Source organism: Coffea arabica, chromosome 8e, assembly GCF_036785885.1.
Source record: "Coffea arabica cultivar ET-39 chromosome 8e, Coffea Arabica ET-39 HiFi, whole genome shotgun sequence".
Taxonomy (NCBI): domain Eukaryota; kingdom Viridiplantae; phylum Streptophyta; class Magnoliopsida; order Gentianales; family Rubiaceae; genus Coffea; species Coffea arabica.
In genome coordinates this window covers 37,537,800-37,609,651 of record NC_092324.1, presented here as the reverse complement: position 1 = coordinate 37,609,651, position 71,852 = coordinate 37,537,800, and the positions used below count along the sequence as shown (strand labels likewise).

Genomic DNA, 71,852 nt, shown 5'->3' with positions numbered 1-71,852 from the left:
CTGCCCAACTTGAAAGGGATGACAAAGCGAAGATCAATTGAGTCCCAGTGGGCCTCAATGTGAAGACGCAACACAATTCCATTAACTAGATATACTAACCAGACAGAGACATTAACATTTGCAAAAGTGGAGTAAGCAAATATAAAGACCATCAGATTATACTGACCCTACATAACCAATGCTGATGTCAATGGTCTACAAAAATATAGCTAGAATACAAAACGTAATCAGCACTAACAAAAGTTGATTGGAATTCATCCACTAACATCCAACGAGATTCAAGATTGTAAGACAAAAAACAGTTGGCAAAAAATGTGATTAGAGGTCCCTCTTCAATCAGTTCTTGACTGTTGCCCCTCTTTAATTAGCTCTTCCCCGTCCCTTGTCTTTTGTGGTTTGTCTTCCTCTCCCTCTACCTCTTCCACTCCACTTTCCTCTCCAAGAACCAATTGTGTACGGTGGCTCCTTACCCAAATATGCATAGTTAGCATTTATGGCTCCTTTTTCTGCATCAGTGAGTGGTTTCCTAGTTGAAGTTTTCCTGCTACGGGTTGGTGGACAAGCCCTTTCACTGGAGCTTGGGGTAGATGTTTGTTGCTGTTGTTGTGGTTGGTGGTGCCCAGGTTCATGATCATGGATTTCATGTGGTTGTTGCTGGCCTGGTTGCTGTTGTGGCTGCTCATGCGCAGCTTCATCAACCTGTTGTTGCTGTGGTATTTCTGACTGCATAACCTGCAAAGTTTCATGAACCATGATAGCTGCTAAACAGGAAAAATTAAAATTGAACGTTGTTGGTTGTACTTACTGTCTGTCTCCTCCTTCTTGCACTTGATTGCTGCGTCACAGGTTCATTTGAAGTGTCTTGCTGCCATTGTTCATTGGTTGGCTGCTTGCATGTTGCTGCATTATGACCAGCCTCCCCACATTTTCGACAATGAATAATGATCCTTCTTCTTAGTCTTCTACCATGATTCTTGCCTTCAGTTGTGTCCCTTCTTCTAGCCTTTCTAGGCTTTCCAGGTTGAGTTACTGATACCGGGGGCTCCAATTCAGGCATTGTTGATGGGGGCCAATGATTCTCACCACTAATTGGTTGTAACACATTTTCATATAGTTTCAAGAATAGCGTCCTACTATAACAAACATTCAAGTACTGCCGTGGGTCTTCATTCCTCAAAAGAATGGCAGTAATGGCGTGACAACATGGAATGCCACTAACCTCCCATAACCTGCAACTGCAATTCTTTTTCTCCATATCTACGGCAAATTGGGCCCCTCTTAGTCCTTTTACCTGGTAGCCATGCATTGCATTCCAAATAGGCATCCACTGACTTGCAATTTTTACCCTATTTTCAATAATTTCGTTGATTAGAGGTCCAGTTGGGCAATCATATCTTTCCATTGCTGATTTTCTCTTCCGGATCCTATCCATAAGGTACTCCCTGATCATTTCCAGCATTGTTATAATTGGCTGGTCTCTAGCCTCAAGAATATGTGCATTAAAAGACCCACCCAAGTCGTTGACCAGCATGTCACTCTTTGTGTGAGTCGGAAAGAAGGCCTTGCACCAATGCCGAGGAGTTGGACCATTTTTTACCCACTGATATGTCTCGTTATCAAAATCTTTGAGTTCTGCCATTGCTTTATTGTAGAGTTCCTCTGTTGTGCTGTTGGCAATGTTCCACAGCCTATCCTTAAGAGGCAAACTTGGATGTTTCTTCTTGAAGTTTCGATACATGTGTTGGACACAATACCTATGCTCACAATTTGGAAGAACTTCAGCTAATGCTCTATCCAACCCCTGTAAAGGAAGAAACAAAATATCAAGGGAGGTTACTATGTATATACATACACATACATACACATGTTCACATTATTGCAAAGTGTATATGTGTATACCTTTTGTTGGTCAGAAATAAAGCTATAATGAAATTGATTTTCAATTTCCAAATCATCACTGAGGTATTTCAAGAACCACACCCACTGCTCCGTAGCTTCTCTCTCTACAACTGCCCAGGCAATGGGCCACCACCCATTATTAGGGTCAGCTGCAATGGCAGTCAATAACTACCCTCTATAAGTCCCCTTCAAATGACACCCATCCAATGCTATCAATGGCCTCAAATCATCCTTAAATCCTTTCTTCAATGGCCCTAGACAGCAGTAGAGTCTCATAAATTTTGGGTTGCCCCCAAGCCCTCTAAATGGAGTAAACATTACCTCCATTGTGCTGCCCTCATGTGTCTTTTTTATCTCAGCACAATATTCCCAAATTCTCTTATACTGTTGTTCAGCTGATCCCTTTATCATTTCAAGTGCCAGTTTCCTTGCTTTGGCTGCTATCCATCTGAAAATTTGAGCTTGGTACTCCTCATTCACAGTTTGTCGGATTTCCCTAATTGGGATTCGAGAGTTCGACTTAATCCTCTCCATGTACCTGTCAGACAACCACTTAGACTTCAGGTTTTTATTTTTCTAGGCGTGATTGCAATTTTCATGCTTGTCATTCATGCTTTTAACTACCAAATCAGTACTCCCAAGTGCTTTTTCAATTGAGCCAAACACAAACCATTGGCATGGGGCCTTGCACTTGGCTCTCACCTTTTTACTCTCATTCCTCTTGGTGTATACTGGTCTCCCCATCTAGATACCATATTCTTGAACAGCTGCCTTAAACTGGGCTCTTGAACCAAATTTCATACCCAACTCGAATCTGGTATCAATCTTGAACTTCTCCATACAAAAATCTTTGTACCTTCTTTGGAATTGGTCACCATCTTCTTTTTCTTCTGATGAGCCACCATCACTGCTAAGGTGATTTGGGATTACATTTTCAGCCAATGTATCAGAAGCTTCTGGTTCATTTCCAGCGTGTTACTGCTGTGCTTATACATTTTTCCTTCTCCTTACCTGTTTTTTTTTCTGTTGTGGCTGCTGTGCATCATGCTGTTGTGACGAGAATGTGCCTGTTGCTTCATTATTTTGCTGTGAATCAGGCTGCACCTTATGTGTCAGTGGCTCATCAAACTGCTGCTCTGAAGTTCCACCCCCTGTTGTCTCTGGTATCAAACCATCCAGTAGTGCCTCATCGCCACAATAGTCACCAGTGCTAAATCTATCAGAGTCATGCTCTGATTCTGATTCTGAAACATCTTCTATGACTCCTTCCTTTGCAATAGGTTGTTCACTGCTATGATGGCCAACAGGTTGCTGGATAGTAGAAGCTTCGAATGTGCCTTCTTGTTGGTCTGTTGAAGCAGAGACAACACCTCGTTCTGGATCTAGTTCACTAGCTTGCTCATGCTGGGATAGTAGAAGCAGAGGCAGCACCTCGTTTGAATGTGCTTTGATGCTGGTCTGTTGAAGCAGAGGTAGTAGCTCTCTCTTCTAGATCTAGTGCACTAGTAAGCTGTTGGATGCTCTGCCCATGTCCAGCACTATGAGGCTGTTCTAATGACCCAATTTGTTTCTGCTGTAAACCTGAATTCTGTAACACATCTTGATTGTCTTTTGTACCAGTATTTTCCTCAACTAACAGACCCATTCTAAAACCTTTTTCAGAACATGGTTCCCCTATTATTCTTCCCTGCTCGTCCAACTCCTCAATCACAACACCACAACGTTTTTTTTCTACTTGTTTAACAATCAAAGGAGACCTAAATTTTTCAATTTCTTCAGGTGTCAGGTGGTTACAAAATACCTCCATCACCTTAAACTTGTAAGCCCATTCTGAAAATTTGTTAACATTCTCATCAGTGCATAACTCTCTTAAACCATTGGATAGATCTTTGTTTGGTTCAACATAGTAATACAGTATAGCAGCTCTACGATGTCCCAATTTTCCTACCATCTTATTCAGTTCAAGAATGGTCATTCTCTCGGCGCTGCAAAGATCTATATCATCTACATCTCCATCAACATACCCCATATATTGTCCCCAATTAATTCTCCCCCTATGATGCAAACGTATAGTAAACCATTCAGAATCAGCCTCTGCAACAATAATTTTATCTTAGGTCAATACAATATTTAAAATATGAAGAATAAATTATCTCACAAATTATGAGTCAAAACAGTTGTATTCGGCCAATAAACTACTATTTCAGTAGCCCCTTTTTGTCGGATATGGTCAATGGGTAAAATAAAAAAATAATGTAGGACCACTGAAGCGAATATAAATTTCTACAGTAAAAGATACCAACATATAGGACCACCAATCTTCCCGACAAACTGACAATTTGACTAATACCATTTTTTTAAACGTTATTGACAACGCTTTGTTCCTCTGTTATATACAAACCATCACTGCTCAGACGAAAATGGAACAAAAATAGGGTCAAACCACTTACCGTAAACAAGAAATGGATCAAAGTACACGTCTGGCTTCCTTATTTGCCATTCCATTTCGCTTCAATGTCTACTTCCACAGTGCTGGTAGTAGTGCTCGTAGTCGGAAAGTTGCAGCAAGAACCGTTAATGGCAGACAGAGGGAGAGATAGTGGAGAAAGTAAACAGTTTGGTCAAAATCATTTTTCGCTCCATTTCACCAAGTGGATGACAGCTCTTTATGGACAAAAATGCCCTTCGTATTTCGGCGTGCTTCTCACGTGGTCGTAGATTTCGTCGGTATTAACTAATGAATTTGACAGAAGGTCTAACAATTTGTACTTTGGATAGATCGGGGGCCAAAACTTTACTTTTAATTGTTCGGAGGCCAAAACTTCATTCGGATAATAGTTTGAGGGCCACTGGAACTTTTTGCCCATTAATTAATGGTCAATTTGCTATTTGGAACATCACTGAACTATAGCTCACTCCGTACTTTTGTTTTCCTTACAGGGGGTACTAGCGAGGCGTAAGACGTGTACAGACTAGCGTAGTCTAATTATTTTAAATTTTGAAATTATACTCACGCTAGCACCCGACTAGGGTTGTTTGTACTTGGATTGTAAATTCGTTAATGTATTTAGGCGTGTATGAGATTTGTAGTTGGATTTGAACATCAATGTATATATATTAAGTTTGAATTTGTTGTGTTATTTAGTTTTTATGGATGTAAATTATTTTCTTGAGTTACGAGTGAGTAAGTCCTGATGAGAGTTGGGCAGGTGACTCGCTAAACCCTAGTGTACACCCTAGGAGGAGGTGGGGTCGTCACAATAAGAGTTTTTGCTCTACTCCAATGATTTTTGTACTGAATAACCGAGGGTTGGCATTTACAAATGTCAACATTCGCAAAAAAATGTACTTGAATTAAGAGTATGCATAGCAATTTAAATAAGTGAAATATTGAGTAATCGGAGCTTTTCACCTAAAAGTGTCGATCTTCGCGTCAAAAGACGTTTTCACTATTTAAGTAAGATATTCGGCCATAAATTCCTCTCAGTTAAAATTTTTTGAGGAAAAGATGATTATAAGAGGAGGAAAGTTATAAATTGACTATATGATTTGCTTGCTTGTGAAATTAAGTTAGGGTGAGAGATTAAGTTTAACTTGTTAAAATTAAGTATAATTATCTTTCCTTTAGTTGATATTATAAGTATTTAGTGTAAATTGAACAATTGCATAATGATTGTTTGCCAAGTTATGAGCAATTGAATTTGAAAAAGTGCATATAGTCACCTCTTGAATCATTGTTGTTGATTATGTGTTAATTACTTGAGGACAAGCAATGGTTCAAGTGTGGGAGAGTTTGATAAGTGCATAGTTTACATGTTTTAAGTATGTTTTGTTAGTTATTTTTGGTGTGTTTTATTTAGTTTTATAACTAATTAGTTAAGATTCTAGTGAAAATACGCATTTTGTGGTTTAAATGGTAAAAATTGCATTTCTATGAATTTTTATGGTGAAAACTTCATGTTTTTATAGGTTTAAAGATTCAATCATCAATTGGAGTGATTTGAGAAGATAATGGATAATTGATGATGGTTTGAAGGGATGAAAAGAGAATATGAAGTGCAAAAGAGGAAATGCAATCAAGAATAAAAGGAATCAAGTTTCACAGCTTTGACACCTTGTAGTATTTCAGCTATATCTTGAGTTACAAGTATCGGATTGAGGTGATTCTACAACCTTGTTGAATCTAAGAGATAGATCTACATTTGGTATGAAAACATTGAAGTCCAGTTTGTGAGGACTCATGTTTTATTCTTAATTTAGTTTATTTTATAATTATTTTGCCCTGGTGTTATTTAATTTTTCTTAAATTAAACTTTTATCGCGCGCGCGTCGATAGTTTTTCGAAAGTCGCTCCTGTACGACTAATTGGAGATTTGAGAATTTAATACTAGACTAGTAAGTATGAATAATTGTCGTGTTAGAGGGAGTACATTGGAGGATTAGTGTATAAGTGTAACAAACAAGAGAAAAAGTGATAGTACAAAACCCTATTTAGTTACTATTAAGAGTTGACTTTTGGTACAACTTTAAGTTAGCTTCCTCAACACATTTCTTCATTCTTTCTCTCCAAGAATCAAACCACAAAACGCTCCCTCACCATCTCTCATTTTCGGCCAGCTAAGGGAAGGAAAAAAGAGAAAGAAAACTCCATTCTTCTTACTCCAATCTTGCTCAAGTTCTTCATCCAAACCACACAACACTTGGAGTTTCACTCTAGCTTGAAGAAAGGTGCCATCTTGTGAAGTTTCTTGATGAAATTTGGAGGAAACTCTCACTTCCATCTAGGGTTAGTTGCTTGGAAGGTGACCCCCTTCATCCCTCCTTTAATCTTTCAATTTATACAAAGATTGATGGTTAGATTTCATGGGTTTGAAACCCTAATCAAGTTATTAGGCTAGTGGACTTGAAGAAACTTTTATCTTGCTTTATATTCTAAACTAGTGGCCTTGAGGTGACCTATGAGGTAGCTGACTTGAGGATATTGCTTGATTGTTGTTGTTTATGTGAATTATAGCTTGATTTTGGCTTGGTAGTGGAGTGAAAGTTGGAAGAAAACCAAGAGAGGTGCTATCCGAAATTTGCTGTTCTTGTTGTCCTGCTTGAATCCGAATTCTATTGCTTATATGGCTGCTAAAATGATGGATATATGTTATATTATGTGTGCAGAAAGTGTCTTTCAAAAATCGTCTCAAATGATTACATAAAACTTGAGTTTTGGAGAAAGTTCGAAATCTGGAAATTGGTTATCGGGGAAGCAGACAGAGGTTCTTTGTCTGCAGATAACTCTTTGTACAAAAGTCAAAATTCAGTACCCTTTATGGCATTCAAAACTAGACATTTAGAGATTTCCAACGGTATAAGAATCCCTTGCTAGTTCATTTTGAGTAAACCATAGCAAATCGGCAAAATAGATTGTCTTGTTTTGCCTGTCTGTCCAAGAGAAACTGGGAAGCTGCATCTTGTGGCTCGATTTTGTCTCACTTGTGAAAAGATTTTGAAAACGATCCCTTCTGATGAATTGTAGAATTTTGAATTCAGTTTCTAAATCCATAAACCATTCTTAATTTGGACTTGTGTAGAGTTAGATATGGTCTGATTTCAAAACTATGTCAAAGCTGGAAACTGGAAAATTGTTGAACAGGCTCTGAAATTCAGCCATCTTCAAACTGTTGTATCTTGTTGTTCAAAAATCCGAATTTAGTTCCGCTTGTTATGTTTGAAACTTTGCTTGAAAATCTTGCTGTGTTATAAATTTCAGAGGCTGATTCAATTCTTGTGAATTTTACCGAATTTTCAAATATTGCTGAAAAACCAAGACTGGTTTTGTCCTGTCTTCATGAAACAACAACTTTGAACTGAGATTTGAATAGTTTCTAGTTAGAATATGGGAAAAGTGTCTTCTGGAAAGTTTTAGTACTATGAATCTAGTTTTCAATGGTATAAAGTTTCCAATTTTTGGACTAACCAAACTCAAGATCTGATTTTCTAAGTTTTGTCGCATAAAGCTGAAATTTTCTGATTTTTTAAGAAACGAACTTTTAAGAACATTCAACTTTCTTTTGTGATTGATGGTTCATTTTAAACTCGATTTCACGGGGGATACAAGTTTCCCTTGTACTTGATGTTTCCTTGGATTTAAATGAGAAACCTTAATATTCTTTATTATGCTTAATTCTTGACCTAGAACTTGATTTCTCATGGTTCCATTCTTACTTTTGAACTTTGAATTTGAAAACTATAACGACTCGCTTTATTCTTTAGTATACATTTGAGAATTATATACCAACCTCTTGTTTCTTCACTTCTTAAGTGCTAAAACCCTAAGGTTTTGTTTTCCACTTTCATATAAACTTGTTGGTTATTACCTCGGGACTCGAGGGTAATCAAGGGTGCTATCCAGGAACCGAGACATATCGCACGTAACAGTGAGTGTTCCTTGCATGTATGTGTGACTTGAATAGTTTTGCTACATGTTTACTTTATATTTCTTGTGTGTTTAAGTGTTAAGTGCTGCCTATAATTGCTCCTATGTAATTTTCCACCGTTTTAAGGCGAGTGTGTACTTTATCACACTCGACCTACTAAAATAACAAATTTCTACCGTTTAACCGTGAATTTCTACCGTTTACCGGTTTATTTGATTATTTGCGCATGTTGTAAACTCTTAGCTGAACTGGACCCTGCCGTTGGTTGTTAACCTGCTCGAACCAGGACTGGATTCGGTCGAGTAGGTTGGAACCTTGGGCTACCGTTTCGGTATACTCGAGTATTACCACTGGAGGAATAAGGCGATGGCCAGACAAACCGAGGGAATTATTGGAGTTATAAGGTGAAACTGATCGAAATAGTTTCACGTGAACACCGTATTCTTTTAATGTGTGCTTATTTCTGTAAAATGATAAATGTCTCATTTTAATGTGCCAATGTGAAACCTTGAACCATATGTGCATTACGCTTAATTTCCTTGATTTATTAGAACTGCTTATGTGTTTTGGAACCTCACTGGGCTGTTTAACTCATTCCACTCATTTGTTTTCCTTAACAGGGTTCAAGACTAAGAGTGCTCACGAATAGTACTAAATTGTTTTCTTTTGGAGACTTTAAGTTGTATTGTAGGAAATGACTATAATACATATTCTTTTGGGTTGTATTTAAGTTTGAAGGTTAACTAATTTTAAGCATTAATGTTTTGGAGTACTTTAAATGTATATTGAAAATATTTGAAGTATTTCTAACTTTTGAATTATGGATTGTAGTGAGCCCGACGAGAGTTGGGCAGGCAGTTCACTAACCTCTCTAGTTCGCATTTGGGGAAAGTGAGGCTGTCACACAGTTCAGCCGTTTTCATTATCAAAATGTTGAAATATAGAAGTGCATTTTCATTGTTGAAAGCTAAAACAGAGCCCTGACCAGTGAAGGGTATTTTAGTAATTTATCGGTCCACAGAACTCCAAAATTGGATGATTCTTGATACATTGGAAAGCTAACTCAAAGAGTTACAACTTTTATATTTTACACAAGAGTTAGTTGATATTTACTTGGTTATTTAATGATATTATTTTGAGCAAGTTATTTATCACTTTTATTTTTCTAATCATGATTAACCAGCCATTAATTATGATAATCTTAAAGTGTTAAGTTTGCAAGGAAAATTGGAATTTAACACTAGTTCAAGGAAGTGATAAATCTAGAGAGTACACTCACGAAAATAGAGGTGCACCTTTGTGGTTTAATGACTTGTTTCATATAATTTCATAGAAGGAATGAGTTTGTAGTTAGTTTTATAACCACAAAAGTAGATATGAATTAATTATGGGTATAGTTGGTACACCGATGAAAGCGAGTATCACGTATATTAGAAAATTACGTTATAACTAGTCAAGATAATAGCATTCAATTAATTGGTATTTTCATTTGCAAAAATAGTAAGGAATTCTATATCTCTTGGAGCTTTCTATTATTATTTTTATTACTTTTATCTCATATTTATAGGGTAGATTTAATGTCTAGTATTTGTGATAGTCTAAATAATAAAGGACTTCAAACAACATCGGTAATTGATAATCTCCCCTGTGGGATCGACACTTAATACCCCTACACTCAATAAACGACTCATATACTTGCGAAAGTTTGCGTGTCAGGTATTTAGAATTTTATAAATGTAAAACTTGACTGTGGAATAAGTTAATTGTTATATATATACTCCACGCCCGTCAGTTGCTAGAAACCCAATATTTGTTCATGGAGAAAATATACTTTTGCATATCAAGTATTTAGTTAAATATATATATATATAGGTTTTTAATTATATAAAAATTTAATAATTAATTGGAAGATTATCTATCAACCTTTTCATATACCTTGCATAACTTATGAATAATATTTTATTAAACTAAATGAATGTATAAAAGTTTTCAAAGATAAACAATACCTAAATACTTGGATATATTCATTTTCTAAAATGAATATTCATGAATATGTAAGAATATTGTTTTATTTTTTTCTTGGATTATCCATGTTTCCATAAATTCTCAACTAATTCTAATATGAAGAAAAATCATGTTAATGCATAGGTTAAAATACTTGTTCATATGTAAACTGTAAAGGTAACCTATAGATAGAAACGTGTGTGAATGTGAGTATGTAACCTATAGATGGAAACGTGTGTGCACTAACTAGGTTATTAGTGGGAAAAAAATCTTATTTTTAAATAAAATGATAAGCTTTGCTAAGAACGTTGATATGTTTTTTATAAGTGAGATTAGGTTAAAAAAGTATTAAATGTGCTTGAAAATCTTATAAATATCACTAATAGAATGGTAAATTTTACTATAAAAGTACTACTAAAAACTTAAAAAGCCTTAAAGAAGTTTTGAGTTCTACTAATAGAATGATAAATTTTACTTAAAAACAAGTAAATTTTTCTTGAATTGTAGTCATTTTCATAATTAATGACCTTACTAATTCTTGGTATTTTACTACCATAAATTAGAATGATCAAAATTGAACCATGATTTAAGATTAAATGAGAAAAGAAACAAGAAACAAGAAAAATAAAAACTAAGAGGTTTGTTTGGATTGAGCATTATTTACCCAGATTTATTTACTTATATCATCATTACAATTTTTAATACACCTTTTTATCTTCCCAATTACCTTTTATCTCACATACATCACATCACAAAAAGTGCAACAGTAAAAATATCCCAAATAATCCCAAATAACTTACAATCCAAACAAAATAAGGATAGTTTGTCTCTCAAGGGGTTACATAATAAGGATAGTTTTGTTTACGGGTAAACTACAAATCGAACTATACCTTAGGCTGAGTTTCGATGATTAACCTTTTAGTTATCTACAAAAGAACTAGATGAAGTATGAACCACCAATAAATATTTCTACTCAACATTTGAAAGAACTTTTCATTTGCCAATCAAATAATAGAGTCCGTGAATAAAACAAATTGACTCAGGGTTTCTTTTTTCTTTTGTCAATAACTTGATCGAATAAAAAAAAGAATTAATTTTTATACACTATTAGTATGAAATTTTTTTACACATGTAGATTTAGATAAATAGAACATTATCACTGTTTAAATATTAAATTTATTTTTTATCCATGTGTATCTTTGTTAATGTAAAAATTAATCCATAAAAAATGCTAATTTTGAGTTTCTACAGCAGCAAGTATTCAATTTTCGTCAGATCCAATTAGTCAAGAAATGAAAGCTTCAAAAGGTAAATACATTGTGTGGCTACAATCGATGCCCCAAGAGCACAAGCAACCGCTTTCGAGAACCAACCACTTACCTACCGGCTTTCCAAGTTTCCATTCCATCAATGCTTAAAATTCTTGTTCAATCTGTCTTCCTCGACAGAAACATGGCTTTGCTGCAACCCTTTTTCTCTGACAAGTTTCTATCCCAAGCCCTTTACATTTCACGCATAAATTCATCTCCAAGAAGAGCCATAATCATTAATACAAAAAGAACAGGAACAGTTGCATATCTTCATCAACCACCACAGAAACTTTATATCTCTGGACAAGCAAAGAAAAGAGGGACAAACTGCCATGCAGTAGCAGAACAAGTTGGGGGTGAAGTTAAGCAAAGTGGCGGATCAACTGAAGAAGCAATCAAGAGTGTCGATGATGTGGTTCCCTATGATTGGACTGAAGAATGGTACCCTTTATATCTTACAAAAAATATCCCAGAGGATGCTCCTTTGGGCCTTACTGTATTTGATAAGCAGCTTGTACTTTACCGGGATGGCACTGGAGAGCTTAGGTGCTTTGAGGATCGGTGTCCCCACAGGTAATTCAGTTTTAGCTCCTCCTTTGGTGTCTCGTCACTTTTTGTATCAATTATTGTACTAAATCCGGCAGAATACATCTCTAATTTTAGCTTATAATGCACTCTGATTAAATATGTTGAACAAGCTGCTTCTAGATTTGTAGATGTTAATTGAGGAAAACATCATTAATCTTGCTTGAACTCTGTTTGATTGAGATTCGCAAGATGAAGAGGGAAGAACTAACAACTAGCATTTCTGTGTAATGTGGTATAAAGGAGTATTTGCTGAGGAAACTAATTTAGAATTTTTTCACACCAGATAAGTTTGGGAGTTTAGGATAGAAAAGATAAGAAGGGAAAACTTAAGTTATTTGAGAAGAGAAGAGAAGGGAATGTTATGTTGTTCGGAATTTTTGAGAATTAGCGGAATGATTTTGGATATAAAAGTCATTAAATATTTGTTCAAGACATTTTTAAGGATAAAATAGGTATTTTAAAAAACTTTCATAAGTTTTTTCCAACTTTCTCTCCATTTCTCTCCAATTTGGAGGAAAAATTTTACTTACTATTTATCCTCTTAAATCCTTCCATTTCTCTTCTATTCTTTCCTAATTAAAACTAACAAACGAAGGAAATGTTCACTTTCTCTTCTTTCCCTTTCTTTTCTCTCCAAATCATCCACTCCCAAACGAACGATTTGTCCCAATAGGTGTATGCCTGAAGTATATCTTAACACTTTGACTGGCATTTGTTAGTAACCAGATGTTGTTATAGGTTGTACATTATGCTGTAGTTGCAAGATTGATGCTTGAGCTCCACTTGCTGGTTTTTTTTTCTGCAAATCTAGTCTTGTGAATCTTGACTTGAATGGAAGTTTTGAAGCAAGACTGTGAGCTTTAGCTGAATTGGAAGTACCCTAACTTCTGAGGTAATCAATCAAACACTTGCGGATTATGTACCTATCAATGTTAAGGTTCATCTTCCTTGTCAGAGGATCTTGTATCTTTCACTGAAAGTTGATTTTGATTAGTAATGTATGCATCTTGCCAAGTTAGCGAAGTTAATTATGAATCTTAGAGTCTTAATAAAATATTCTCAATGGGCTGCACAGGTTAGAGCGTACAAAATCAGGCCAAAGGACTTTCAAGTAAATCTTAGCCAAATCAAAAGTTAGTTAGATGGATGAATTTGAGTGATGAGTCAGGGCAATAGTCAAAAGTCTGCAGATGCATTATCAAACAGCTTGATGAGCTTGTATAAATTCATCAAACAATCGTCATTTTCAGATTTGCTGGATGTCATATACTTATGGTTTCGGGTATAGGTGCTCTTGCTCCATGGCAATAAATGTAACCTTGAATCCATGATTCAAGAGGATGATGCTGCTGACAAGAGATTATTGCAGTGAAAACCAGGCAGTAAAAACACCTTTTTCTTAGGCTTTTGGCATCAGAGCTGGAAAATGCAAATGAGGAGCATAATGGAAAATCTTGAAGGGGATTTGTTGTTTGTTTGAGTTAGCAAATTCTAGCACAAAGATGGCTGTCTGTCCTCAATCAGATTAAGTTAGCTTCTCTCAGAAAAAAAACTAAATTAACTGAGAAGATTGTGATGTCTGAATCATATGTAATTTTCTGTTGTTCACCAAAACCTTTTTATTAGCTTTTAAATTTCTGCTCAATTCCAGTAGTTACCTGCACTTTTTTAAATACAGGCTGGCAAAACTTTCGGAAGGTCAACTACTTGATGGGAGGCTAGAGTGCTTGTATCATGGTTGGCAATTTGAAGGTGATGGCAGGTGTGTGAAGATACCTCAGGTTGTTTTCATGTCTCCTCTTGTTTATTATATACTCTTATTGGACATACTGCAAGTTTGCTTCACATCCAATACTAATTCTCCATGTGCTTTTGTAACTTATATTTTGGACAGCTCCCTGCAAATGCAAGCATCCCACGATCAGCTTGTGCCAAGAAATACAAAGTAATAGATTCCCAAGGAGTTGTATGGGTATGGATGTCTCATAAAACACCACCAAAACCTGAAAAAATTCCTTGGTTTGAGAATTTTGCCAGACCTGGATTCAAGGATACCTCAACAATCCACGAGCTTCCATACGATCATTCTATTCTTTTAGAAAACCTTATGGATCCGGCCCATGTCCCAATCTCACATGACAGAACTGATTTTACTGCAAAAAGGGAAGATGCTACAGCATTATTTTTCAAGCTGACTGAAAGAACAGGTAGAGGCTTTGCAGGTTGGTGGGGAAGGGAAAGCGATCAGTCCACTCCGAACTATGTTCCAAATTTCTTGCGCTTTGAAGCACCTTGTGTTCTGCAAAACAACCGAGAAATCATTGACAAGAATGGGGAGACGCACTATTTTAGTGGGCTCTTTTTATGTCGACCATCCGGACAGGGGAAATCAATGCTCATTGTGAGGTTTGGGAGCACAAGAAAACTATCTGGACTGATGAAAATAATTCCTCAGTGGTTCCTGCATCAGAATTCCAGTAAGGTTTTTGAGCAAGATATGGGATTTCTTTCCTCACAGAATGAGTTTCTGATGAAAACAAAGGTCCCAACAAAGGTGTTGTATTTGAATTTAAAGTCCTCAGATGTTTGGGTAGCTGAGTACAGGAGGTGGATGGACAGAGTTGGACATGGGATGCCTTACTATATTGGGTACAGCACCATTTCACTGCCTAAAGTGCCTGCAGTCATAGAGCAAGCTCCAGCGGGGTTTGTCGCTAACCTTTCCGCTTCTCAGCCAGCCAAGGGAGGAATTGGAACAATGCATGCACCAAATTTCGCCAATAGATATTTCCGCCATGTAATCCATTGCCCGGACTGCAGAACCACTGTCAAAGCTTTCGAGGCATGGAAAAATGCACTTTCTGCTGTTGCTCTTGTATCAACTGCATTAGCCATTCTTGCGTCTGGAAAACAGTGGAAGGCTCTCCTTTTGTTTTCCACATCCCTTTGCCTGGTTGGAATCTATGCCTGCTCAACAGTAATTGCCATGAACACAACAAACTTCGTAAGGACACACAGAAGAGCGTGAAGTAAAAATTGCCCTTTTTGTGCTCAATCTAAGTTTTGTTCTTTTGGTTCATTTCTTTTTTCATTTACTTCAAGAGAAGCTCATACTCTATGGATGCTGGCATTGGATAGCCCTTAGGTGCAGCACATCTCTGTCAATGCATATATTAAGTTTCAAATTCAATTGTACATAATGTAAAAAGTTGAGAGGTTGATATGCTACCGTCGCTATGAAAAATTCTGGTGTAGGACAACTCTTGCATTAATTACACTGGGAATATGGTTCATATTAACACATCCTTGAACAATTGTATCATAAATGTTTAATAAAAATTTTACCTGGCCAATATATCATCTTTGATTCTGACTCTTGAATTGTCTAATTATAAGGATATAGAATAAAATTTTTCCTTATAATTTCATAGATTGAAAATTGCATGAAATTAATGAGAATATAATTGATTGGTAACTTACTAATTTACAAATTACAAGGAAAATATATATATATATATATATATATATATATATATATATGTATATGTATATACTTTTGTTCGTAAGTTAGAGAATGGACATCTTATATTTTTTGTTAGGATAAATTATGACAAATAGAAGATATATAAATTAATGTAGAATCTGAATATGTAAAAAATAGAAGTAGAACATAAATTTAATTAAAACTTGTTTCTTTGATGAATACAAATTTTGGAAGAGGAAACTAATGGATAAAGAAATTTTTTATTTTTTTAACAATAAGAATTTTAAAAAATTGAAAAAAAAAAAAGAAAACAAAGAAGAAAACGAAAAAAAAATTAACATAATAGAGGAGCAATTTTGTCTTTGAGGTGATTAAGTGTGAAAAAATAAAGTTTAGGGAATAAATTGCAAATGTAACTATACCTTAGAGAGAGTTTTGTGGATAACGCTAACTAAAATATCCATATAACTTCTTGGATTAATTGCACTTTTACACCCATGAACTTTCTCAAGATTGCAAATCACCCCCTCAACTTTTAACCAAGAGACATGCTAGCTCATGGTTTCAATTTTTTTTTGCATACTTTTAAAATCAGATAAAAAATCCAATTAATTTCTTCGATTGTTCAAGCATACTTTTACACGAGGAAAAACGTCAAGAGCTGTGCTATTAGCAAATAAGAGTGTGCTACTAATATCTTTTTTCATTCAATGTATATTATTCTTTAGTAAACTATTTTCCTTTTATGTTCAATTATGGCAAAATTAGTCAAGCAAAATCTTTATTACCATACCTGAGAAATCTCAAAAAAAAAGTATGCTTACGTTTTCTTTTTAGAGGAAATGACTGTGTTGATTGCATTTGCGACAAAGAGGGGAGAGTGACCAAGTTGATTCCTCCTCCTTTATTTTTTTTTTGAGGTGAATGGGGCACTTTAATACGCTTTTAGTCCATAAGAATCAAGAACTTGAAAAACATTGAGAATTGCTTGGGCTTGTGACTGTTATTGTAAACATCTAGCAGTAACTATTGGTTGTTTTGGATCGAATATACACCCTTAAACTATTTATTAATTTGCAAAATATCATGCAATATTAGTAGCAATTCAAGAACCCTTCTATTGTGAATTCTTAACACATCACTCAAGTTAGTTTAAAAATATCAAGTTTTGGCACCTATATTTAAGGGATCAAATCTTTGCTGGTTTAAAATTGCGGTCGTATAAATATGGTACTGATACATTTTAGTAGTCACGTGCTTGTACTTTGAATTCCTAGCTGCAACTACGCGAGTTTTTTTACCCCTAATCACGGGGCACAAATATATCAAAGCGACCGGTTTAGATCGTGATTTATGCGTATGAGAATCTCATCCCATTTTCAAAGAGAAGCCTTTTAATGACCTTAAATGGATTGCTGAGTTGCGAAAACATCTGCATGCATTTTTGTATTCCATGTAGTAAATAGAAGTGCTGATGTTATCCTATTGCAGTGCAAATTAGGCGGGTTGGGATATTACTGCGCGAGTCAAAGATGAGTTTTGCTGATTGGACTTATAACCCAATCCGCCCAACTATTTCATGCGTTAATTTGGATTGGGTTTAATACTTTAATTAGGTTAAGTCAAACACAAAAATCCAATTATGACTCAATGTATTTTCTCGTACACTTTTAAATATTCACATTTTTATTATCACATACATGCATTTTCACACACTTTCATGTGTTATTTTGGGTTCGGTTTAATTGGGTCAGATCAAACCCAAAAAAGTCAATTATAACTCAATATATTTTCTCATCCACTTTTAAATATTCACACTTTTATTATTGTATACACTCATTGTCACACACTTTCACTTAATAAATTATTTGGAAACTATTTTTTATAGATTCTCTCTCTCACACACACACATGCACTAACACACTCATACGCGCAGTTTTCAAACAATTTCACTGGGAAAAATACTTGCAAAATTTTTCCCTGCATATTTTCACATTCACACACACATTCAACTCTTTCTTGCATATTTTTGCACTCTCTCTCAACCTAGGAATTTTTTTTATTAAAGAAAAAAATTATAAAAGAATAATTTATTCATCTTTTCCTCTCAAAACAGTACATTTTCATCTTGGCTCCGTATAATTGAAGAAATTAGTATTGACAGTTAATTTTCCAATCAATTAAAATTTGTCATGAATAATTGACAAAGCTCAAAATGAGGTGTCAATGCCAATGGGATTATAGAGGAGTATTTATAGGTTAAGTTAATGTTACTTTCGTATGTTGTACATTGTGCTTCAATTGTAGTACTTCAGCAAACTAATCAGTTAGTTAGTGCACCCTTAGACACTTTGATTCGACTGAAACAGGATGTGTAGTTCAAAGTGAAAACAAGGCTGAATACACAAGTCAGTAAAGCAAGAGCACATCGAGATTTAATTGCCATTGAACTTTTAGGAAAGCCTAGTGTTACATCAAGTAGAAAACTCAAACTCAAGAAAGCGTGCAGAATATTGGGGGGTAAAAGCCAGAATTTAGTGAAGACAATAAATAGTACGGCAATGGCGGTGATTAAGTAGAGGAGTGGCCGGAGACTTGAAAAAGAAGCGGCGCTTTCCCTTGTCTTCATATTTGTAAATAAACATAAATTGGGTACTGAATATCCAAGAAAAAAATCCACCCTATCCATTGAACAAGTTGGGTTTACTCTACTCAATCCATCAAAATTAAATCATCCAAATGACCCTACCCAACCTTTAAATTAAATGGATAGTTTGGATTGGTTGTTAAGAGTTTTGGACTTAATTGCCGGCCCTAATTACGAAGAACAAGTTTTTATTGTTCCTCCGCAGCAAAGCTCAACTCTTCAATTATGCCACATATTCGTGAATTTGAACCCTCGTGTGAGCATCTTGCATTTAACTCAGCATAAACCAAAAGCAAAAAAGATAGAAAATTTTTTCTTAAAACGAGAATATTAAATTACAAAGCCAGTTTTTCACTCTAAAGTCAGACAAGACAAAAGCTTCCTATCTTATTGTTGGAGGCTCATCAAATTTAGCTCATTATAGTTTTGAGAGGCTCATCCTCTATGCTGGACCTTTCAAGGATGATTTGTCAGGGAGACTGCTCAGAAAGTTTACGATCTTCAGCACGATGATCCTCAACTTTCTTATCATCTCACCAAGTTGTCACCAGTATTTTGGCATCTAATAATTATGCCGTATCCAGCAACTGCAACACTATTTACCTAGAGTTCTTAGGCACGTTCATTTCGGTAGAGAAGAGGTAAGTATCGACTGCACCTTACTGACCAGCATTGCTATCAAGACCTTGATTCTGCAGTGACATCAAGCGAACACAGGAAGCTAATTAAACCGAAACAAACACAATGCTGAAATTTAGTGTAAAGTAGACAAAAACATCATGAGAATTAAAATTTTTCTGATCATGCTTCGTTGAGGTTCCTGTTATGCTGCTTTCATGTTTATCATATGGGCCATTCATGCTGCCGAACAGACCTTTTCCACACTGAGTTTTCCCAATGATACCACCAGTTTGGAAAAGAAACAAGAATCAGTTGAAAATTACTTAATGATGCAAATGGCAGTCAATGCTAACTTTTCATTTACTCCACTTTGCTCAACTCATTCCTGCCATAAGCCATGTGAATGATAAAAATGCATCAGAGAATGAACTTTCGTTAACTTTGTACCTGAAGATAACATTCGTCCTTGCTAAAAATTATTGTTAGATCACTGCCAATTTTCAACCATTTGATTCTTTGAAAGGCACCAAGATATGTTACAATGGTGGACAGGTTGAATTTGTGAATGAGAAGGATATCAGCAACACCAAATCATATGAAGAGATTACACTACTCTAATCTTAGTTACCTGTTGTAATGTCAAACTGATAAGTTTGCACATGCATCCACAGATATACATCTGCCACAAATGATGCTAGGATTGGTCCAATTCTACTTCTGTCAAAAGACATCATAGAACACTTAATTGAGTTGGGAAGCATTCTGATCAACAACAGTGTTCTTGACTTTATAGGGGGCAAATATGCAAGAAAATCTAAATGCGCTAAATCTATTATCCTCAATTCCTTAAACTGTAGTAGATTGTATGTCTGATCCAAAAATCTAATACATCATCAATCTATCAAGATGAATCCTTAAAATAGATTATGTAGGTTCGTATTGTAGATTACAGCAACAAGTTTAATTTAGACATCAACATTATTAATATGAACAAATAACCTTTAAGACTCCTATTACAGGCAGAGATAAGAGGTGTTTGGAATGACATCAGAGATTTCTGTCATATTATATGCACCATCACATGCAAAGTTTTCTTCATGCAAGCATGATCATATTTTGCTATATACCATTTCTACCATTGCCATATATACACTGGGAGCAAAAATGTAAACCCACTTGCACAATAATTCCACTAGCAGCGTTAAAGACACAAGTGTCCATAAGCTGAATGGACATGTCTTATACTTTCTGACAAGGATCAGATACTTGATACAAATGTTCTACTCATCAAGAAGAGGTTTTGGCATCCCTAATCAACAGACTAGTCCAAAGAAGGGCTTAATTTTAAGTCACAAAGAACACAACCAGCTTGATAGTTGGACTCGTTCAAAATTGCAATTGCTGAATCACTTGATGCCTAATAAAGCCTCAATGATCAATTGTCTTCATTAAATTCATCCCACAAATGATAGTCCTCAATGTAATTTTTCAGTCTAAGCTAAAAGGAGGACCAAACTTCAATAGCTCAATAGCTCAAGTTTTATCAATATAACTTGTAAGCCTTATTTAGACACATAAATCTAAGGAAACATTCTAGGGTACACACTCTATTTTATTAGCAAAATGAAGGAAATGCAAAAGTCTTGATTGAGAAAGGTCTCTGCTCTATATATTCTTCAACAGTTTGGTTCTATATAAAAACCATTGCTTGAACGTTCCTATAACACTAAATCCTACAACTGCACCATTAATTATGGAATCTGGCCACAACTTATAGGACTAATGCGACAGAAGTCTTTATGCCAGTATAATTAGTTTTTAAAAAGGAAAAGTAGTGGTATTTTTCTATTAATCAAATACGTATAAACAGTAGAGGAGATTATTCAATGACAACCTTAGGACTCATCAGGAATTATTTGAGTAGAACTTATTGTCCCTGAAAGTATTATATTGAGAATAACTGATCGTCAAACCTTTTAAAACAGGACATGTCGGTGATACCTTTTAGTACAATTATCACATAAAAGAAGAAAACTATCACAATCATTTATATGGGGAAGATTAGTAGTTTGCTGGATTTTCCTGTTTGTTTAATAGGTCCTTTGTACGTTTCTGCGCACAAGTCAGTAAATCTGGTTATAATTAAAACTTAACTAGCATAAAATGCTAGTGTTTCAACATAGTAAGGTCTATAAACAATGCCATTATCCAGGGACAAAGATACGCGAAGGTGATAATTGAAGAGGGTTATCTCAATACCATGGCCACTTAAAACATGATTTTATTTAAAAAGTTGAGGGTGCTACTTGACTGAGTTTCCAACACCGTTACAGAGATAGAAGTTGAGTGTCACATAATAAGAATGACCAATGTGCATCATCTACAAAAAAAATAAAAATAAAAATAAAAATATTCATTTCTCCCTATGGCTCTTTATCAAATAATCCTATCATAGAACAATCAGGTAGCATAAAAACTTTTTCAAGACTGCGTACTGATTCAAGTTCATACAATAAAGGAAGGGAAAACAAAAAAAGAGAACAGGAGGGAACTACATACCAGTTCATCAGCTAGCTTACTAAGAGCATCATAGTTAATTCTGGAACTCGGCCTCTATAAAACAATTAAAAGTCTGTCTTAACACTTGGGCAAAATAACTGACAAGATAAACACAATCCATAAAGCGACCCTGAAATAAAGGCTCTTTAGCTTTCATTAATTCAACAGTGCAGATTAATTCAAGTTAAATAGATATCACAGAAACACTTCTGTAGAAACAGGTTAATTACCTTTTTCTCTATTTTAGGAGTGGCTTTTGCAGCTTTATCAACAGAAGTACTTCTTTTGAGTTCTGCCTTCAGTTTTGGTTTCTTAGCCTAATTTGAACAGCACAGGAACAAGGGGCCTTAAAGATCAAAATTTATAGAAAGAAAAAGTTTGAAAACTAAGAAACCGCAAAAAATCACCAGGGTGAGAAATGGGACACATATTACATGACAAAAATCCAACATGGCAAGGTGATTTTATTGCACAGAAAGGTAGAATACAACAATTTTAAGAAACTGGTAGCTGCTCATTTTTTATGCCAAGGTTACCAGGTCTTCTTGTTTGATAAACATAACAAGAGTAAATAAATAAAAAAGGAACTACCTTTGAAAATCCTCTATCCATTGCTTCCCACAAGATCCTCTTATAACGCATCTCATGCTTGGTGTTAAGATATCCAATGACCTAAATACAATCCAAATATTTGACCAAAAAAATAAATACAATCCAAATATGAGTTCCAAATCATATAATTGAAAACAAAACTAAACAGAAATGTCTAAACAACATATCACTAACAAACTTCAAGAAGGAAATCCATCCACAACTTGACTTAGTTAGACGTGACAAACTGTTAGACCCAAATTGATGCAGTACTGTTATGTGAATGAGCACAGTTTTAAGTGTCAATGGCATTTAGAATAAGAAGAGTAGCAGTTCAAGAAATACTCGGAATATCTAACTATATATAAAGCTTGAAGAAGGGGCATGGACTAAACCTTTTGGGTCACGCTTTCATTTGCCAAAATTACCCTAAATGCATTAGACGTCTAACAGAAGCTAAGTAAAAATTTAGAAAAAACGGATGCTAATTATCTTTTGGAGAAAATCAAGTAAAAGCTGTCATTCAGGTACTTAAGTTAGATTAGTACAACTCCTTTGGATTTAAAACTGACTAAGTAATTCTTTTATGTGTAAGGTGTGGTCCAAGGAGTATTTGATGCAAGTGGAGTTACTTTTGACACTAAATGTCTCAGAATAAGAAATTTTCCTTTTAAGAATGTCAGAGTGCGCATTTTTTGCCACTTCTGACTTAACAAGAATAATAAAAGCATAAATTGTTTATCTTACCCAATCCATAAAAACTTTCAAATAGACGGAAAACCTGTTAAATTCCATCCGAGTCACTTGTATGACTAAATACAAGATTGAAAGCACTTGATGGAGTAAACTCTGGACTAGTACTCATCAGAGACAAATGATATAACTCCAAAAGAGACAATTCAAAATGACTTGACAAGAAAAGTCCCACAGAAGTAGCCAATCCAGTAGTCTGGTAAGCTTTGAAAATTGACTCGGGCTCTTGTCAGAGAATTAACAGTCGCAAGAACAAATCTCATGTATCTTCATGCAGAGGATTCAAAAACATACCTCAGCATCATCAATTTCAGAAAGACTTTCTGATTCATGAATGTCTGTAGCACTACTGTTGCCACCATTATGCACGTGTGAATGGCCAGAATTTCCCAGCCCATTACTTCTTTGCGCAGTCAAAGCACCTGTGAGATCAAGAAACCTGACAAATTAGTGCTACTCATATGTGATATGAACTTTTTGCTATATAACTGTATAAGATAGCGAACAAGGGTTACCCTGAAATTCTCGCTGTTGAAGGATTCTGGGTGCAATGAAACTTTTGCCTTTTTCAGATGAAGATTCAACTTCTTCATTTATCTGAGTTAAAAAATGAAGTAATTAGCAACAAGTTTCACAAACATTTTTCACAAGCATTTTTATAACACATTACATAAGTTGTGATGTAAGGATACAGAACATGTAAGTTAAAGCAACACTATGTAATTGTGGTTTTTCATGAAAACCAGCAAGGATGTAATGATAATGTGCTTGGAGAATTGCTTGCAAATAATTCCTTTCTGTATACACCTCTGAAGTCACTCAACATACACTTGGTAAACCTGAAAGCTAGATAATTCAATAGAGCAGGAAGCTATGGTTCTTTCTGATTTCAAACTTCCAGCCAGTTTAGTCTACTTTGATAATCAATCAACTGGCTTTGCAACTATAATGGAGACCTCTCTTGGGCAATGTCCAAGTTGGCAAAGTTAGTGGTAACAGATGGTTATCACAGCTCCATTCCAAGTTGGCAAAATTAGTGTTTTGAACTATAGTTGTCTGTCTCATTCTTCCACAACCGACCACTCATCTGACCGGGAAAGAAATGTCATATATACAATTCCATCACAAGTGGTTATGGTATTGAGAGAGAGAAACTCTTTTACCAAAAAAGAGGGACAGTAACTACTTGACCAAATTCCACAAATAACCTATGCAAACTTAAACAGCATAGAGGAAAATGTTAATCATAAGAACAACTAAAGGAGGTGGCTCAGCTACTTCTCCTCTTTGAAGTCAGAAACTTTTCCAAGTTTTGCCATAAAAGATGCTGGGAAACATGTATCATATCTCTATTAGCAGCTACGAATAAATAAAACCTATTGCTAGTTGTAGACAATAAAATCGCTATTAGAACAAGGAGATTGTCCTAGAAATTCTAAAAACAGAAAAAGAAACCAAAGACACAAACCCGGAATCTATACAGCACAAACACACTCATCATAGAATACTATTCACAGAACCAAAAAAATCCCCTTATTCGAGAAAAATCTCTAAAGCTCTCATAATTCAACAGGAGAAATCTAACACGCAAAATCTGATAATGCAATCAAATCAAGCAAACAAAATTGAACGAAAAAAATTTGCATTGCATCAATGTTTAGCGGACAATACCTCTGGTTGTGTAATTTGCTTGCGGCTTTGTCTAACCGCCATTCTCGCTGGACTTTGAAGCGAGACGGTGGCGTCGTGAGCTGAAGATTCCTTCAAATTGATGGGAAAGGCGGTTTAATCCTGCGAACTTACAAAAATTAAACACACAAAAAAGAGGGGCCCCTCCAGGGAAGTTTGGTAAAATTGCCGATACAGTGCCCTTGATTTTGGGTTTGTTCTATTTTTGTCCGATCATACTCACGAGTCAACGTTTGCCTCGAACTCGAGAACACCGAGTTTGAATTGAACTCGAGCTACTCATTTAATAAAGGGTTAAAAACAAAAAAAACTCTCTGTAGTATATCTAATACACAAAAAAATTTCCTATAGTTTCAAAACATACAAAATAACATCTCATGTTTTGAACTAAATTATAAACTAACAGAATTTGTTAAACTTAACGGAATCCTGTAAACATAACGAAAAACTTAACGGCATCCGATAAATTTAACGGTAAACTTGACGGAATCCGGTAAGTTAAACAATCTTGACCATCATTTTCGTTAACTTTAACAAATTTTGTTAGTTTACAATTTAGTTCAAAATATGAAATGTCGTTTTGTATGTTTTGAAACCACGATGGACTTTTTTGTGTATTAGATATACCACAGGGGACTTTTTTTGTATTAGATATAATAAACAAGCCGAACTTGAGTCATCTACACAAAAGGCTCGTTAGCTCGTTGAGTCATGCAAAATTACATAAATACCCCTATTTATATAAGTAATTATTAACTTAACATTCAGACAACAAGTTCCATTTGAGTCCACACAACTTTAACATTCCTCATCACTCTTCCATGTTTCCCTCAAATCAATGACCAAACCAACCCAACCTTAGGTCCCTAGCCACTACCGCTGCTACTACCACTACTACCACCAATCCACCACACCCACCACTACCACTGCCACCCCTCAATCGAAAATTAGTTCCCTAGTTGTAACCTTCCTCCCTGTTTGTCGACCAAGTTCAAAAGTAATAGCAGCAGCCATTTCGCGAGCTCATCGAGGTAAAGCTAGTAGTAGGCTGCAACTCCAGCAACATTACGGCTCCTCATGTCACTCTTTAGTTAATCGCTGTTGACAGATACTTGCTTTGACCCTCTTAATTTGTTTCAGTTATTTTCGTTATATTTCTTGAAGTGACAAATTAAATTTCAATCCCATTGCTAAATTTGCCATCATATGTATAGAAATGAAATGGTGCCAATTTGGTATAAAGTTTTCTTTTTTTAATCTAGTTATTTTTCATTGATTACACTTTTTTTGCATCGCTAGTTAATACCTTCAAGTATTTTAATCATAGGTAAGCAAGAAATTTGCTTGAATTATTGAATATCTAGTTCAGCCACATAGGTTTAAATTAATATATTGTTTTTGAAATATTATTGGTAGTATAATTTTTGAGTAGCTTTCTATTTCTTTCTTTAGTATGTAATGGGCCCAAAGGAAACAAAAGAGAGAACAAACTAAGTATATGATGTGGTTATCCATAAATAAAAAATTTATGTTTTTTTTTTGGATTTTTTCTAGTCGGTGTTAATGCAAGCAAAACGATTTTTAGCTTTATGTCATTTTTTGGAATATATATATATATATATATATAAGATGAAAAACACCAGATAAGTGCATTGCTGATTTTGATTGAATATTTAGGATGACCACCTTTTTTCCTACTGCAAATTTTGGGTATTTCCAGTCTCCTTTTGGTGAAATTGTATTTTAAATATTCAATAATATTGATTAGTTAGCATTTTACTAGAATAAAACCTTTTGTACTAGTTTGCCTATGCAAATGTATCCTTATATAATTTGTGAAAACCCTGGATCTCAGTTATGATAGTCTACCTTATTGCTTGAAAGAAAAGAAGTTTGACTGCTGATTTAGGGGTTCTCATGTCCTTTCTCCTTTCTCCTTCTTTGATTGGTTAGTCTTCCTTTGTGTATAGGTAAAGGCACAAGCACAATATGGCCATGTCTCCCCAAGATGTGTCTTCACAATTAGTTAAATCAACTGGTGATTGTGCTGGGATTAACAATGAGGAAGAGTTGGAATATTCTATTGGAGATGAAGAACTAAGGAGTGAAGAAAAGAGGTTAGAAGGTGATATATAAGCACCCGCTCAAAGTTTGAATCAAGAGGCTACTCAAGGTGATAGTCTAGATACTTTTAGAAAGAAAAAGAGAGCCAGAAAGTCCAAAACCTGGGTTGATTCAAAGATGTGGAAGTTTAGCCTAAAAAAACACTTTACTCGGTATGTATGAATTGCAGAGCTAAATTCAAGAAGACAAAAATTGGTACAACTTCAAGTTTGTTAGGGAATCTTAAAAATGGTCCTAAACGATTGGAGAAACTAAAAAAATCAGAGGCAAAATAGCAAAATATTAATTTTCCAATTGCAGATTCTAGCTCAATTACTCATTCCTACTTTCATACAGGCAAGTTTGATATGGCTGTCATGAGAGAAAGTGAGACTGAGTGGGTGCTTATGCATGAGCATTCCTTTACAATTGTGAAGGAAGACGGTTTCAACTTCATGATGAAAAAGGGGATGTCCAAATGGCAAAAAAGTAGTTGGACCACTAACAAGAATGATTGCATTTTCGTATACAAAAAAGAGAAGACCAAATTGAAACATTTGTTAAAGAAAGTTAAGAAAATTAGCTTGATCATAGATCTTTGCAAGTCCAAGAACCAGAAGATTTAGTATATGGTTATAATTGGGCGTTGAATTGATATTCATTGGAGATTGCAGAAATGGATCCTTAATTTTTGCATATTCCTCCTCCACGTTCAAGCATCACCATTACAAATGCTATTTTCAAATGCTTAAAGGATTGGAGATTGGAGACCAAAGTTTATATAGTCTCAGTGGACAATGCCTCAAATAATGACACTGCATTAAGATGCTTGAAGGACACCTTCTCCAGAAACAAGTGTCCATTAGCCAAAGAGAAGCTATTCCATGTGAAATGATATGCTCACATACTCAACCTAATGGTTCAAGATGGTCTCAGTGAAATTCAAGAGATGGTTCAAGCCATAAGGGACAACGTGGAGCTTGTAAATAAAACCGAAGGGAGGCTTGATCTTTGTTGAAATTGTGTAACAATTGCAATCACCCAAGAAAGTACTACTTTATGACTGCAAAACAAGGTGGAACTCTACCTATGAGATACTAGATTCTGCTTTCAAGTTCCCAAAAGATGCTCCCAAGATTCAAAGATAGAGAACCAAGTTATGATTTCTGTCCAATCACAGAAGATAAAGAAAAGGTAGAAAGACCGTGCAACATTTTATAAGTTTTCTGGATTGCAACTCATATAATACCAGGGAGTGATTATTCGACAACTAATTTATATCTAAATAAAGTTTTTTTTGGGATAAAAGTACTATTAGATACCAAAGTAGATGATGAAGACTACTTTGTTTGGGTAATGGTTTGGGGGATGAAAGTGAAATTTGACAACCACTGGGGTGAGTGCAATCTATTGATGTCTACAGTAGCCATCTTGGATCGTAGGAGCAAAATAAGAATCATCAACTATTTCTTTTCATTCATATATCTTCCGCATGAAGTGCAACTGAATATAGACAAGTTCTGACAAGCATTGTATAATATATATGCTGACTATGTGGCGATGCATGTTTCAAGTTCAAGTGGTTCTGGAGCGAGCACTCAAGTAGTGATAAATGATCTAGTTAACAAGTGCAGTAGTAGTTCATCTTTTATAGTAACACATATTATGAGTATGAGTGAATTTTTCTCTCACATTGCTACTATAGAAAGTGTGCAAGCATAGAAGAATGAGTTGGACAACATGTCAATGTCATCTTCGCACCCTAATTGCACTCCAACAAATGTACTTAGGCCGTCAGAATTCCTAAGCCATAGATTCAACTTGAAAACATTCCGGTCTAGCCCCATGTAGCTGTATACTCTATCCACCAACTCATCATAACTTATTTGATATTTTACTAATATGGCTTTTTTGCACTTCGGAGGATCATACGCATGATCCTCTGATCTCCACTATTATGCCTCCCTAATAAAATTAAATTATCAATGCAATGTCTATTGATATTTTTTCCTAATCTTATGAATATTTTTAAATCAACTTATATTCCTCGACAATTTGTCATAATTAATAATGCTAACTCAACAAACGTCATAATTATTAATAACATCAGCAATAAAACAATCATGAATTACTATTCATCCCTAATAAGTAAAAATAATTCTGTGTGCCCAGATAATTACAAATGAATAATTAAAGATAAAGTTATCAAATAACTATTATTAATTAAATTATGATTAATGATTCTTCTTTACTATTAATCAAATAATTATTGCTAACTACTTTTAAATACTATTTACAATTAACTTGTAACCACTGAATACTACTCATTATTTGTTATTATTTATTACTCACTAATCATAGTTACTATTAAATAGCTAACTACAACTTATTTCTTTTGACTATTAGTTACTATTACTATTACTTACCAATTACTAGTACTAGTACTATTAATCACCAATTACTACCTCAGTTTACATTTACTACAGTTATTTGCTATTTACTATTAATATTTAATTTTTACTATTACTATTACTATTACTATTTGATTTTTATTATTTAATAGTACTATTACTCATACTATTTATTATTAGTTCATTAGTATTACAATTAACTATTACTATTAATATATACAATTACTATTTACTATTTACTGTTACTATTTATTATTTATTATTTACTATGTATTATTTGCTATTTACTATTTACTATATACAGTTACTGTTACTATTACTATTTGCTATTTACTATTTACTATTTTTTATTTACCATATAAATCCACTATTTCAATCAAACCTAGCATACCTCCAAAGCATAACATTCATTAAAAAGAAAACACAAACAAACCAGAAATTTAACCAAGCAAATGAAACCACAGGAAAAACACCAATTAGGCATTTAACCAGAAAAACACAAATTAGAAAAACACAACAACAAAAACAAAAATTAGACATTTAACCAGTACCTAAAAATCAAACTAGTTGTTCGTCTACTTAGGACTAGTAAGCAATCAACTATCCTGAAGTCAATGACCACCAAATCCAATAAAAAAAATTTAATGCTATTAATTACTCAAAACTTACAATATTTGCTAATATTATAAAACAATTAGTAATAAAACAATTAAAGAAACGTACCTTACACCTTACCTTATAATGACAGCGGTTCTGTACTTCTTCAACTACCTTTTTTCTGATCTATCACATTTTTTGTCTACCTAGGACCTGGAATGACAATGCCGATAAACAGACTTTGACAGTGGCTTTGCGAATATACTTGCCACCGAATCTGCTCTCGAAACTATCCTTGCCGATGCCACTCGTTTTAGAAGACAAAGAAAAAGATAGGGGGATTTGGGGTTGTGCAAGAGAGAAATAGGCTGAAGTTTTAGCTGAAGTTGAGGTTGTGCGAGAGAGAATACACTCGTTTTGGATAAAGTTGAGCTATTTTTATAGCAAAACTTCAGTAGCAACTTAAGTTGTATCGACATTATCGAACAAAAAAGCAAAACTACTTTGATTGCAAAATTTTTTGACTGAAGCCTAGATCAACGGTCTAGAGTTGCGGCATTTAAAAAAAATTCCATTGCTAAAAATTTAATTTGTAGTGAAGGAATATAAAAATTGGCACCTCATAAAGCGTTGATAAACATTGATCAATGGTCTAGAGCTTTTGCAGCAAATTTAATGTGCGGCTTCTAAAAACAATTTAAATCAACTGCAAATTGATGAAAATTTGAATTTGCGATTGTTAAATTTTTTTTCAGCCATTGATCAAACGGTCTAGCACTTTTGCCACAAATTTAATGTGCTGCTTTAAAAAAATTTAAATCAGTCTTCGTCGCAAATTTTATGTGCGACTTTAAAAAAAAATTTAAATCAGCCTTCGTTGCAAATTTTATGTATAGCAGTAGAATAAAAATTTTTTCACAACTTTAAATCATGACCGTTGATCAATGGTCCAGCAACTTTCGCCACATATTGGATCTGACGGTCCAACAGTTTTCGCCGCATATTGGATCTGCGACTAAAATAAAATATGCAGTCGAAAATCTTAACTTAAATCTTGAGCTACTGAAAAATTTCCAAAAATAAATCAAATGTTTTGTGCGCCGATTTTGTCAATTGAGACGACCCTTATTTTGGAAACAAATCTCACACAACATTACATTTATGATGTTTTTGTCTATCAATAATATATCAAGAAATTCGCCATGGATACGACTAGTGATATGATAAATGATGAAAAGACACACCATCGTCAACCTTAGCCATAGGTATGGATTGAGATGAATGGTGGATGAGAGTGTGATATGTTAGGATCTAAGCGCGGAATACACGATTATTGAGATATCAAATATATAATAATTTAATGACAAAAAAGCCACATAAAAGATAAATGACACACAATATTTAACGTAGTTCGGTTCCATAAGAGAAACCTGTTCTTTAGTATTAGAAAAAAATCTTATATAAGAATACAATTTGAATCCAAACCCAACCCTTATATACCATCTCCTATCTCCCAAGAATCCTTTCTCACCCCATGTATAAGGTTACATGTCGCCCTTTGTCTACTCTTGTGTGTACTTGTGTAGTATGCCAACCCCCTATTTATGTATAATATTATTTGGCCAAAAATCAAATAACAATAAGAAATCAGTACTAATTCCTAAACTTATACAGAATAGGAAATAACTTCTAAATTCTAAACAAAATAAGAAATTTCTTGGCTACTATTTCAAGTAACTAAAACCAATTATAAACTAGTTACTTCCACACAAATTAAGAAACCTCTCTAAAAGAAATTAAGTCAATTTCTTAACAAATCTCCACTTTGGTAAATATTTCTTTTAACAACCATTTGTTTTCAACTATCAAATAATATGGTACCAAACTATACATTCGAATCACTATAGTCCTGACACCTAATTGATTCAATCGACAAATGAATATGTGTAGTTACTCCGAATCCAACCTCTAGTTGACTCGCGAAAAGGTATCTCAATTCACCATCTCCCTTTGTAGGATTTCTTCTCATCATTACTTGCAATTCGGGATTCCCTTCTGTGAGTTATATTTCTAACCATTGAGGCAACTAAGTAGTAAAATCACTATACTTCTTTCCATTCTCAGGACTGTCTCGCCATGTGTAATTTCCAAAATTCTACTTGCAATGTAAAACTCGTTGCCATCAGAGTTTTCTGACATCAGAGTTTTCTGACATTTAGAAATTAGATTCTTTTGTTTCTTTAGGACATATGCCATACCACTTAAAGAACATAATTCAAATCTAACAACCATCTAAGATGAAGTAACAACCGTTGGAGTTGTGAGAAAGTCTCCACCAATTCATATCTAAAACCAACATTGGATTCCACATTTTTCTTGACTCTTGAATCACCTGTTTAGATTCACCGTTAAGTATCTCCATATTTTTCGACTTTCCGTTCTTCACATTCAATGTTTCTTACCAAACTCTTAAAGCAAGGATACCACCTATTAAATTGTTCAATTGGTAATAACTACCAACCCACTTGATTTCAATAGTCAACCAAGATCCAACCATGAACCCCGTTCTGATGCCAGTTTGCTGGGATTCAAGTGTCTGTGAGTAGTGCAATCTCGTAGTCAAATTCTGATACCACTTGTTAGGATCCAAGCGCGGAATATACGACTATTAAGATGTCAAATATATAACAATTTAATGACAAACAATCCACAAGTATAAAAGATAAATGATATAAAATATTTAACGTGATTCGACTCCATAATTGAACCTACGTCCACGAAGAGAAAATCCGTTCTGTAGTATGAGAGGAAAACCCTATACAATAAAACAATTTGAATTCAAATCCAACCCTTTGTATACCATCTCTCATCCCCCAAGAACCTTCTCTCACTCCATGTATAAGGTTACATATCGCCCATTGTGTGCTCTTGTATGTCCCTTGTATGTACGTTGTGTAGTATGCCAATTCATCTATTTATAGAGAATATTATTTGGTTAAAAATCAAATAATAAGAAAATCAGTGCTAATTTCTCAACTTGTAAATAGGCCTGTTGACGACCCGAGCTGCTCGCGAGCGGCTCGCGAGTAGCTCGGGTCAAAGCTCGGCTCGAGCTCGTGTTGACCGAGCTCGAGCCGAGTTCGAGCCGCTAGTTAATATAAACGAACCGAGCACGAGTCTTTATTTCATAGGCTTGATAGCTCGACGAGCCGCTCGATAGGCTCGAATAATTGTGAAATTATAAAAATACCCCTATATCAATTAAAATTTACAAGTTTATGACTATTTCTCATTTTCTCCATCAATTTACCTAATTCCCAAATCCTCACTTCCTCTCCCGACTCCTGCCGATTCCCAACTCCCAAACTCCAAATTCCCACTTCCGCCGGCTCCATCTCCACCAGCTCCACCCAGCTTTTGCAGGTATGTACTCAGCTTCTCTTTCTTTTCCTTTTCCGTTTTCTTTCTTCCCCAGCTTGGCAGCCCCCTCCTTTCAAAGCTTTAGATCTATGGATAATAGCTTTCTTTCTTTCTTCCCCTGCTCGGTAGATCCATCATTTCAAAGCTTTATCATTCAAAGCTTTAGATCTATTGCAAAAGAGGTAGTTGTGGACCCCTCGTGATGTTCTTTTGTTTTTTCTTCTACGGTGGTCCAACTTAGGGGCTTGAAGCAGATACATTGACTGGGGAACCCATCTTGAGGCTGATATTGATGGAAATGGAGTTCTGGACTATGGAGAGTTTGTAGCAGTGACGATACACTTGCAGAGGATGGAGAATGATGAGCACTTTCGTAGAGCGTTCATGTTTTTTTGACAAAGACGGATTTTTGGCTAATTTGGATATGGCAATTTTTGGTTGTTGTTTGGCCCCTTTTTATGGCTTATTTTTAGCTGTGTTTAAAGCTATATTTTTGCTGATTTTTTGTGCTCAATTTCTCAATTAGCAGGCTGATTTTTTGACATTTTTTTGGCTGCTGTTTTTCTTTCTTTCTTTCTTTCTTTTTAGATAGCTCATTTGCTGGTTTCTTTTGCTTCTTAATGTAATTAGAGTTGAAGAGCATAATTACAGCTTGGCTTGACGATGAATTGCTGAAGACACAATTTATATTTGAAATTTATTGGTAACTAAAAATTTCAAATGTTGAACATTTAGATTTTTATATATTATATGTTTATGATTATATTAGTGGATAATTTGTACCTCTCAAATCAAGATTATGTGAAAATTGCTATTATTATTCTTAAATTTTACCAAAAATATGCGGACACAAATTCTGTTTTTTTGCCTAAATTTCGAGAAAGTCAGCTGATTTCGAGCTCATCACGAGCCGAAAAATCGAGCAAAATTTGAGCTAATGTGACGAGTTGCTTGCGAGCCAAAATCGAGCTAAGCTCGCGAGCTATAATCGAGTCGATCTCGAGTGCCCCTTTGTCTATATCGAGTCGAGCTCGAGCTTCATTTTTCGAGCTCGACGAACTCGAGCTCGAACTCGAGCTCGCATATAAATAAGCCTAACTCGACTCGATAAGTTCAAAACTCGATTCGACTCGACTCGGCTCGTTTGCACCCCTACTTGTAAAGAATAGGAAATAACTTCTAATTTTAAACAAGACATGAAATTTCTTGGCTACTACTTCAAGTAACTAAAATCAATTAGGAAACTAATTACTTCCACACGAATTAAGAAACTGCTTAAAAAAATTAATCCAATTTCCTAACATGATAAAGGTCATCATTGGAGATTTTGTGATGAGAAGTGGCCCGGTCCCTATTCTCACGTGATATGAAACTCTTATAAACCCATTACTGAGAGTTAGTATTACTTATTGTAAAGAGAGTAGAAGAGCTAATTTCCTCAGTATAACAGTTTTAGCAAAAGACTATTGATCTGTGACCATACTTGAATGTACATATATCCTTTTTATGCTTCATTACTCCTTGGGGCTTTTAATCAAGTGAACTAATATCAATATTTAAAGAGATGCAACTAGCCTTTGTGAAACATATAATTATAGATAAATTCTGAAGAGAGAGAAGGATAAAGACCAACCATTGCATAGTTTTTCAAATGTGCTATATTGGTTCAGTAGTTTTATATTTACATGACTTCTGAATTATGTAGTTATCTCTAGTGACTTCATTATTTGGTTAAGTTTTTGATGGGATGACAAATATGAGTTTTTCTCTTACTGTTTGTACTCTTCAATGAATAATTAAATGAACAAACAAAAATACAAAGAAAGCATTTCTTTATTGAATTTTGGGTTAGAATCAAGATTTTGCAGTGTAATTTTTTTTCCTTGTTAAATTCAATATATCATTGACGCAAGACCAAATTTAGAATTAGCTAGTAGGGATGTTAGTCAAGTGATTATGAAATTCTTGATTCACTTTTCAAACTCTCATCTCTTTCCCTATCACATTGTAAAGTTTGGAATCTCCCATTAAATTAGAAAAAAAAAAAGAATTCAGCATACACTTGAGAAATTGATAATTAGTCAAATTTCTTGATAAATGAAATGCAAAGGTCAAGAATGGGAAAAGTAATAGATTACCAAGAATTGGCTGGGGGATTTCTCACTGAAAAGATCAACTAAAATTAACTTGAAGAATTTGCATCTTGTTTTTATACACAGAAGGACCGCTTGGGTTTTAAAAGACCAAGTTTTTTTTTGAGGGATAAAAAGACCAAGTTTTAAAAGACCAACTTCAAACCTTTGACTGCAGGGTCTTTAATTTACATACAACACTTATTTTCCATTGCAAATATGTTTTTAATTTCAATAGCTTCCTTTTTGTGAAATCAAAGCTACTAACAAGTTTTGGGGAAAAATATGCCACAATTTTTTCCCCTTTTTTTTGCAAAACAAAATATATGTATCAAAGATCTCCATCTTGCTCTTATAGTGAGGAAGGAAACATTGCACAGATGTTGCACCCGTTGAACTATGTAACCGAGATCATCTCACTCTTTCCACTCATTATGCTTTTAGCAACTTTTAATTTGCACCCTAAACTTTTGTTTTCTATACTTTCCACCCTTAATTTATTAAAGTGTTTCAAATCACCTCAAGTATACATATCGTTATAGAAATTAGAAAGTAGGTATAAATTCTTTTGCTTTTTTTGGAAAAAATATTTTAAGTTTTATACTAACTATAATTTAAAATTGAGAAGGAACTAGGGTCCTGGTATATTAGCACTTGTATTCCATACACTTTCACTAATAATATGTGAGATGTTAGTTATTTGGGATGCATTAGGGTGCAAAATGATCAATAGTAAAGTTTGAGGTGCAATGTACCACTAATCAGAAACTTCATGTAATTAAATTATCCAAAATAAAGGTTAAGGGTACAAATTGAGAATCATTGAAAATGATATGGGTAAAAAGTTGAAATAGTTCTTTGAAATAGCTTTTGGAAGTTAATACTAAATTACTAGGAAGAGATGTTGTTAAACAACATGAGCTTTTGTCACAAAACCAATTGAGTGGACCGGGTCAGGATTAGAATAATTAGTATAAAAGATTGGCTAACTGATGTGGCATTATTTTATTTGTTAGGCATTAAAATAGGAGTTAGATTCTATATTATATGGCAACTAACTGCAAGTCTCAATTTATTAGGACAATAGAGGTTTCTTAATCTCATTGAAAGTTTGTTTAATTTCATTGGATGTTTTACCAAACATATTTGGTTAATAAACACCCAAACACAGTAATACCAACATTGTAACCTTGACAAGTCTGACTCTTGAGGGTGGAGCAAACTATGGTGAATATTAGAAGATAATGTGGAGCAACTATCTGTAAACACCCTTGCTGCTGGAAGGCCCAACCATTGATCTACAAGGACCAATAGGAAATCATGAAAGGGGATAAGGCTGTCCAAACCCTGGAGTAATAGTTTGAGGATCCAGTAATAGCTAATCCCTACACACGTGTTCCGCTCATGTTCAGATCCATGAGTTTTCATCTGTCAATGCATGGTCATTTCTACCAAAATAACACCGTCCTACTAAATCTAACCCAACGCAACAACACACTAGGCAAATGGTACTCAAGGCCCCCTCTTAATTCCATGGTTCGTGCCTAGCAGTGCCCTAACACTTAACCAAGCACCAAGGTTCCAAACCACTTAAAACCCATAGAATAGCCCACAAAGTCTTAGCCAATCCTTGTCCTCAAGCACTAAGTTTTTGGCCATGATTAGTTTAAGATAGTCATACAAGTATATATGCTCTAAAATCAATCAACTTCTAGGATTTAGTATGTACTTGAACTATTTATATTATAATAAATGATATTTTTATCATATTGATTGATTAAATATAATGATGGTGAGATTCATTTGATTATAGATAAGATTTATGTTTAAATCTCTATAGTCAAAGTATTAATAAGATGGGGCATTGTCACTACAGTTAGGCTAACATATACTATACTGCTTCTTTATGAGAAGTAGTCGACCTCATCTGCTATGTTGTATGAGACACCTAAACTAGTGTATGGATACTTGATAAGATGATCAAATTCACTAGATTGAACCATATATAGATATCCTTAAATGTCAAAGAGTTAATCTCTGAGTGACATTTATGTAAGTGATTTTTAGACCTAAGATTATCATAGTATCTTAAGTATGGATAGTTATACTTTATTTGTCATATGATTGCTCCCATATTAGGGAATGCTCGCATAATTAGCATATGGATATATATTTTAAGTACGGAAAGGTGATGGATAACCTATAAGGATTACCATCTCTTATGCAAGAGGAGTTTTCTCATATCTGGTTACTTGTAGAAGTATAACTCAGAATTCTTAAGGCTAAATAGAAGAGCCTTAGAATAAGACCTTCTTCATTGGAGTTATATTTTGTTATAAGAAATGAACATTAATCACATAATGAAATAGGCACAACTCATTCCAAAATTAATGTGACATAAATGTGGTAAATGAATATTGATTACAAAGTAAATGTTCACTGAAAGTTTCTCATTACCTGGATGGTCATGATGTATTGTTAGACGCCAATCTTGATTTATAAAAATGACTTGATCGATTAGTGGAACAAATGACAAAATAAAAAGGAGTTTTAATTTATCTAATTCTTATTTATTAAGAATTATAACTCATACTTATTGCCAATTTATAGTAGAATTTAATGGGTCACACACATTAAGAACATTTGTAGTTGGATTAAAAGAATTTCAAACAAGGACTTGAAAGATAAGTTTTTATAACTTATAGTTTAATTTGTAAGATAAATTAAACTTGAGAGACTTATGATGCAAATAAGTTTAATTCTTCTAGATACAAGAGTTGTATTAGAATGAAAAAACTAAATCCTATTGGAAACTAGTTTTAGGCTTCCATAAGGATATGAATAACTTATTTGTCTATAAATACTCACTAAACTTTTGCTAGTAAGACTAATCGATACACACACACACACATACATACATACACACACACACACGTGAGCGCGCGCGCACATACACTATATATATATATATATATATACACGCTCACACAAATTTAGTAGATCAATAAGTTCATTGTCTGAGCTGATTCATGGTATAAACAAATTCATCATTTGTACAAATACATAATATATACAAGTTCATGATTTATACAAATTCATAGTTTCTTCTAAAGGAATTTACTGATTAAAGTTGCAACTCTTCATGAACATTTTATCAACCTATACAAAGGTCAAATGGGTTTTACATTGCTACAAAAAACTATTATCCTACCACTTCACAAGTTAACAGACTGTACAAATCAATAATAATGTACAATTTTATTCCAAGTGCAATCCCATAACTTTTTTTGACCATTTTCAGTATATTGTTGTTGATTTGTATAGTAGCAATTAACTAATATTGTTATTAAAATTAACAAGATAAAGGACGACATAAATTAATGATAATGTATCATTTTGTTTCATGTGCAATATGCTGGCTCATTTTGACCACCTTTACTTTGTCAAGTCCTCTATGCCATTAATTTTGCTAAAGTTATCATTGATTAGACTTAAATGGAACAAACTTGAGAATTTATGATACAAAGTATCCAAAATTGAGAGTTTGGGGTGCAAAGTTTTTAAAATTAAAGTTTAGGGTGCAAAGCGAGAAAGTAATACAAGTTTCAATGTGCATAGTGGAATTAGACCAATTTAAATTAGTTTGTTTTTAACATCAACTATAGCACTTACAAATCTAGTTAAGTTAGTAGGATGTTTCAAATTATTGCAGTCAACATTTACATTTGATTTTTTTTTTCTTTTTTGGGATAAAAAAAATTTCATTAACTTATTATTGGAAATTGTCCATCATGATTTGATTTACACTATTACCCTATTGGTAGGTAAACATGCACTAGAAATTACAAATTTATAATTTAATAGATACAATATATATGAACAAATTATGAACAAATTTGACAAATATAAGAAATTTCAAAATTATCTTTTAATAAATCACCCCAGCTCCTTTTTATGCATATTGTGATCAATAGATCTGCTAATTAATGGTTTTAAACTCCAATAATAATAATGAGATTTGTCCAAATATATCTAAGATCCAAAAAATTTTCAAATCTAGCAACCAAATCTAAAATACGTTCGGATCTAAGAACAAAATAAAAAAATAATGCAGAAATCTTTATAGAAACCCCTAGGAGAGTAAAAAATTTTCACTAGGGATTCCTAGGAGAAACAGAAAACTCTTACCAAGAAAATTTTGGAGAGACTTTAATAAAAATAAAATAAAACAAAAATCATGGGAGAGAGACCACAGGGGTCCCTAAGAGGAAGGCCTCTGAGAAAGGGAGAAAAATTAGAGAAAAGTTTGAGAAGAAAAAGGTAGACAAGAAAATATATAACAATTTATGCACAAGTATTTAAAGAATTCCCAAAGTTTAACCAGCGTGGAAGCTAACCTATTATGGCAAGAGAATAGGGTTTAATGTTGTTTGGGAGTTTAGAACAAAAAAAAAAGGGAAAGATTCTAGACATATATGTCATTAACATTTGGGAGAATTGGAGTTTTGGTCCCCAATGTACTACAAACGCGCGAAACTAGTCCCCAATCTAGTGGGAAGAACAAATGCGGTCCCCAATCGATCCAATTTTGCTCGAAAGTGGACAATTGACTGGTTTATTCATTTTTTGCCAGAAACAAGTCACGTGAGAGCATGTGCCAGCAGTTAAAATCCTTTTCTCAATTTTTTATGCGTGAAAAACCATAAAAAAATTTTCCAGCCTTCTGGTGCCCCACTTTTTAATTAGCAAAGACAAAACACACTAATTGTCCCCCCTTTCTTCTCTTCAGTCTCCACAAACGACAACAAAAAACCAGACCTAACATTGTGCATAAAACCAGCAAATCGGAAGCAAATTCTTGAAGAACTGGGTGATAGTGGAGTTGTTCGTGAGTCTGGGAGGAGGAAATGGCACTAAGACCAAAAGAAATGAATGGAGCACTGTCATCAGATTACAATATGTGATTTTTACCTCAGGTAGAATTACGCATGCTTAATTCATGCTTATATTGTAAGAATGTGATGATGAATGGTGATATTTTCACTTGGGAGACAAAGAATGTCTTAAATTTTGGATTTTTAAGACATTCTGACAAAGCCCTAAAATATTTCTTGTCTACCATTGTATGTGGTCCCGTATGTCTCTCTGGTGTGTGTTGTCATGTAGACAATATTGGGTGGGTAGGAAGACTCGGTAACATGCTTTTGTGGTCCTTGTCTGAACTTTATATGGCAGGGGGTTAAATCCCCAACTTTATAACATGCTCTTGTTGCCCTTGAAGCTGATTGAGTGCAAATTACCTGCTTATATAATCTAATTTGTCACTTATGGTACTTGCTTATTGTGTTTGTTTTTTTTTGTCCCTAAATTCAGATAGTGATAGCACTGAAGTGACTATGAAGTGTTAAATATGGGGAAAAATTGAAACCGAACCTGATGTGTATTATGAGGGAGAAAAATTAAGGATTTTTTATCATGTAGATGCCACAGTCTATTTGAAATGGATAAAATGCTAGAAAATCAACTTCAAGCTGTTGGTGACAAAAAGTACCATATCCTAATCAAGAAACATGGATTTAGTTTGTTAAGACATGATAGAGAATGGCATGCATATTGTGCTGATCATTTTGACCATGGTAGGGTAGTTGATTTGTGTATAGAGGTTTCCCTTAATGATATACTAGCATCACAATAGGGGTCTGACATTGAGGATGGGGACTTTGTGTTAGAAGATGAAGAGGATGAAAGTGATGATGAATATATGGCTAGTTCAGGTTCTGATTTGGGGGAGTTCTCAGAAGAAAACTCGGATTATGATCAAAATTCAGATGATAATGATTATGATGAAAATGTTGACGAAGATTCTGAATGGTTAGGGGTAGAAAATAGAAAACAAGAGCAGCTGAATAAGCATATTAAAAAAAGCTCTACAGATGCTAGGATGAGCCACATGCCTAGGAAACAAATGCCTACTGATACTGAAAGTGATGATGACAATTCTGACGTAGATGTTGCCCCAAATTCAGCCACTGATATTGGCAGTGATACAGGGTCGGATGAAGACAAAAGTTTGAGACCCCCTGTGTTTGATCCCAAAGATGAAAATAACCCCAAAATTAAACTTAGACAAATATTTTCTTCCTTCAAGGAGTTGAAAGAAGCAATTAGAACCTGGAACATCAAAAGAGGGAGATCATTTAAATTTGTCAAGAGTGATAGCATAAGAGTTAGAGCAATATGTCCTAAAGATGGGTGTGATTGGTGCATATATGTTAGGAGGATGAAAGGGGATGGCAGATTGGAGGTTAGAACATTTCAAAAGAAGCACAAATGTGGATTTTCATACCACAACAAGAGTGTGAAGTCTGGGTGGGTAGGAAGAAGATATGTTGGCATATTTAGGGAGAACCCAAGGCTGGACTATGTTAGTTTCAAAAATCTGGTAATGAAGGAGCACAAATGTCATCTTAGTAGACATCAAGGCTATAGAGCTAAGAAAATTACAGAGAATTTGGCCAAAGGTAGTGAGATGGATCAATATAATAAACTGTCTCAATATATCAATGAAATTGAGAGAAGTAATCCAGGTAGCACAGTAATTATGAAGCTGGTAGATGACTATTGTGATGCAGTAACTGGACAGGGCAAATTTCAGAGATTATACATGTGCTTTGCTGGGGTAAAACAGGGGTTCTTAGCAGCTTGTAGGCCTGTGTTTGGAATGGATGAAACTTTTCTCAAAGGTTCAACAAGGGGTGTACTATTGACAGCAGTTGGAGTTGATGCTAATAATGGAATGTATCCTATAGCTTATGCAGCAACTGAGGGAGAAACCAAAGATTCTTGGATTTGGTTTCTAACATTACTCAAGGAAGATTTGAAAATTGAAAGGGACTATGAGTGGACAATAATGAGTGATAAGCAAAAGGGAATAATCCAAGCATGTGAAGCAGTTTTTTCAAATGCAACCCACAGATTCTGTGTTAAACATATGCATAGTAACATGTCATCTGCTGGGTTCAAAGGGGCGGCAATGAGGAAAGTTCTGCGGAAAGCAGCTAAGGCAACTACTCCAATTCAATTCAGAAGAAGAATGGAGGCAATTGCTGAACTTGATGCTGAAGTAGCTAAGTGGTTGGATGACAAGGATTCGACAGAGTGGTATAGATCACACTTCAGCACTTACCCAAAGTGTGATATATTGCTGAATAACATATGTGAATCCTTCAACAGCAAGATCTTAGATGCTAGAGAGGAGTCAATTATTGCAATGATGGAGTCATTGAGATATTTTATGATGTCAAGAATGCAGGAAAACAGAGACAGAGCCAGAAAAAATGGAGCAAATTTGCAGTCTGCCCAAAAATCAAGAAAAGAATGATGGAGAACATAGATAAGGCAACTTACTGTGTGCCTTACAAATCCAATGAAGTTAATTATGAAGTTGCTGATCCCTATGGTGAAAAATATGCAGTTAATATTGAAGAGAAGACATGCTCTTGTAGGAAATGAGACTTGACAGGGATACCTTACTATCATGCAATTTCAGCACTTTGGATTGCAATGAAGGATCCAATGGAGTATGTTGATGATTGCTACAGAGTGCACACTTATCTCAAGTGTTATGAGCCCTATATACTACCTCTTCATGGAGAGCAAGATTGGGCAGATATGAATGTCCAGCCCCCACTCCCACCAACATATGGAAGAGCACCAGGAAGGCCCAAGAAACAAAGGAGAAAATCTACTGATGAGGTGCAGGAAATGAAAGATAAAAGAGTTAAAGTAAGACGAGTTGGACAAATCTGTAAATGTACTTACTGTGGGGAAAAGGGTCAAAACACAATGACATGCAAGTTTAGGCAACAAAAATATGGTGAAGATGTAAGTCTATCACAGATGTCATCTGCTGGATTGCATGAAGCACAATGTGAAAGAAACTTGTCACAAATGGATACAAACCATAGCATATTTGTGAGTGATAAGATATGATATATTTGAATTCAAGTCCTGTGATTTTCTATTTGCTTAATAATAATGGTTCTAATCTCATGTTCTAGGTTGAAGGTATTGGCTCCACTGCTAAGAAGACAACCAGAAGAACAGTGAAAAAAGCTGTACAGTTTTCTTATTTTCAGAATTTGATTTTATATTCTTACCAACATAACTACTGCGCATACTCATTATTCATACTACTGTTGTGCAGGGAAAAGACACTAGACGTGTAGCAAAGAAAGTAACTTCATCACAAAATAGCCAACAAGCTACTGACAGCATCAATACTACCTCTTCTGCCCCTGTTGCTGAGCCTAACTTGTATGAGGTTTTTGAAATTTAAAATCCACATGTGGCACATATCAGCCAACCAGTTGCTCCCATTGCTTCTGTATCATTTAGAATTAGGGATGTTCAAATTCATCTCGGACTCCCTAAGACCAGTGAATGTGGTGACAAGTCTGATGTTAAAGGAAATACAAAAGTGAACTAATTATGTATTTCATTTGTTGCTGGGTAGACTTGGTACTTCTTTTGTTATGTTGGAAGTAATGCAGATGTTGTAATGCAGCTTATTTTGTACTTCTTTTGTCATCTTGTTTGATAAAGTCTATGTATATTTTGTAAGGGAGAAATGGAGGTCCCTTTTTCATGATTGTAAGAAGTGAATTGCAATATTATTATTTAAAGATTGCTGGTTTTATGGCAGAATTATTGCTGTTGAGATTTTATGGTTTTTATGGTTTTATGGCAGAAATAGAGGTTTTATGGTTTTATGGTTTTTATGGTTTTTATGATTTTATGGCAGAAATGGAGATTTTATGGTTTTATTTATTTAAAGATTGCTGGTTTTATTGCAGTTGAATTGAGCAAAGAAAGTGATAAGATGATGTTCAGGTGTAGTTGAGGTTTCATTTTTGTCCTGCAAGTCAAAATGTGACTCATTGTTGTTACTTCACAGAATTTTGCTTTTAAATCCACCTCCTGCCCTACTATTTGGCTAGCGAGTACTAGAGTTGAAGGAACAGGGAGTTAGTGAAGAAGAAGCAAAGACATGGCTGATGTTTGTTTTTGTTTCTTTTTCCATTTTTGGGTGAATTTCGTTGGTGTTGCATCATATTAAGCTGCTGGTTACTGATGAAAAGCTGCAGAACATTAGTTTCCCTTGGGATTACACGGCCATCATATATTTTTTAGATTACAAATTTGTTTTGTAATCTAAACTATCTAAATTTTTACAGGGATAATTGGGAAATACTGCCTTCATTTGGCCTCTGAATGCCTTAATAATGCCTTCATTACAGTACAAAATAGCATTGAATACAACATTACTGATATCTTACTAGTAATATAATACATCCCAACCTACACAATCACCCATTGCTGATTACTAGTAGCTTGTCACAATCCGCTAAAACATAGCTATTCCATACTAATTTCTGGCCTTTTACACCAGCAAAACAAACAACAACAACAGTGCCAACAACACAATTGCAGACACTAATTTTCTTTCCCTTGCTCTTAATTTTTCGATTGTGGCATCCTTAGCATTCATGCTCCGCAGCAAACCAGGTATCAAAGCAGTGGATCTTCGGCACATTATCGGATCATACCACTCGAAATAGTTGCAACCTTTTTCATCTCTTTTGCCCTTCACGGACAAAAAAATATTGTTTCAGAAAAACATAAAATTCAGAAGCGGAAGCAAGAATTTGAGATAGCCCATACCTTCTTCATGCCGCAGCTGAAATACCTTCTTCCAAGGTTGTTGTGTGTCCAAGAGGTAATAATCATTGCTTGTAACTTACAGTGGCAAAGCTTTTCTGATATCATGATAACATACAACTAGATAAGAAGACAAGACAAATCTGTCAAAATTATGCCATTAGTGTGAAGGATGAGGAAACCCAAAGCACAAAATTTCAATCTGTACAAGTCTTTCTCACGTGCCGGTAATTGAATTTGGCTACAAGGGTTTTTTCTACAGTTGGGGAAGAATAAAGAGAACGACAGAAAGAAAAAGAGGGATAGATTGGATTTTGCTTTTGTTAAACAAAAATTTTACCCCCTGCTCAATTATATAGTAGACTAATACTAATTAATATAATTAACTCCATTTGCTAATTGTGTTTTGTCTTTGCTAATTAAAAAGTGGGGCACCAGAAGGCTGGAAATAATTTTTTATGGGTTTTCACGCATAAAAAATTGAGAAAAGGATTTTAATTCACTACAACAAAAATGACCTTTAACGGCATTTAAAGGTGTCAGTATAGTTTATCTAAATTGACACTTTATCTTTCCTCACACCTCGGATGAGTGTTATCCCTTCCAATGTGGGGATAGGCTCGAAGCATTCAAATGTGTCAGGAAAACTATGCTATTATAGCATCCCATCTATCAACAAAATTCCCTTTTCTTGACAATCGAAAGTGTCGGGATATTCTCGAAGTTGCTGAGCTATGCTAACACTTTTAACTGTCATGAGTTTTTTTTTTTTTAAATAAAGAAGCAACCTGTTTGTGCTTCCTGCTATACATTCCATCAATTAGATACCCAAAGGACTTGTAAAATTATCCCAAAGAACAGAATGCATGTAGTAATTTAAAAGCAAAAATCAATACTTAAATATCATTTGTTGAACTAAAAGTCAGCAACAAGTACTAACATAGCTAATCGAAAAAGTTGTTTAAAGTAGAATAGCAATGTTAAACAATGCCACTAGCTAAAATTAAAATAAAAGACTCTTCTAATGTAAAAATTTGAAAGAACTTGTAGTAGCTTCCAAACTTTCCAACCAAATGAGAGCCTTCAGTCATAACCACAAAGACACCATCAATCTTTAGTTGGCACCACCTGTGCACAAAGTACTTTGGTATAAGAAATAGAGCTAACCATAAATATTTTAGTTTGAGCAACAAGCAGAAACGAAGCTTCAAAAATAGGAATCAAAGACCGAACAAGTACAAGAATCAAAGTCATGCTAAAGTTGCAAGCAACTCCAAAGTTATAACTAGAGAGCCAAATAATTATTTGTGTCAGACATTCCTAGATTCCACTTGATGAGAATAATCTAATGTCCTGAGCTCCACTTCCTTTTTTTTTTTTAATTATCAAACAGCTTTATTGGGAATGAAAGTAAACATTTAATGAAGTAAAAGCCAAGAAGCAAAATTTTGTACACAAGTATGAAACAAATTTAGATAGATAGAAAATGAATGCCTAATCCTTTTGTCATCTCCCATTTTGTCATCAAGACTAAATGTATCCTTGTCAAAAACTTGCTGCATTGCACACCATTAAGAGCGAGGTTAAGTATCTATGCTGATTGAATTAACTTTAACATGGTAAGAAAATTAAGTAAATAATGCATCAGCATAAATTTGGACCTTGACTACCTAGATGACAGGAACCCAATTATCTAACTGGAGCTATGCATCCGGGGATAGAATCAATCAATAATCAATATGCCTTAATCCTTCGCAGAACATAATGTAGATTTTATTTTTCAGCCTTTGCAACAAGAAACTAAACTTTTCAAGGACTGCAAACACTAATCCAACATAAGTTATTTCAAACAGAAGACTTTGTTCCTACTTGAGCATCAGTGGTGCAACAACTCTCATCATACAATTCATTTTGTATTGATAATGAACCTAATGTTTCTCAATTTCCAAAAAGGCAAAAAACTTTACAGTTCATAACAGCACCTTATTCAAAAAGCACCACTATAATATACTTAAAAAAAAGTATGATACTTACTAGCTTGATTGGGATGCTTGGATCTGCAATTGACAGTGTAAGGTCTTCATTCCGCTCAGGATTTACATTTTTCCTCACCACACGAGTCTTCAATTTCTGCTTCACATATACAGTTAAGAAAAAATCAGTAGAAAGTTCGACCTACGTGTAAGTTGAAATAATAATCTATTATATAAACTGGAAGTCATATCCAGAAATTTAGTCCTCGTATACAGTTGGTCTGCTTACTTTTGTCAAGAAATTAAACACCCTCAGTGCTCAAACAGGACCAGAAGTAGTAGTACACTCTAGAATGGAATTTATGACACCATGCACATTGCATGAGATTACCATCATCACAAAATGCAAGGACAATATCCACAATGCAAAATGAACTGCAAGCTTTCACTGTGCAGAGTCCAGGAGCCTGTCATACAACCAAAAATTACAACATAGCATGTAATGCTAAAGAAAAGGTGAAAGGGGAAAGACTGATAAAATTCTAAAGTACAGAGAATAGTATACCACTGACAGTAGAAAATCAGTAACAAGACTTATTTCTAACTTCCGACTCATTGGTGCACATAGAAATTAGAAATCAAGAATCTTTGATGATATTTTGACCTAAATATCACTTCTCGTGACAACCTTCAGACCTTCAATTTCCTCTCCAAATTCTTTAGCAGAATCCTCTGCAGATTTGCTACAGTAGTGCACCTCCAGTAGTGAGAGGGTAGGAAGTTCCCCAATACCATAAGGGATCTCCTCTAAGGATTTGCAAGACCTCAGAAGCAGGTGTTCAAGGCATGGAAAATTATCAGTGCTTGTGGCCTCCCAGTGTACTAGATCTGTACTTTCTATTAGCAACGACTATAGACAACCAAACACCCCTTCATTTAGTTCCCATCCTGGTCCTTGAAAAGCAAAGTTTTTCTGTTTGAGTACTATAAGGTGGCCTAAATTGGCAAAAATGGCCATATCCCTCCATGAAGATAGCTCCAACTCAAAGTCAGTTTTTTGAGCCTGTAGGGTAAAATTTTTTAAGTTCAAAATAGAAGTCATCTCTAAGAAATCCCCACAAGTAGCTTGATATGATAAAAGGGAATCAATCCAAGAAAACGATCAAGAAATGTAGGCCACTAACTCTCCTCAGTCCTCCTCGGCTATTCGCCCCTTCTCACTGACATAGATACCATCAAGGAACTTCCAGATATCTTTGTTCTTCACATGGCATTTTTGGTTTTAAATTGGAGGCTCACAAGCATCTGACGATAAACCCAGAAAAAACAAAGACAAAGCACTGGTAGTCCAGCCCAAAAACTCTACTCAAATACACACTCAAAAGGGAGGGGGAAGAGGAAGAATTCTTCCGCACAAGCCAAGTTAATTCGCAGTATTACTAAATCAAATCAACAATTCGTATGCATGAAAATGTATAAGAAATCAGAAAAATGACAAATCTAAAGAGAAAAGAAAAGGCCCAAATGTTTCATCATGCAAGTAGATACCTTCTTCTCGCCAAGAAAGTTTCGGATCTCAATAGAACGATTGGAGTTGGTGATGGAGGAGTTGACTGGGAAGTGAGCGTAGACGAATCTCATCTTGTACCGGTAACCCTTGGTAACGCCAGTGATGAGGTCTCAACGTGACTGAGGGCAGTGCGAATGGAAACGGTAGTCTTCCAAGAGCCGAACCAAGCGTCGACCTTGAGCTTACTCTTCCCGGTGGCCTCATCGGTGATGAGCTGGAAGTCGAGGTTGAGATGCTTGAAGTTGCGAGTAAGCTTCCCGCGGGTCCTTCCACCTAGATCTGCTTGGCTTTCACCTTAATCTTAACACCGCCGGGAATTTCCATAGTCTCCGATGACAGAATCGTCTTCATCTTGGACAATCGCTCACAGTAATTCTGCCTCCTCTTCTTTTCTGGAGAAGTGCAAAAGATTGGCAGCCAAAAAACCCTTACAAATCCATAAAGTTGAACAGGGAGATCTAGCAAAAAATATTATATCAGATTCAGCAAAAAACATTATATCAGATTCAAGTAGACAACCGAGAGAAATCAATTTAGGGCAAAAATTTATCATGGAATTACATACGTTCGATAGGAAAGCAAGGGTAGTTTGATTGCGGAGAGATTCAACAGCAAAACTCTGGGGGGAAAGCAAAATTTTGGCCAAGAGTTTTGAGAGATAGTTTGCTGAGAGAGAGAGAGAGAGAGTTTGTGAGAGAGATAAGAAGAAGCAAAATTTCACTGACAGGCAAAATGAAGTTTTGAGATTGCACAAGTGTTTTGGCAAAGAATTTTCCGCTAAAATCAAAGGACGTCGTTTTGTGTTTTAATTTTTTTTTGTGTATCTCACATTTTTTTAAGTGTCATGACAGGGAGTCTAAAGGTACATTATTATTTTTATATCAGATAAAATAAAAAAAATTAGAGTATATATTATTAAGTTGATAACAAGTGTCATGATAGAAGTGCTATAATGACATAAACCAGCAAGTGTTCTTATAGGCATGTCAGAAAAGACCATTTTTGTTGTAGTGACTGCCGGCACGTGCTCTCACGTGACTTGTTTCCGGCAAAAAATGAAGAAAACCAGTCAATTGTCCACTTTTGAGCAAAATTGGATCGATTGGGGACCGCATTTGTTCTCCCCAATAGATTGGGGACTAGTTTCGCGTGTTTGTAATACATTGGGGACCAAAACTCCAATTCTCCCTTAAAATTTTGTTCTATACATATTTAATGATGGAAGTGGAATTTTGAAAAATTCTATCAAGTTTTGCTGAGCTTTCGCTTGTTGACTGCCCAAATATGGGTTGAAGTTTTCCAACTGTATCTACCAAAAAGATCCTACAAGATCTTTCGCTTTCCATTCTTTTTTGTCCCCATCAAACTCCTAAGCAACAGAAACCACCTCCTTTATTTCACTTTCTCTTCTTTTCTCATTAAATCTCACCTTTCAAACAAATTGTCAGAGTCTATGAGAGGAATGCAGTGTAACACAAGTTTCATAAAGTGTCATTCATGTACACATAATCCTACCTTAAATAAGTTCCTTCACTTTTCTCAAATTTTTTCATTGGCAACTAGTAGCTTTTGGGCAAATTTCTTTTAAAGAGATATATTTTGAACTCTCTTATATTTTAGTATTAGGTGCTTTTGTGTTTAGGAACACTTTGCTAATACTTTTGTACTCTCTTCTTCATGGTGAAAATTTGCTCCTCTTCCGTCCGTGGACGCAAGTCAATTTGATCGAACTATGTAAATTTTATGTTCCTGTTTCATTTATTTTTTTTCTTTGTTATTTGTCTTTTGGGATGGTCAAGATGCCTTTCATCAATTTCCTGATACCAGAACTAACAATAATTTTCCCCATAATCTGATCACAACTCACTTTTGGGCAAATTTTTTTTCCCCGGAAATAATAATCCTTAGTAATTTTCCTCTTTCATGAGCCATCTAAACCAACAGCATAATAAAAGGTTTTGAATCATAAACAACTAAACCTTCAATGAATTAGTTATGTTTGTTGATATTGTCTACACTACTTATTTGCACGACTATGTGATGTCGTACAACAAAACAATGAATCTCCGACTAAGACCCTATTGAGTCATGTGTTTAATTCTTTCTAATTGATCAAACATTCTCAAGTAGATACTTATGCTATGCATGTGTAAATGTATTCAAATCGAGCTTTGTATGTTGCATCTGGTATGTGGTTTTGGTGATATATATGTATACACGCATGTATTTATAGTTACATGCGTATATGCATATACGTATACTCACATTCATATGGAGTTAAGTGTTACTTGCTGAATGTGCGTCTCTCAACTCATATTTAATAAGTTTTTATTGTAGATAAAGAAACCAAGAAAGATAAGAGTAAGGCAAATAAATCTACAATCGAGTACTAGATTTATCGAATATAATGTTAATAGGATATTGAGGTTTAAGTGCTTATATTGCTCATGTTTGGCTATTTGGATCGAGGTTGACAATTTTAACCTTCAGTTCTAAAAATCATTTCTTCTACCACGAAATTTACTGAGGAAACGAAAGCCTTTCTAAAAGAAGTTATTTAGGAGTTTTTATTTATTAAATGAGATAATTTCAGAAACCTCCCATAAGGTTTCTAATTATTTCACTGGACTCTCTCCAGATTTCAAAAATTACACTAACCTCCCTTGAGGTTAATTATCTTGTAACATTTAAACCTAATCAATAATTAAAATTTGATATTAGGAGAAAAAAGATAATATGATTCCATCATAGCCCCACTTCTACTACTTTATTTAATTAATTCAATACCAACCCGCATATTAAAGAAAAACACTAAAATTTGTTGTTTATTATTAGGGATTAAATCACATATAGCATCAAAAAATAGTATATTATTTTATATTTTTCACTTAATATAAGATCCAAATTACTGTTTTCAATTACATACCCATTGTAAAACACGATCAATAACAAATAATCAAAAAATTGTAACCAAAATATTAGAAAAAACAAACTTTAACATCATAAATATTCTTGTCAACATATTAAGGCTAGTTACTAAGATTTTTATGATATTAAAGTTCACTCTTTGTAATATTTTGATTACAGATTTTTTTAATTATTTGTTGTCGATTTTGTTTGACATGAGTTTGTAAGTGAAAAGAGCAATTTAGATCTTACATTAACTGAAATATATAGAATAATATATTATATTTGATACCATATGTGATTTAAAAAATTCTGATGATAAACAACAAATTTTAGTGTTTTCTTTAATGTTTGGATTGATATTAGATTAATTAAACAATTTAGTACATGAAGCGCAATGGTGGAATCATATTATCTCTCTCTCTCCTAATATCACTTTTTAATTGTTTATTGGATCTAAATGTTATAAGATAATAAATCTCAAGGGAGGATAATGTAATTTTCAAAACCTAAAGGGAGGGCAATGAAATAGTCAGAAACCTTAGGGGAGGTTTTTGAAATTATCCCTTATTAAATAGTAGTTTTTTTTTATCACGATTAAGGAAATCGTAAGATTCACTATTTTAGTGATTTTTATAAGTTATGATTAAAATACCTTGTATTCTAGGCAATTAGGTTTCACAAATATGTTGCGTTACGGTTTCAATCTAGTTTATGAACAGAGCGGAACAATTGGGAACTTGTATCTTTGGGGCAATTTTATTTCCCCAGAAATAAAAATTCTTAGTAATTTTCCTCTTTTACGAGCCATCTAAATCACCTAGAGAATAAATGATTTTGAATAATAAGCAGCTAAATCTTGAATGGTTTATTTATGTTTACAATTTATATTGTCTAACCTACTTATTTACTCAACTTTGTGGTGCCGTACAGGCAAATCAACAAATGTCCGACTGAGTCATGTGTTAGTTATTTCTAACTGATCAAGCATTCTCTGGTAATTACATACACTAGTCAACGTTATTTCAATGACCAGTAGAAAACAAAAGACTATCTTCTTTTACGTTATACCAAATAAAAAGTTTATTGTTCTTACAGTTGTTAGTTTGTGTATGTCCATTGACGTTTTATTTGATCCTCAGCAGAGGTTCTCTTGCATTTATTGCTTTAAAGCAATATTTGTCACCTTGGTTTCCAATAGTTAATGATAGTTGGACGTATCTAATTCCATTTATCCAAATATACACACGCAAAGTTATGTATATCGATATAGAGCTGTCAAGATCAACCATTTACATAAGAGAACAATGCATAATTGCATTAGAAATTTAGAAAAAAATATATTGAATGCATCATTGCAATCAGCAATTTATCACTAGAAAACAGAGTATGTTGTATGTTTTCTCAATGTCTTGAATACAATTAAAGTTAAGCTAATGGTCTTTCTTCATCGGTAATAGAATTGGCTCTTTTTCTTTGGTTCCTGAAATTACACTAAACTCCCAAAAATCTTGTCTAATTAATTAGATTAATGGGTACTAATGTCGTTAGATTCTTGTTATTTTTTTCCTGTTATTTTTTCTTTTGACTTAGAAACGGAGAAGTGGGAAGAATGAGATCATTGGGGGTGATAGCAACTGAGTTAAATTCTCTTTGCAACTTAAAGGAAAAGGAGTAAAAGCATTTAGCTTAACTAAAAATGAAATAGACATTAGCAACAAAGTAAGTCATTAGTTATACCAATTTGGAAGAAAGATCAGTACTGCCGTTGAAAGAGATGGAGAACTGAACTTGATACCAGTGTATGAAAGTATCTGGGCCAAACTTTTGCAGGAAGTAATAAGTTTCATTTATTTAAAAGGATTGTTCTTGTGTACACTACTAATTATTTAAACATTTTTTTTGCATTAATTAGCTTATATTTATGCTAAGGTGATCTTGATTTGGTGGTTAACTTTAAGATCTCTGAACTTAGAGATCTTGAGGCCATGGGTTCTAATTCCCCATTTCTTCTCCCTACTTCTTAAATTTCACTCCTCAACTACCAAAAGGAAAAAAAAAAAGGAGATAATTTAGAAACCTCCCTTGAGGTTTTTAACAATTGCACTCGGCTCCCCTCAGGTTTAAGATATTACATTTACCTCCCTTGACATAGTAAAATACCTATAATGTCCTCCACTTAGTAGACAATTTTAAATTTAAGACAATAAATTTACAAAACCTAAAAAAATCTATTTTTCTGTCTCTTGTCTATTTTATAGTTAATATAACCTCTTTTTATTATCTTCAATTTTGTGGATATTAGCAAATTGAAATTACAAAATCTACAAAGGGAGTAGATTATGAGGTCAAACTAAAAGAAAATGAAGAGACTCGCAGTGATAGAGAAATAAATAATGAAATTAATGATTGAAATAGGAAGAAGAACTAAAGATGTGGAATTTATCATATTTTGTTTATTTTTAAGAAAATTTTTTATAAAATGTCAATAATTACATAATGATTTCTTTCATTGGATTAGAAATTTTTTATTATGATTTTATTGTGGAGGTAGAATTTATTCTCAACTTTTGAGATATTAATATCTTTAAAACCATAGGAAAATTGTAATGGTGGTTCTAGGTCAAATTAGCTTATATTGAAAAGGTATCAGAGCATTGATATTTACTTTGAACGTATAAATTAGTTGTTAATGGGATTTTGTGTGTGTGTGTATGTGTGTTTTTTTTTTATCATGACAAATATTGATATTGTATAAGTAATTTGGAATCTTTTGGGCGGTTACTTGATTTTAGAACTTATACTTGAATAGTTATTAGGGATATGGCAAAATGTGGAAGAAAAAGATTGAGTATACTATATTTTTCTTAATTTCTTAGTTTTGTACAAATGGGCAATTTAGGATTTTTGAAAAAAAATATAAGTTCTTGGACCTACATTGTTATTAAACAGTAAAAGTAGGGGAGGTATATGTAATTTTTAAAATCTGAGGGGAGATCTTTGTAATTGTGAGAAGCCTCAGGGGAGATTTGTGAAATTATCCCAAAAAAATAGCATATATGCATGATGTATAACCTACACATGAACACATTTGTAGTTAGGTCCATGGATAGGTTTATTTTCTCACGTTAATTTGAGATAAAGAATAGAGTGCATAATACACAAATTTGGCCCATGGAATACGTACTAACTTAAACTTTTAGGTTAAGATTTAGTCCCAACGTCTATATTAACAACTTGGTAGACCATTTGTGGTACAAAAACATGTTAGAAGCTTCTGCAATTATAACATAATTTCCCTGTTTTCCTTTATATGTTAAGTATGTGGAGTAGATGATTATCGGGAGGAGACAGAGAAAAAAACAAGTGGATTCATAGTGATCCAGATAATACTTTACCCAAGTAAGCCAAGTACACAATATCTCCGTAGTAGTGAGAAAATCAGATTTATTCCTTTCCATCTGATAGCAAACATCAGAATGAACTAGCTTATGGAGAAAGGAAACTAAGAAAGTGGCGACAGAACAAAACAAAGACAAAGGGTACAATCAGGCATCAATTTCAACTCAAAAGGGGCAAAAAAAGAAAGGCTTAGAAACTTAAAGAGCTTTCTTCATTTGAGACATTTTTCAAGAGAACTTGTTTAAATTATTACACTGAAAGAAGATTTACGTACCTGAATATGATGATGGGAGGAAGGATGATAGTACCAAGACCATTACAATAAGGGTAAATTACATTTTAGCCCCTTGTGGTTTTCGCAAAAACCACATAACCCCCCCATCATTCAAAAAGCTATACATAAACCCCCTGTGGTTTGGGTTGAACTGGCAAATAGACGGAAAGCACCCACCGTAACGATTCGTGGGCAAAATGTCCAAATTACCCTAATATAAATACAAAAAGGAAGCAGATGAGTCAGATTCTTCCTTGTTCTGTCTTTGTCGTGAGAAAAGGAGAGAAAAACATGACCACCGAATGAAGGAGAGAAATTTAACCCACAAAGATCTACCATTGAAGACCAAAAAGTAGCTGTGAAAGAGCATCACGAAAGCTGTTGTTGCATCTGGTAAGTTTTTTGACATCATTTTAGCATATAAGATGCACTTGCATGGTTTTTGAACAGAAACTATCGGGCATTGGAAAGTTAATAAATCAGTGATTATTTTGCTTAAGCGTTGATTAATTTAAAATTTTGCTGCTTTGGGACAATCTGTATTATCATATTTAAGCATAGAGTATTTTATCGACTAGAATTGAATTTATGCATTAAGATTAGGGTAAAGAAAATTGCATTCGGGAGTTCTAAAATCACCGAAATTTCAACTAAACATGGGTAGAATACGACTTTGTTAGTTTGAGATTTGTTGATTAGTGTCAAATTAGGGTCAAATGTGGGTGGCTTGATTTTCAATAATATAGAGTGATTTGGCTGCTGATAAAGTTTTGGCAATTTGGACATTGAATAATTTTTGCTTGTCGGCTTGTTGGCCGTCATGTGGTCCATGGAAGTATGCGATATGCAATATGTCCTTTTCTTAATCAGATTGTATTTTTTTGTAATCATGTGTTTTCATTGAAGTGTGTAATCTATTAAATGTCCTTTTCTTAATCAGATTGTGTTTTTTTTTCTTATCATGTGTTTCACTATTTCTAATGCAGGCTTTGAAAAAAATGACAACTTCAAAAAGAATTACTATAAAATTGCATTTCGGTGGTATATTCATATGGGAACCAGAAACTGTCTATACTGGTAACAATGTAGCCATATTTAAAAATTGTGAGACAAGAAAATTGTCCAGGGATATGTTGTGTAAATTGTATAGTAGGTATGGTGATGCCTCGAATGTGAACCTATATTTTGAAATACCAAATTGTGGGTTGTATGTTGGAGCAGCTGAAATTAAAGGAGATAAAGAAATAGAGTTAATGTTAACTGCACATGAAGGAGTATATGTTATCAACATATATGCTGAATTGCATGATGAAATGCCTAGTGAAATTGCTTCAGTTAGAGTAAAAAGTCATGGTAAAAGTGCCCCCACTGATGCCCCACATAGTGGAGCACAAAATGTGGCATCTGATAAAGATACCCCAAAAAAGTTAGCAAACAAAAAGGGGAAACAGATAGTCAAGAAGTCAGTGAGAAGACAGACCAAGCTAACTGGAAACAAAAAACACAGCAAAGCAGAGTCTAATTCAGCAAAGGAAAAAGGTGAAAAAGCTGTAGAAAAGCAAGATGAAGTTGAAAAACAGCCTGAAAATGAAGATGAGTACGGTGATGCTACATCTGATAGTTTAGAAGAGCCTGAGTGGTTGAAAGAGGGATTAGAAGGACCAGAAGATGAGGATATTTTTGCAAACAGAGCAAAGGCTAATGAAATAGAAAATCAGCAGCAGGCAAAAGGCACAGATGAAGAACCAGCAACAGCAAACCAGACATATACAATGGAGGATCTGCAAACACCAGGCTCTTCTAAGAACAAATTTGAAGAAGGGGAGAGTTCTAAAACTAATGAAGAGTGGAATGAATTTGCTATTGATGATGAAGAACTGCTTGACACTATGTGGGGAGATGATGAAAGAAATGGGAAAGGTAATAGTTGTCGAGATTTTAATGCTGCAGTTGAATTCAGAAAATCAGATTTTGAGTTGAAAGTTGGGGATAAATTTAAGAACTTACGGGCCTTTAGAGAAGCACTTGTGGAATGGAATGTCAGGGAAGGCTACACCATGAAGTACAAAAAAAATGAAAGAGCAAAAGTTATTGCCATGTGCAAAAAGGGTTGTTCTTGGAAAATACGGGCAAGCCCAATTCAAAATGAAAGCACCTTTCAGATCAAATCAATAAAGGGAGTGCATGTGTGTGGAAGAGAATACAGCAACCATCATGCAAATGCAAGATATTTGAGCAAAAAATATTTAGACAGGTTCAGAGATGAACCAAGTTCTTCCATTGAAGGATTTGTCAAGACTGTGAGAAGAGAGATTATGGTGGACATAAGCATGAGACAGGCTTATAGAGCTAAAAGATTGGCAAGAGAGGCACTACAAGGGGATGATATAAGACAGTATAATGTCATCAGAGATTATGCTGCTACCTTGTTGATCCGGAATCCTGGTAGCCATATTGTCCTGCAAGTGACTAGACTGGATGAGAACGAGGTTGGGATATTTGAAAGAATGTACTGGAGTTTAAGTGCAATGAAGAATGGGTTTCTAGCTGGTTGTCGACGAATAATTGGATTAGATGGTTGCTTTTTAAAAAGTCCATTTGGTGGACAACTTTTGACAGCTATGGGTAGGGATGGCAATGATAACATGTTTCCCATTGCAATGGCTGTAGTGGAAGCCGAGAGATATGACTCATGGAAATGGTTTTTGATGGAGTTGAAAATTGAAGTTGGTGCTGAAAATGGAGCTCCATGGACATTCATATCTGATAGGCAAAAAGGATTAGTCAGTGCAATTGATGATGTATTTCCTGAATCAGAGCATAGGTACTGCCTTCGTCATATATATCAAAATTTCAAACAGAAGTTCAAGGGAAAGGAGTTGAAGGAGTACTTTTGGGCAGCTGCGTCTGCTGGGAACATTCGTGACTTCAAGATAGCAATGGCTGAATTGGAAAGGGCTGATCCAAAGGTGGGAGAAGCTATGAATGCAGCTGGTTGGTTAAACAGGATTCCTGCACATTTATGGTCCAGGTCACATTTCAGCTCCTCATGCAAGAGTGATATTCTTGTTAATAATTTGAATGAGTCATTTAATTCCTACATACTTCCAGCAAGAGAGTTCACAATCATCTCCATGTTTGAGTGGATAAGAAGAAAACTCATGCAGAGGCTAAATGTGAAAAGGGAAGGCATGCAACAGTATGAAGGGAACCTTTGTCCAAACATACAAGAACGACTTGAGAAGAACAAGCTAAATAGTAGGTTCTGCATAGCTCATTATTCTCGGGATGCTGAGTATGAAGTGGATTGTGGGACTAGAGTATATGTTGTTGATATAAGTCGTAGAACATGCACATGTGGATCATGGCAACTAAGTGGGATTCCATGCTCACATTCTATTGCTGCCATTCAAAGGGATAAATCAGAGCCTGAACACTATGTTGATCCTTGTTATAGCAAAGAAGCATACTTGAGCACCTATAACTACACTATAGCTGCAATGCCCTCTGAAGACTATTGGGATTCAAAAGGAGCTGAAAAGGTGAATCCCCCAAAGATTAGAAAGCAACCTGGAAGACCCAAGAAAGTGAGAAGAAGAGAAGCTGATGAAGTTAGAGGCACCACATCTACAAGAAAAGGACTTGTTGTGCACTGTAAGAAGTGTTTTAGGCCAGGACATAATTCTAGGACTTGTAAATTCCCAATCCATCCAAAGTCCAAGTTTTATAAGGTAAGTAGTAGTTAATTTGTAATCAGTGTCATATGTACTTAATTTGTTACCTTATGTGTTACCATTAAAATAGGTGCCTGCTGGAGCTAGTGATGCTAGAAATGCAGGTGAAGATGTTGTAAATGCTGGAAATACAAGTATTGGATCTGTCTCACAACAGGGTTAAGTGTCACAGGTACTATTAATGATGATGGTTATTACTGCAATTACTGCATTTAACTGACTTAAACCTATCTATTTATGCAGCCTTGTGAAACTTCTGCTGCTAAACCAGTTTTTGAAACTAGAAGACCAACTGATGAACCTGTTGAACCTGTTTTGGACACTAGAAGACCAACTGATGAACCTGTTGAACCTGTTTTGGATACTACAAGAACTGCTTCTGCTGTTGAACCCATTTTGGATACTAGAAGATCAACTAGAGTCAGAAAACTTGTACCAACAGTTGCAAGTGTGTTGGAAAATTTGAGGGCTAAGAAAGCTAAACGTGTTTCTAGAATGTGAGGACTAAGAGGGCTAAACGTGTTTGTAATTCAATTAAGTTATTTGTCTGCAAATGCTTTTTTTTAATATGTTGTTGCTACACTTTCTGTTGAATCTTGGTGTCTACTGTTAATATGTTGTTGCTACACTTTTTGTTGAATCTTGGTGTCTGCTGGACTTAATGATTAGCTACTTATGTACCTTATTTTGTTTTGTAAAAATTGGTTATGAACTTCTGGACAGCTATATTGTCAAATGAATCCAAAGTTCAGTGGTGTGAGCCCATGTTAAGTAAGTCATACGAATTTGGTTCAATGCTTGGTTCAATGCTTGGTTCAATGCTTGGTTCAATGCTTCAGAATTTGGTTCCATGCTTGAGGCATCTTGGAAATTGGCTTTTGATGTGTGCTTTTTTGCTTTAGAACTTAGTCTGAACCTTTACTGCTCCTTATTTGTCTGTACTTGAACTCTTGCCGCATAGCTATAATGGTAGTTAAATTAAGGGATAATTTCAGAGCAATGTGGTACATGTTTACAAGCAAGCAGGTTAAAATCCCGCCTGCATAATAACGCTGAAACCCGCAAGCGGGATTCTGTGTTTTTTCTATTTCAAGGTTAGCTCGCATGCGGGTTAATGTTATATTTGAGCGCGAGAAGAAAAAATTGATAATTAGGCTCTTTGTGCATTATAAGTAAATATTTAAATTAATGGCAGTTTTATTACACCAATATTATTGTATTATCATTATTATGATTATTGTATTATTTCTTATGCAAATATAACATTTAATTATTTAAATTTGATTTTATTTTTACAATTTATAAAATTTTTATCACTTATATAATATTTTTAAAACCCTAATACATCTAAATTTGATTTTATTTTTCAAATTTATAAGATTTTTATTTAAAAAAATGGGATACGGATAAGATATCCGGTTGGTTCGATTTGCATAGGTGCATATGAGAATATCCGAATACTCTTTAAACCCGCATGCGGGTTTAAGGAGATTATGGCAACTCTCTGACACACTAGTTACCCGTCCAACTCTCAGGGGAGGTTTCTGAAATTATCCCTTAAATTAATTGAGATACTTTCTTTTGCTTTAAACCATTGCAAATGTCCACTTTGGATAGCTCATGTATGTGCTTTTTGACTATGCTGTCTCGATGAGTACCAAGTTCAGCCTGTGAGTACCAAAGCAGGTTCATACCAACTGGAAATCATGTTTGCCTATTATATCAATTGACTACCAAAGCAGATTCATTCATTCATTCATTGAACACAACAAGTTCAGATTTACAACACTTTTAGAGCCACAATTCATCTGAAGTATTTTCACTTAAACATCAAAATGAGAAATGATAGCACAGATATAGCAAAACAAGCACCCACACAAATCTTCATGGCTCCTAAGCTTTCTTCAATGTTTTTCATTTTCCTCAAATATAAACCACCATCCATGCGCAAGCCTTCCACTTCTGAACTATCAATACTTGATTCTCCACTAAATATGTCTCTCCTTGTAACATTCAAATCACTAGTGTAATTTTGTCTTATTCTCCTTGTTGGATTGCACCATGAGAAAAATTCACAACTTCTTGTCGCACAAACAAAATATAGCTTTCCTTTTGAAGGTTTGTCAGATTCAACAATTTTTACCGCTGCTTTTCTCCCACATGAACAAAATAGGTATTGGTACCTTAGATCTTCAGTACTTCCACCAGCACTGCTTGAGCATGACATCTATAGTTTATTGAAAAAAAAATTAATAATCCATTCAAGTCATATTTCAGGAAAAGGAAAAGACTGCACCTTGATGTTAGAACTCACCTTCAGATTTCCTTCGTTCTCTATCTTGGGTTCCTTCACCAACATTCAGTGCAAAGTCAGCTACAAAGTATTTCGGAAGATGGAAAGAGATGAGGAGCACCCATCTAGGCTTTATTGGGTACGTCAAATTGGTCAGGGGTAATATGGGTATGTTTCCTACTGCTACCAGAAGAATAGGCACGTTTTGCCCACGAATCGTTACGGTGGGTGCTTTCCGTCTATTTGCCAGTTCAACCCAAACCACAGGGGGTTTATGTATAGATTTTTGAACGATGGGGGGGGTTATGTGGTTTTTTCGAAAACCACAGGGGGCTAAAATGTAATTTGCCCTTACAATAATAAACATGTACTCCGTATCAAGTTACTCATTACTTTATTCATGGCGGCTTTGTTCAGTGTCCTCATACTATGAATGGAACCAACTTCTCTAAACAAGCTAGCAGCTCCATTTCTCTCTATTTTCTCTTTCCCACACAAAACCTTAAGCTGAGATCATGACAATGAGTATTGATAGGTGTCTTGCTGTGCTATTGGCTCACACTTCAGCAGTAATCGAACGATAACCTAATAAGCATGCTTTTGCTGTCAATGTCATATAATGTGATCTTGAATTGAGAAATATGCAAATGTATATTAGACTAAATGTGGCTTGAAAATGAACAGCGCAGACTAACCATAAAATAGGTGACTATAGCATTTGCCTCAAGTGATCGGGTAAAATGAAGCTTTTGAAAACTTGTCTGTAGAAAGAGGTTGACTATTTTGTCTGATCAACATTGAAGTGCCCACAAAAAGTGAAATTTTGTAGATTTATTAGTGAAAACCCAATATGTTTTGCTAAAGAACTCTCTGTTGTTTGACAAAGTTGTATAGATTGAGTTCTGGGTTAATTACAATTTATCCCTCTAAGGTATACTCTAATTCTTACTTTGCCCCTTAACATTTTTTTTTGTCACCACTCAATCCCCTAGGAGACAAAAGTATCCACTACTATAATAAAATTTTATTTTAAAATTTTTACTTTCTTTTCCAATGAAATTTAACCTATGCTTCGTCTATTTTGAATACTCTGATTGATGGTGATCAAGGGGTATACATATATGAGAGTTGACTACCAATTGATTATTATAAAAACAATGGCAAAGGAAAGAACTTAATAAGCAAAAATCCATTAGAGGGAAAAAAATGTCCAAATGCCAGAATGTGAATGTGTGATTGTAAAATATTGGTAACTAATTTTAAACTGTTTAATTATAAGGAAATAAAATAAAAATGTTTTCTTAAATTTCTGAAATTAGAGAATGAATAAAATTGATTTCTAATTAAATAATTATATATATATATATACACATATATAGAGTTTCTTCAATATTGTAGATTGGAGAATGGACATCCTAAATTTCTTTTTGTTAAAGAAGCTTTGTCATTGATTAAAAGTAAAAGTTTGAAAAAAAAAACTACTTTGGAATAAAAAAAAAAAAGATGAGAGAAAATTAAAAGAAAAAATCACCATAGTAGAGGGGTACTTTTGTCTCTCGGGAGTTAAGTGACTAAAATAAAGGTTAGAAAGTAAAGTGAGATTCAGGATATACCTTAGGGGGATAAATTGTAATTAGCCCTTAATTTTTTGGTAAACTATAAAGAAAAATTGAATAACATGGTCCCTCACACTTTAAAAAAAAAAAAAAATTTCTTGGTCCCTCACATTTTAGACATTGAAAAATAATTGCTCACGTCACATGTAACAAATGTACCTATTTAAGAGGGGTTGCATGTATGGAGGGAGTAACTCGTGGGCATACCACCATGCTAGGATGAGCTTAAATTTGCCAGCTGGCCGGTTTAACAGCGTTCAGAAGTCCAACATGCTGAATCAAGTCGTTGCTTTCTTTAGATTTAAGAGGTGTTGCAACACCTCGTTTAGTACCTATGTAATGGCCTATGGCCATCCCTAGAATCAAAAAAGGGCAAAAACAAATTATACCTATTGCACACCCTAGCCTCACCTTGAAGAAAAGAATTAGAACAAGGTTAAACTTCCATCTAAAAAGAAGTCATTCTCGCCCAAGAGGCGTTGATCTGGTGAGTAAGCTCCAAATCCACTGTCTTACCCTTTTACATTTTAAGTTCCACCCTTCCACCACTTCCTCATTTCCCCTATTCTTTTTTGTTTGAGTTATGTCAATAACACACACAATGTTTGTATGTGATGTACTTGAATTATGCCATAATGTAACATTTGTTCGTATGTACCTTAATTATTGTATATCACAAAAAAAAGTCATGTTACATTACGGTGCATACAAATTAAAATAATGTACCCAACGTTTTATGTGATGTACTTGAATTTTGCAATATAAAAAAATATTATGTTTAAATAACCAATTAAACATGTGACATTTTAGCCCCCCAATTTTTTTTCACAGTATGCAATAGTGTTAAGGTTCATAAAAATAAATGGTACATTATGCACATGAGTACATTCCATTAAAAAATTGTACACATTATGTACATTATATTAATACATTTTCTGCAAAAATGAAATACAGTTAGTACGTTGAATATATGCTACTTCCTACCATTTTTTTCTTCTAGATATAGTGGAATAGATAAATTTACATATTGTGTTGTACTAACACAATATAGTATTTTAAATTATTAGAAAATGTTTGTGCACACACAAACAAATATTTGATTACGTGCCTATCTTTTTTTCATTTACACACAATTATTTTGTCATATAAAAAAATAATATATTTGCAGTGTCAACATATAATTACATAGCTTTAATAACCTCACTAATATATTTTTAGATAAGTATAACTTAAAATAAATATTTTCAAAACATGTATGAAAAAAATTTACATATAGACAATGTATTGCATTTTAGGTTAATTTTATTTTACAATTAGTTATTCTATTTAATTTTGCAGAAAAGTACTACTATAATGTGCTTATTAATCGGTAGGTGTACATTCGAATGATTATTTATGTTCATCAGAGTGCACATTTTATTAAGGTGCAAATTATTATTTAGTAAAGTGCACATTATTATGAGGATGATTTATAAGTCATTTAGTAATAAATTTGTTAATTATATTGTTTCACAAGTGTATAATTTTATTGTTCATAACCTTTTTTTAATTCTTACAAAGAAATTGAAGAGAAAAAGATTGAATAGTGTGTCAAAAACATGTTAAATCAATATAAATTGCCTTTAATATCACAAAAAGTCAATATGGCAGAGGTGGGAAATCGTTTGTCAGCCACAGTAGAGGTAGCGATTTGAGACCTTTGAACCTCATTTGCTCAAACCTATTGGTTTGGTTGCTGATTGAGCTACCACGCAACCACGTCACCAAGGTGACTTGGCCACCACAAGGCATTTAAACGCTATTGTTGGTGAGATATCAAGGATTCAAGTTTTGTCTTTCATAATTGCTATTGAATATGGCTTTCTCTTAGATATAGCGGGTGTTTAATGCATTCGTATGATCCAATAACAGTTTAGTCCTTTTTGGATTCTCGATGATCTAATTGGATCTATCCCATTCTCCGTACTTTAGTAGTAGGTGTAGATGTGTGGCGATTGACCCAAAAAAAAAATTGAGGTACCACATCATCATTCGTAATATAATACTTCTTTCATCTCATTGAAAGTATCATTTTTTTTATTTTACAATGTTCCAAAATACTTGTTATCTTATTAAAGTCAAAATTACTTTGGATCTGTTCTCTTAGTGTTATCCACACCTTTATCTATATTTCATACTAAATTCAAATTTAAATTTTGGAATTTTTGAGAGTAATTTTGAAAACAAATCCACTAATTACTATCAATCCACTATTCTTAAAATATTACAATTGCGAAATCTGACAAATATTTTGGGATGGAGGGTAATATCACAGCCAAGTGGTGCCAGAATTGGGACCCGATAGGTATGGGGGCAATTGTAAACGAGACTTACATATAATGTAGTAGAACCAAGACTTGTCTTTATTGCGTTTATTGTATGTCTCGTAAATTCATATTGTTCTCTTAGATTTTTGATGCACACTACACAATGTATTTGTAATTAAAATACTGAAACCTTTTAACCCGTTAAAGTCAACTTAAATATTTAATTTAGAGTAAGTCCAATAATTTTGCTAATTGTCATGGCTGTAAAAGTTTTATTTCTTTAGGGAGGCCAATGGAAATACTAAAGAGAATTTCACAAAGAAGAAATTTAGAGGTGGAGGAGGGGGGCAATATAAATAAAACAAGGAGTTCTATATAATATAGGAGGTGCAAATGTAGCAAAGTTAAAATTTCGAAAACTTCAAAGCCTATCATATAATTTTAGAAAACTTGTGGGGTAGGGGGAAGAAGCAATCGCCCACACTAAATGCTATTTAGCTCCACCTGTTTAGCCAAGTCCAGAATGACGCGTGTTAGTGGGGGCCCAATCTGCGCGGTGTTCAATTAAGTTACCACGCCAGAGCCTTATTAGTAGCGGTCCCTGCACCAATTGAATTTGGAAAGGGAAATTTGTCAAATTGGTCCCTAACATTTATCAAAAACACTTTTTTAGTCCTTTACATATAAAATCAGCCAGAATGGTCCTTCACATTTAAATTGTGAGCCAATGTGGTCCTATTGCTCGTTTTTGCTCATTTCTCCGGCTAAAAATAGCATGCTCCTCTCACATGGTCATATTTTTAGGGGCAAAACCGGAAACACATTTCATTACCCGTTGAAAGTAAAAGGAATGGACAACCACCAAAATACACATTTCACCTTTGGCTCTCAAAGTTTCAAGAAACCCTAAATTGCATCCCCGAATGGTGGTGAAAATCCCAGAAATGTTCTTCTGGAGGGTTTCAAGGTCAAGCTCAGGCCTTTCGGAACTCTTGCCTGAAGGGTCACCTATGCGGCCGGTGGCTCCCCCAATGAGGGCAACAGCACGGTGACCACAGCGGAGGAACCAAGAGAGAACAATAATGCCAAGGAGATTGCCGAGGTGGAGGCTGTCGACGGTAGGGTTGAAACCACAGTAGACTCGAAGAGGTGGTTGGTTAGGGGCAAAGGAGGAGCAGATGTAGGCCTGTCAACGGGTCGGGTCTAGACCCGGATCCGGACCGGATCCGTGAAATTATTGCGGGTATGGGTAGGGATTTAATTCCGTTTCCCGGATCCGGATCCGTTTTGTCAAACAAAAAAACGGGTCGGATACGGAATATAGTATTCCGACCCGTATTAGACCCGGATCCGGATATAAATGAATTAATAATTTAAAAAATATATATTTATCAATATAATTTGATTAGGGTGATGTATTTTAATAAAGTTAATTTGATTTCTTTTCTTATTTGGTTTTTTCTTTGCATTAGTTAGAAATTAGTTTACAAATATATTTTTTTCTCATTTTTATTAGAAATTATAAATTTTGGTAAATTTGTTTGGGTAGACCCGGATCCGGATCCGGACCCGCCGGATCCGGATCCGGAACATATAATAAAAGACCCGTCGGGTAAACGGGTCGGATCCGGATCCGGCATAGTAATTCGGGTCCGGGTCCGGAATAATGAATTCCGGCCCGGACCCGACCCGTTGACAACCCTAAGCAGATGGACCTGAGACTATCGCTGGTGAGAGATTCCAGCAGGCCCCTCTGTTCAAGAATTTCCACCACACTGGAGGAGGTATTGGCGGCATGTGAGCGTGGAAGATGGGAAGCAGCAGCTGCTACTTCTTGTGAAAGCAAAATAGAAGTAGAATAAGAAGCGAAGTGGTATCGGTATGGAAATGGTGCAAAAGCTCGGAGTCATTTGAGAAGAAGACAAGAGCAGGAGGAGGTAGAGGGGGAAGAAGGCAACCTGTTTAGTCTAAACAAGGCGACCGCCCCAGCCCCAACAGCAGCAGCAGCAGCTGAAGCCACCACAGACATCTCTTCTGCTGCTAGATATATATATATATATATATATATATATATATATATATATATATATAAAAGGGCATGAAACTAAAAGATCCTTCGAAAAAAAATCAGAATTTAGCAAACGCCAACAGCAGTGGAATGCTGAAAAATGAGATTCGAGCTAAATACACACTACTTATTCAACAGCCAACAGCAGTTTCAAGAAACCTATTGTGAAGTCCCATTTTCCCGATTCGTTCTGCATCTTTTTGATTTTCTTCACGAATTTCTGGCCAAATTTTCGATTATTTCTCATTCACACCTTACAGGTTTGTCGTCGTCATCATCAGCAGTACATTTCCAAGTAATGCTTGTTAATTCGGGGATGCAATTTAGGGTTTCTTGAAACTTTGAGAGCCAAAGGTGAAATGTGTATTTTGGTGGTTGTCCATTCCTTTTACTTTCAACGGGTAATGAAATGTGTTTCCGGTTTTGCCCCTAAAAATATGACCATGTGAGAGGGGTGTGCTATTTTTAGCCGGAGAAATGAGCAAAAACGAGCAATATGACCACATTGGCTCACAATTTAAATGTGAAGGACCATTCTGGCTGATTTTATATGTAAAGGACTAAAAAAGTGTATTTGGTAAATGTTAGGGACCACTTTGGCAAATTTTCCATTTGGAAATGGGCAAATTGGTTATTTTAGACGAGTCATTGGACGCCTGAAAAATCCAAAATTAGGATAACCCTGATGTATTTTAAGCTCTTGCCCAAATATGGAATTTAGAAAAAGTTACACACTTTTGATGAATTTCCAAAGCTTTTCGATTTGCATTCTAGAAATTATCACAAAATTTTACTGTCCTTTTTTCATATATTTTATCGTATTAAGATGAAGATGGGTGGGTAATAAAAAAAAACCTACTACAAAGTAATTAAAGAATAAGAATAAACCACTAAAAACGGAATGGCAAAACAAAAAAAAAAGAAAAAAGAAAAATGTAGAAGGAGCCTATCATACTCAGTGATTAATTCCAATTGGCTTTAAACAATCATTACTTGATTATGATCAAAATTAAAACACATTCTTGAAACTAGAACCCACTTACCTAACACCACCTAGATCAGGATCCCATAAGTTGAAATTCTATCTAATTCAGATTGATTTGTGAAATCCCTGCTACATTTGATTTGATATAACCTTGCATCGTTTTAGTGTAATTGTGGATTTGCCTGTATGAGTTGATAAATTCAAATTTACACTTAAATTGTACAAGTTTATTCCAAAACTTATAAGAATTATATCAACCGATTTAAATTGAACAAAATTCACGTTATGAGACTTCTGGTCCAACACCCCCTTAGACATTCAATTACGAAAGGATTTGTTAATTGCAAAAATTTTGCCCTACCTACCCCCAATGCAGTATACGATTTTAGAACAAGTCACACGAATTCATGGAACATGCGGACGTACTATACTCTACGAAAGCTCCTCTATATAAACCAGGCAAATATATGGAATCTAGCATCAAATTTCAAGAACTTTGAACAAATTTTCAGCCTACAAACATGCAGAAATATATTTGCATTGTTTTGCTTCTTCTGGCATTTCCTTTCATTTTTAGTCATGCTAAGAGAACAAACCCCGACAAACCATGCAAGCATTTCACAGTGTATTACCACACCGTCATATTTAATGGAACAAACACGGCAAATGCTACTGCTGCAGTGGTTAGAGAGCCAACTAAATTCTGGAACACCAGCTTCGGTCAGATGGTGATTTTCGACAGTCCTTTAACCAAAGGCCAAAGTCTTCTTTCCACACCGATTGGACGAGCTCAAGGGCTGTATTTCTACGACATGAAGATGAGGGTCGGTTCTTGGTTTGCATATAGTTTGCTGTTTAACTCAACTGAGCATAAGGGTATCATTAACATTATGGGTGCAAATCTGATGCATGAGGAAACTAGGGATCTCTCGATCGTGGGAGGGACAGGCGACTTCTTTATGGCCAGAGGCATTGTAACATTTCGAACTGAAGACGTTGATATTCCTCGATATTTCCGTCTCCAAATGGATGTCAAGTTGTACGAATGCTACTAGAAAAGAAAGCGTTCTGCTCGGACAAGCGTGCGTGGTCTTAGAAAGAATGTTTGCAAGTTTAGTTGAAAGATCGTAGTTTGAATTATATGGAGATTAATGGAGAATTACTGTTGATCCTCTTTAAAAAAAAAAACGTTTGATTGTCATTCTTATTATCCCCGCTTTCCTTTGTAAAAATCTTAATAAAAGAAATGAGTGAGTGTAACTATTGCTGTACCATGTGTTGTTAATGAAATAAAACAGTTTCTGTACATAGTAATGTTCGTGTTCTACTGATTTCCTCTATTTTTTTTGTCCATCTCTAATTGTTTCTTTTTTATTTTTAATTAACAATTGAATTGGTTGATCCATATATAAAAGGGTCAAAATTCTGTTTTATCTCTTGTTGGATGACTGTTATTATAGGTAAACCAATCCTTTGCCTCACGAAATGCATACATCCAATTGGCAATTCCCGCACAATTATGTTATTTTGCTCAGCCATTCTCCTTATGCTTTCCTTCTCCTAGTTCTAATTGTCTATAACAAAAGGGAGGAAAAAAGGACTAACTACACTTTGCAATCCCTAAACTATATGTGTTTTGCACTTTGCCCTTTAAGTACGAGTTGCAGTAATTTTTTTTTTTTTTGGGAGCAAATGTCAATTTTATTGATTTGCAGTAAAGCTTTACACTGAAGACTACCATCTCCTACTTCGTCACATCTGCCATTAGTGAGTAAAACACTATTCAAACAGTAGATAGTGATTAACACGACTAAATGATCAGAACATATTTACACAGCTACTCCTGCAAACCAATAAAAAAAATTTTTACAGTAAATTCTTGTTTCCAAAATAATGCAATAACTTGGATACAATTCAGTTTAACTGTTCTTTTGCTAATGAAATGATAATTAATTAAGAACCCTTTATCTTTTCAATTATTGAAGCTGCTACTCTAATGATAGCTAGCAGAATACAAATACACTTTTCATAATGAATTTGACTTTTATTTTGCTCTTTATATTGAGGTAATAGCCAAATATCAGATAAAAAAGAGAACGTGTCACGAATTGAGGGCTAATCGAGAAAGGCCAAAGGCTTGCAATTCAATCAACTAATAAGCTGATCGTCTTTTTAATTGTAAAAGGGCCGGCAAAACTTTAGAATAATTGATGCTATTGAGCTACCTTACAAGAAATCAAAAATTTGAGATAATATAATATTGATTCAATTGATAGTTTAGGTGAGTAATGCTAATCACATATACTTTAGGAGCACAATTTGAAATGATCTAAGAAATAACAAAAGGAAGAGGCAACGACTTTACAGACCAAGTCTTTCTCAACCCAACTTTGCTCTCAACTCAACTTTTTACTCAGTGCTGTTTTTTAATCAACAATTAATTAGTTATTCATATAGACGTTAAATCATTGCTTCTAGTCATATAGATTTTTTAGATAGTAGATAAACATGATTTTCCCTCTTTAGTTGCTTTCTTCCACCACAAAATACTGCTCCAAGTTTAGATTTCACGATTAACTACAAAGGTAGCCTCTTTTTACATTTAGTTTGGAGCAGTGGCGGAGCTAGGAATTACAAAACAATATAATAAAAAAATTTTAATTAGAAATTTTTTTTATAACAATTGGAGGGGGGGGCAAAGTGAAAATTTTTAACAATATTTGGGAGGGCAAAACAATGTAATAAAAAATTTTTTACTTAGAAATATTTTTTTTTAACAATTGGAGGGGGGGCGGTTGCCCCTCTGGTCCCCCCCCCCCTTCCCTCCGCCCCTGGTTTGGAGAATGTGCCTCTCGATTTTGTTGGGTGACTTTTTGAAGGATTTGATTTAAATTGATTTACTTAGAGAGTCATAATTTTGTTGCAAAACAAGACAGAATAAAGTCTACTAACATTATAGAAATATTATATATTTTACACTAAAAGGAAGAAAATACCCATTATTAATTTTGAATAATTCGTTTTTTGCTTTCTTCAATTTTTTTGATCTATTGTTAGCTTTTTATCTAGTTCGCATTTGCCAATGACAATGTTCATACAAATTATTGAGCTCGTTCATGAAAGAATTCTAAAGATGGCGCATGAGAAATTTCAAATTTGACTTTTTGATTGGATGGATTGATTGGGCAAAATCTACGACAATTTATTGATAGAGGTATGTGAGATAAAATTGTGTTTGAAGAATATGTCAAAAAATCTTTTGAATTTTTTTGTAGAAGAAATGCAATTTAAGTACCCAAAGTTTGGCCCATATGTCAAACCGGTCCCTAACATTTCTAGCAAAACAAATTTCACCCCCATAGTTTCTGATGTTATGTAGATTTAGGACAATTTATGAAAATTCGATAATCCTAAAGGATAGAATCAATGTGCCATTAGTCATTAGTTTGACTTTGTATTATTCGTCCCTACAGTTTAGAATTTCGATCAATATGGTTCGTTAGTTTTCATCTGAGCATAGTTATGGTTTTAGAATAAAATAAAATAGGAATTGAATCAAATATATGAAAGATATTGTTCCTAAATCCCTATAAAAATCTCTAAAAGCACATTATATTGGCACAAAATTATCCACTAATTGGTAAGTTATAATTAAATAACTAGAAAAATAGTATTTTAATACTTAACTTAAATCTAACTATTATACAACTTATTGTAATAATGTGGATGTAAGTTTTAAATGGTTAGAATTAGAAATTGCGATTACAATAA

At 34.5% G+C, this 71,852-nt stretch overlaps 6 protein-coding genes and 3 long non-coding RNA genes across 15 annotated transcripts; 7 read left to right on the top strand and 2 right to left on the bottom strand.

The window, feature by feature from the left end:
- Positions 1-11,657: 11,657 nt before the first annotated feature.
- Positions 11,658-15,486, top strand: LOC113704170 (protein TIC 55, chloroplastic-like). Its single transcript, XM_027225885.2, has 3 exons — positions 11,658-12,211; positions 13,905-14,007; positions 14,121-15,486. Exons 1-3 carry the CDS (start codon positions 11,739-11,741, stop codon positions 15,252-15,254), a joined length of 1,710 nt encoding a protein of 569 aa, XP_027081686.1. The 5' UTR covers positions 11,658-11,738; the 3' UTR covers positions 15,255-15,486.
- A 3,171-nt stretch (positions 15,487-18,657) lies between these two features.
- Positions 18,658-24,827, bottom strand: LOC113703114 (uncharacterized). 7 transcript variants are annotated; one of them, XR_003451356.2, is made up of 8 exons: positions 24,553-24,827; positions 23,397-23,478; positions 23,176-23,303; positions 22,129-22,209; positions 21,768-21,854; positions 21,538-21,667; positions 19,607-19,695; positions 18,658-19,363 (listed from the first exon to the last, which is right to left on the bottom strand). XR_003451356.2 is itself a non-coding variant. In XM_027224370.2 (7 exons), the coding sequence occupies exons 1-6, from the start codon at positions 24,592-24,594 to the stop codon at positions 21,572-21,574; spliced, it is 516 nt and encodes a 171-aa protein (XP_027080171.1). In that variant the 5' UTR covers positions 24,595-24,827; the 3' UTR covers positions 18,658-19,049; positions 21,538-21,571. The 7 variants fall into 7 exon arrangements, 3 of the variants coding, with proteins under 3 accessions (XP_027080171.1, XP_027080173.1, XP_071918168.1); XR_003451357.2 differs by having other exon boundaries at positions 18,658-19,049; XR_011820125.1 differs by having other exon boundaries at positions 21,538-21,591; positions 24,553-24,825.
- A 534-nt stretch (positions 24,828-25,361) lies between these two features.
- LOC113702867 (uncharacterized) lies at positions 25,362-26,988 on the top strand. Its single transcript, XR_003451287.2, has 2 exons — positions 25,362-25,601; positions 26,541-26,988. It is a non-coding gene; the product is annotated as an uncharacterized lncRNA (long non-coding RNA).
- A 5,979-nt stretch (positions 26,989-32,967) lies between these two features.
- Positions 32,968-33,645, top strand: LOC113702815 (uncharacterized). The gene is made up of 2 exons (XR_003451276.2): positions 32,968-33,104; positions 33,343-33,645. It is a non-coding gene; the product is annotated as an uncharacterized lncRNA (long non-coding RNA).
- Positions 33,646-40,994: 7,349 nt separating this feature from the next.
- Positions 40,995-42,614, top strand: LOC113704734 (uncharacterized). The gene has a single exon (XM_027226607.1). The coding sequence runs from the start codon at positions 40,995-40,997 to the stop codon at positions 42,612-42,614; it is 1,620 nt and encodes a 539-aa protein (XP_027082408.1).
- LOC140013098 (uncharacterized) lies at positions 41,300-43,896 on the top strand. Its single transcript, XM_072062168.1, has 3 exons — positions 41,300-43,207; positions 43,294-43,350; positions 43,440-43,896. The coding sequence occupies exons 1-3, from the start codon at positions 42,797-42,799 to the stop codon at positions 43,569-43,571; spliced, it is 600 nt and encodes a 199-aa protein (XP_071918269.1). The 5' UTR covers positions 41,300-42,796; the 3' UTR covers positions 43,572-43,896.
- Positions 43,897-45,798: 1,902 nt separating this feature from the next.
- On the bottom strand, positions 45,799-49,222 carry LOC113704416 (uncharacterized). Its single transcript, XR_003451715.2, has 5 exons — positions 49,062-49,222; positions 48,475-48,954; positions 47,216-47,393; positions 46,988-47,083; positions 45,799-46,081 (listed from the first exon to the last, which is right to left on the bottom strand). It is a non-coding gene; the product is annotated as an uncharacterized lncRNA (long non-coding RNA).
- A 5,973-nt stretch (positions 49,223-55,195) lies between these two features.
- LOC140013076 (uncharacterized) lies at positions 55,196-58,882 on the top strand. The gene is made up of 2 exons (XM_072062117.1): positions 55,196-55,472; positions 56,066-58,882. Exon 2 carries the CDS (start codon positions 56,078-56,080, stop codon positions 58,823-58,825), a length of 2,748 nt encoding a protein of 915 aa, XP_071918218.1. The 5' UTR covers positions 55,196-55,472; positions 56,066-56,077; the 3' UTR covers positions 58,826-58,882.
- A 7,069-nt stretch (positions 58,883-65,951) lies between these two features.
- LOC113704732 (dirigent protein 6-like) lies at positions 65,952-69,136 on the top strand. Its single transcript, XM_027226606.1, has 2 exons — positions 65,952-66,076; positions 68,659-69,136. Exons 1-2 carry the CDS (start codon positions 65,952-65,954, stop codon positions 69,134-69,136), a joined length of 603 nt encoding a protein of 200 aa, XP_027082407.1.
- The last annotated feature ends 2,716 nt before the right edge of the window (positions 69,137-71,852 follow it).

Coding starts and splice junctions, on each gene's coding strand:
- LOC113703114 (XM_027224370.2), bottom strand. CDS start 24,594: ATGGCGGTTAGACAAAGCCGCAAGCAAATTACACAACCAGAG. Junction 23,304..23,396: donor TCAACAGCGAGAATTTCAGG/GTAACCCTTGTT, acceptor TTGATCTCACAG/GTGCTTTGACTGCGCAAAGA. Junction 22,210..23,175: donor CTGAAATTGATGATGCTGAG/GTATGTTTTTGA, acceptor GATTGTATTTAG/GTCATTGGATATCTTAACAC.
- LOC113704732 (XM_027226606.1), top strand. CDS start 65,952: ATGGTGGTGAAAATCCCAGAAATGTTCTTCTGGAGGGTTTCAAGGTCA. Junction 66,077..68,658: donor CCAATGAGGGCAACAGCACG/GTGACCACAGCG, acceptor TTTCATTTTTAG/TCATGCTAAGAGAACAAACC.
- LOC140013098 (XM_072062168.1), top strand. CDS start 42,797: ATGAAGGATCCAATGGAGTATGTTGATGATTGCTACAGAGTGCACACT. Junction 43,208..43,293: donor ATACAAACCATAGCATATTT/GTGAGTGATAAG, acceptor CTCATGTTCTAG/GTTGAAGGTATTGGCTCCAC. Junction 43,351..43,439: donor GAAGAACAGTGAAAAAAGCT/GTACAGTTTTCT, acceptor ACTGTTGTGCAG/GGAAAAGACACTAGACGTGT.
- LOC140013076 (XM_072062117.1), top strand. CDS start 56,078: ATGACAACTTCAAAAAGAATTACTATAAAATTGCATTTCGGTGGTATA.
- LOC113704170 (XM_027225885.2), top strand. CDS start 11,739: ATGCTTAAAATTCTTGTTCAATCTGTCTTCCTCGACAGAAACATGGCT. Junction 12,212..13,904: donor GAGGATCGGTGTCCCCACAG/GTAATTCAGTTT, acceptor TTTTAAATACAG/GCTGGCAAAACTTTCGGAAG. Junction 14,008..14,120: donor GGTGTGTGAAGATACCTCAG/GTTGTTTTCATG, acceptor TATTTTGGACAG/CTCCCTGCAAATGCAAGCAT.
- LOC113704734 (XM_027226607.1), top strand. CDS start 40,995: ATGGCTAGTTCAGGTTCTGATTTGGGGGAGTTCTCAGAAGAAAACTCG.